Source organism: Malus sylvestris, chromosome 3 (genome assembly GCF_916048215.2).
Source record: "Malus sylvestris chromosome 3, drMalSylv7.2, whole genome shotgun sequence".
Lineage (NCBI taxonomy): Eukaryota > Viridiplantae > Streptophyta > Magnoliopsida > Rosales > Rosaceae > Malus > Malus sylvestris.
The window spans coordinates 25,898,286-25,970,374 of record NC_062262.1 but is presented as its reverse complement, the minus strand read 5'-3'; the positions used below and the strand labels follow the sequence as shown (position 1 = coordinate 25,970,374).

At 38.5% G+C, this 72,089-nt stretch overlaps 5 protein-coding genes and 1 pseudogene across 5 annotated transcripts; 5 read left to right on the top strand and 1 right to left on the bottom strand.

Moving 5' to 3' along the window:
- The first annotated feature begins 26,778 nt into the window (after nucleotides 1-26,778).
- LOC126616789 (stigma-specific STIG1-like protein 1) lies at nucleotides 26,779-27,703 on the top strand. Its single transcript, XM_050284907.1, has one exon. It carries the CDS (start codon nucleotides 26,854-26,856, stop codon nucleotides 27,346-27,348), a length of 495 nt encoding a protein of 164 aa, XP_050140864.1. The 5' UTR covers nucleotides 26,779-26,853; the 3' UTR covers nucleotides 27,349-27,703.
- Nucleotides 27,704-31,776: 4,073 nt separating this feature from the next.
- LOC126617101 (uncharacterized) lies at nucleotides 31,777-36,496 on the top strand (the record flags this gene model as incomplete). Its single annotated transcript, XM_050285160.1, has 2 exons — nucleotides 31,777-31,962; nucleotides 36,128-36,496. Coding segments are annotated over 2 exons (360 nt in total), but the record flags the coding sequence as incomplete, so codon positions are not given.
- Nucleotides 36,479-39,440, top strand: LOC126617100 (uncharacterized; annotated as a pseudogene).
- Nucleotides 39,441-43,060: 3,620 nt separating this feature from the next.
- On the top strand, nucleotides 43,061-45,541 carry LOC126617099 (cytochrome b561 and DOMON domain-containing protein At4g12980-like). Its single transcript, XM_050285159.1, has 3 exons — nucleotides 43,061-43,708; nucleotides 44,145-44,399; nucleotides 45,191-45,541. Exons 1-3 carry the CDS (start codon nucleotides 43,061-43,063, stop codon nucleotides 45,539-45,541), a joined length of 1,254 nt encoding a protein of 417 aa, XP_050141116.1.
- Nucleotides 45,542-61,054: 15,513 nt separating this feature from the next.
- On the top strand, nucleotides 61,055-64,274 carry LOC126616679 (uncharacterized). The gene is made up of 7 exons (XM_050284766.1): nucleotides 61,055-61,516; nucleotides 61,615-61,681; nucleotides 62,169-62,215; nucleotides 62,408-62,495; nucleotides 63,002-63,135; nucleotides 63,642-63,740; nucleotides 63,938-64,274. The coding sequence occupies exons 1-7, from the start codon at nucleotides 61,295-61,297 to the stop codon at nucleotides 64,016-64,018; spliced, it is 738 nt and encodes a 245-aa protein (XP_050140723.1). The 5' UTR covers nucleotides 61,055-61,294; the 3' UTR covers nucleotides 64,019-64,274.
- An 879-nt stretch (nucleotides 64,275-65,153) lies between these two features.
- LOC126617098 (exopolygalacturonase-like) lies at nucleotides 65,154-67,650 on the bottom strand. Its single transcript, XM_050285157.1, has 4 exons — nucleotides 67,513-67,650; nucleotides 66,955-67,266; nucleotides 65,961-66,473; nucleotides 65,154-65,507 (listed from the first exon to the last, which is right to left on the bottom strand). Exons 1-4 carry the CDS (start codon nucleotides 67,648-67,650, stop codon nucleotides 65,259-65,261), a joined length of 1,212 nt encoding a protein of 403 aa, XP_050141114.1. The 3' UTR covers nucleotides 65,154-65,258.
- Between the last annotated feature and the right edge of the window lie 4,439 nt (nucleotides 67,651-72,089).

Sequence of the window (72,089 nt, the reverse complement as noted above, 5' to 3'; positions counted from 1 at the left end):
TTGAACACTACCTCCTGCTGCGCGTCATACCGCCCTAGCCGACCCTTACTCCATTATTCAGCTCTAGAGTGGCCCAATACCGGCAGTTGAGCATCTCCTGCCACATGTAACATGGCCCTAGTTCCATGGCTCCCTACCGCGCCTTCACGCCTAGCCTTGACAACGTAACAGAGCGGCCCAATGACGCCCCGAAGGTAGCTGAGCACACTTCAGCCGCGCTTGCTCCACCCGATAGAGACTTCTGGCATTTGCATGTTAACAGTGCATCCAACTACAAAGGTTCAAAGCAGACGTGGTCCTTGTCACCCCAGGCGGTTCGATGCCCGAGCAGGCGATCATTCTAGGTTTCAAAGCATCTAATAACGAAGTAGAGTACGAAGCCCCACTAGCAGGCCTTCGAATGACAAAAGACTTGGCGGTGAAAAAGCTTTCAATTCATTCTGATTCCCAGCCAGACTACTAGGGGCAAAGGCATGATGATCGTGGCAACCGACTACTTCACCAAATAGGTAGAAGCAGAGCCCATGACGACCACGATTCATACGGACATAGAGCGCTTCATATGGAGGAACATCATTTACCGATTTGGCATCCCTTAATCCATCATCACCAACAACGGCCCGCAATTTGTGGGCAAAGATTTGGCAAAGTTTTTCCAAAAATATGGCATCAAGCAGCACATGTCCACGCCAAGATATTCTCAAGACAATAAGCAGGCCAAAGTATCCACTAAGATGATCTTCGACTGCCACAAGAAATCCCCCACCAGTAAGAAAAGAAAATGGCCAGACGAACTCCCTGGATGTCTATGGGCATATCGCACCACCAAAAGACGAGTAACCGAAAAGAGATGGCCACAAGCTTAAATCTGGCAGAGGAGAAGTACGAGCAGACTATCACCCGGATCACAGCTTACTAGCAGTAGTTCCTTTCCAGCTACAACAAAATGACCAAGATCCGGCAATTCCAGCCCAAAGATCTAGTCCTAAGAAAAGCCTTCATCATTGCCCACAAAGAAGGCTCCAAAAAGATGGATCTCATATGGGAAGGTCCATACAAGATCAGCAGAATAGGCGGCAAGAGTAATTACACCCTGGCCACCATGAAACGATAAAAAGATCGAAAAGTAATGGAGCGCCTACAATCTGAAGAAGTACCATGTGTGACTTCCTACTACATCAAAGCCCGAAGACTCAAGAAGCCCGACGGGTACCACCTCACAAGTCGAGGACTATCCAGTTGTTATACAGTTCCTACCTTATAGCTAAGTTCTCGTTCGTTTCACTCATTTTTCAATGAGGAATTCAGAATTAATCACAACTTGGCTTGGCTGCATGCTTATAACAACTAATCACTCCGGCACTTCAAAAGAAGATTGCGCCCTTCTTAAGGACCCATAGCAGGAATTGCACCCCCTGATGGACCAACCATGCTCTCTAGTGCGAGAGGGTAAACTAATTGCTCTCCAGTGCGAGAGGGTAAACCAATTCCCCGACACCTATATGGGTCAGCTCTTCAAGACGAGAGGATAAACTTTACACTCCGAATATCCAGACGTGGATGAGCCTGGCTGCCCTAGTATAACTAGATGCACGATGGCTTACGCCGGGATTCCTAGAATTAGCCACAATGGTCTTTTTCAAGGCTTAGCTAATTTTGGGTCTCTTGGCCTAATCCGTGGGGAACCGGGCCCTAGAGACTGATGGGGCACATTACGCAGGAATCCCTATAGACGACTGCCCTGGAACCCTAAAGCTGCTACCGAGTGCACTAAGGTAGCCTACGGATTTCGGAAGACTACCTACGGCTTGCCCTTCGAGCAGTAAAGCCGCGCTAGACTTATACAACCGCACATTCTTGTGAAAGGTTAAACAAGCTAGCGCGCATATACAAAGTTTTATCCACTGCCGACATGCTACGTAGTTGATAAGCTTCACCTCTGCCAAGCGCGGAACAACCTACACCAAGTCCTAAAGTGTTGTGATACTTGTTATGCAACCTACGGAATTGAAGAAAGTCAAGGTTAACAGCCTAGTGGTTACGCGGACTTGTCTGCTTCTGTAAGTAAGGCATCCGGCTGCCAACCCTATGGCTAATAACTTTGTAAAGTTCTACACCAACACCTACGGCTGCATAGGCTACGCGAGCTTGTCTGCTTATAAAAAAGTAGCATACCTGCCACTGGTTTATTAAGTCTAAAGGTTAGGGCATGAATAAAAGAAGCGAAGATGAAGAAAAGCGAAGGAAAACATGTTTATAAATAACTAGCAAAAGCCGAAGGAGTTCAAGCAAAACAAGAGCTACAAGGAAAAACATAGAAAATCCTAAAGGCTACCTAGAATACTACACTGCAGCAGCTTGGACATCCCACAACTACTCGATCGCCACACATTCAGCAACCGTAAGCAGCGGCATCATCCGGCACTTCACCCCCGGCTGCCCCAGCTTGGGCACTAACTTCTCCAACTACTTCATCAATGGAAGCCCTAAAAGTAAAAGCAAGCAAGTCTTCCGGAGAAATAGAGAAGGTCTTAAAACCTCAAACCCATCATTTTCACCATTTAGCTGCGCATTCTTCTCAAGCAGACTAACACAGACGCGCTGCAGCTCATCCACTTCCTTCTTCAAACTTTCGTTGATCTTCAGTACACCTTGAAGTTCCAACACTTGAGGTTCAAACCTATCAACGATTCTCTTGAAGTGGATCATTTTATTGTAAGCAGCAATCAACTCTTCATCCTTTGCATAAGCAGCGAAACGAAGCTCAGAAATTGCAAACTTAAGATCTTGAGTCTGAGGTATGTAACATCTAAATCTCCTTCTCTGCACTTTCATACTTAACTTGGATCGCTTCAAGCCTAGTCTTCAAGTCAACGATCTCGTGGTGAGCGGTCTCAAGCTGCAGAGAAGTGGGGGTAGAAATATTATACCTCTTCAAAGCAACAAGCTTAGAATCCAACCTCTTGATCTCCTCGACTGAGGAATAAGCTTCAGCTGCCATAGTCTTCACCACCTCCTTGGCAGCCTTGCTATATATACATCATAGCAAGCAGAGCAATCATTCTATATTGAGTCGTATGCTTCGCAAATGAACTTGGGCAAATAACATTTCTATCGCCATCAATAAACTTGGCACAAACGTTCATGTCTTCAAGCAGATCTAGTTTCAAAAGCACACAGATCTTAGTAGCCTCCTCAGAAGTAAGCTTAGTGGATTTCTCATAGCTGCCCACGCGAGCAGTCTCTTCCTTCCTAGCAGGCGAATCAATCTCAGCAACAGAGGGAGTGGGCCTTGGCGCCACTTTAGCAGCAGAGTCCACCTTATCGCTATTCATAGTAGCAAGCCTCTCCAAAGGTGAACCGGGTTTAGCTCCCAATAGACATCTTGGTACAGACTTCGGCACTGGGGGCATGACAGGACCTTTACTCTGAGCAATCATATTAACAATCGTACTAGCCATTCTCGACATGGCAGGCACCACAGACTCATATCTAGCAGCTTCATTTTTTCTTCCCATTAGAAGAAGTTATGTCAATCACAAGCATTTCGGCAGCAAACAAACCCTCATGAGCAGCGGAGGAAGTCTTCAAATTTTCTCGATCGGTATCTCTTGAGCAGGCGGGGAAGATCTATTATTTCCATCTTCATTCATAGAAGGCTCCACGACAGTGATTAGACGATCCAATGCATCCGCCTTAATCCTCTTTACCTCCTCTTTAGGAGCAACCCATTTTTCTCTCGGCAAAAAAGAATTAAGCAGCCAACGTCATTCACGGTACTCAGCAGAGGAGCTCAACGCAGCATTCTAATAGGCAGGAGGCCTGCATGCCTAGCATTCCAACAACCCATGAGCTCCTACGACCTCCTCATTTCTCTCAGTCGCTGGCCTGGCTCGAGTCAGGTCCAAGAGCCCAAAGGACATGAGCCATACGGCTCGCCTAAAACTGCACCCTTACGCCACTATCCGCAGCCCCAGCTGCACAAGCTGCCCTTGGCTCTAGCCAAACCGAGCTGCCCAAGAAGTGGTCCCTGCCATAACACCTTCTCGGCTCATGCCGAGCCGACTCCTGGCCCCTGCCAACTGACGTGCTGCACCACCCCGACGATTGCCCCGTTATAGCACTATCCAAGAAAAATAAATTTTTCTTACATTGGTGCGGCACGGAGAAGATGAAGAAATCAATGAAAGACGGTCATTTGCACGGGTAAGATGTAGAAGATTGCTAGAGGAGGGGGAACAAATATCCTATAAGCTCTCTCTCTCTCTCTCTTGTAGGGTAGAGTAAATCGCTCTCCAAAGTTGATTTAATAACCCACTTAAGGTGGACTTAAATAGACTTTGAGAGAAATTTATTTCCCTTTCCTAGAAGGACCTAATTTCCTATTAAAGAAATAATGTACATCAAAATAGGAAGCAGTCATACGTTTCCTAAAGCAAGATGATCTCTACACCTGCTGCCCTTTCTTACGAGCAGCCCAACAGGTGTGGGGGCATTTGTGGAGCCAAAAATATTCACTAGGCGACACGTGGACTTTTGGACAAAAGAGGACAAAAATACCCTTGAGGCATACCGAGGTTCTTACGCGCAAGTAGCAGGAAATTATCTTTCAACCAAGTCAGAAATACCCAAAATAGGTAACAATTCAAAACCTATTTCATTTCATATATTTTTTACCTCACTTTCCCTCTTTTAGCCAAACAATTAGCTAGTCATTCTATAACCTACCAAATCTTCCGCATAAATTAAGTTAATTGACAAATTAATGGGATTATTACCTAATAAACTCATTAATTTTCAATTAAATTATCATTTAAGCCTAAAAATCACCCTAAGGGCCGGTTATCCCTCTCCAAAATGGGGGCCAGCCATTTCCTTTGTTTTCCCACCATAATTTGCCCTTTTTGACATTGATTAGCTAATCTTGTCAACCAATATTTTATTGATTAGCTGATTATACCTGTGAACACGGAAAATTCCTGAAACGAAAGAGACAAGAACAACGTGCACAAACAAATATTTGTATTTGATGATTTTGGGTTACAATCTCTCTCTATTTTGATCCTCTGATTCGATCTCCGTAAGGTGTTGATTTGTGGATGTGTGATTGATCCAAAGGGCCGTTGGGCTTGATCTAAGGATGAACGTTCTTCAAGGGTCGTGGACTTGATCTTGAAGGTGGATTTGAGCGGATCTTCAAAGGGGCTTTTGGGCTTGATCTTTGAAAAACAGTGACGAACGGATCTCCAAGGGCTTTTGGGCTTGATCTTGAAGAACAGTGATGAACGGATCTTCAAGGGCTTTTGGGCTTAATCTTGAAGAACGGTTGGATGTGTGGATTTGTCGACGTTGTTGATCCAAAGGGCCGTTGGGGCTTGATCTTGGATGAACGGATGATGAACGATGGTGCTTTCTTCAAGGGCCGTCGTGGCTTGATCTTGAATTGGTGGATGGTTGATCCAAGGGCCGTCGGGACTTGATCTTGAATTGGTGGATGATTGTTGATCCAAAGGGCCGTTGGGGCTTGATCTTGGAAGAACAATGAACGAAGAACGAAGAACACTTTCTTCAAGAGCCGTCGGGGCTTGATCTTGAATTGGTGGATGATTGTTGATCCAAAGGGCCGTTGGGGCTTGATCTTGGAAGAACGATGAACGAAGAACGAAGAATGCTTTCTTGATTCTTCAGGAGCCTGTATGCTTGAGAGCTTCGGAGTTTTCAGAGCTTCAAGGTGTAATCCCCCCTCCAAATGAATGAAATGGGCTTGTATTTATAGAATTTTCCAAGGCCTAATTTTGAATATAATATCCCAGATGAAATAAGTCGTTTCTGCCAGGTGTTGACACGTGTCTTATTTGATGACTTTTCCAACTCATTTCAATTTTCGTTGAGTCACATGCTACGTGTAAAATTTATGCAATACATGAGCGTTGACACTTTGATTTATCGGTCAACATTTATTTACCGAAATTTCGATGTCTACAGATGCCCCCACTTCAAAGCATGTCGTATATATGTGCTTGTCACGTGTAGGAGATACGTTTTGAAGTCCCTTACTGTAGATGTCGATCCAAGGGCCGTCGAGGCTTGATCTTGAATTGGGCTGGAGATTTCTTCAAGGGTCGTTGAGGCTTGATCTTGAATTGGGCTTGAGATTTCTTCAAGGGCCGTTGAGGCTTGTTCTTGAACTTTTGTTTGAAATTTCTTCAAGGGCCGTCGAGGCTTGATCTTGAAGGTTGAAATTGGGCCACAAGGAGCTTCATGTGGTAGATGATCTTTGGCTTTGGTAATGGATGAATCGGCACGTATTTTGTTGCGCTTGTTGACTTTCCACAGCTTTGATCTTGAACTGGGTTGGAGGATTTTCTGGATTCCTCCAATTGTTGATTTTCCACAGCTTATTCTTGAACTAGGTTTTGATTCAAGGGTGGTAGACACTTAATCTTGAATCGGACTTGTGATTTCCTCAAGGGCCGTCGAGGCTTGATCTTGAATTTGGTTGGAAACTTCTTCAAGGGCCGTTAGGGCTTGATCCTTGAAGGTTAACTTGAACACATGACAAGCAGGCACGAGGTGAAGGTGACGACTTGTTGCTCTGTTCAATCTTTCTAATTCACACCTGAGCAGTTTGGTCAACGGTATGATCTTCAAGATTGATGGGCTTTTCTTCCAGTTGGTGACTTGATCTTTAAGGATTTGATTCAAGGGTGGTGAATCGGCATGTGCAGCTCACAACGCCTAGTAAGCCGACCCAAGAATTTGAGGGTCAAAACAAGTTCACCGTCCTCAGACAGATGCAGCATCTTCTCGAGTTCTTCATCTCAGACTCTTTCTGCTGAGTTGACTGTGCATGCTGCATTCTTCTCTGCTTGTTTCTTCAGGCAGATATGGCAGCTTCTTGAGTTCCTCAGTTCGGACTCCTTCTGCTGAGTTGACTATGCAGACCGCATTACTCTCTGCTTGTTCCTTTTGCACCTTGTCTCCACATGCTGCAAGGTATCATTTTCACTTGCCTTATCTGTTATCCAGGCAGATGTGGCAGCTTCTTTGAAAGTACAGCAGCAGTGGAAGACGAGTACTCGAGAGCAGTGCTAGGTAGGCAATCAGGGAAGGGTTCCAAGCAGTCGGTTCCTTACCCGAGTTTGAGTGGAGGTTCCGGCATATTGTTTTCTTTATCCTTGTCTTTGTAGATAAGAACAATGACAAAGGAAAAGACAGGGAGAACGCATGATATGAGATACTCTTACTTTCTACCCTGGTGATATGAGATACTTTTGCTTTAGGGTCATTGGCTTGCAGAGGTACCCCAAGGAATAAGGAACATTGAATGACTCGAGAGGCTTCGTTGGGAAAGCATTTTTGGAGATGAAGAAAGGCTCTGTATGTCTGCCTCGCTATGGAAGGTGAAGGTGGACAGTTATAGGAGGTCCCTTAATACCTGTAGAGGTACTATTCTTTCACTCGTGTCGGCAACTAACGCGTGATTGAACAGTAAGGCTTCACGTGCTTTCGTCTTTATCAGAAATCTTCGACAAATTGCCCGTGATTTGCGCAAAGTTGAATGTGCATATGACAGGTGATGACGCGGATGAAAAAGATTGGCGCCTCTTCGATATCTGGGATCGGCGCTTCGACAAATTACCCGTGATTTCCGTAAAGCTGAGTTTGTGTGTAACGGGTGCCGACGCGTCTGGAAAAGACTGGCGCCTCTTCGATATCTGGGATCGGCGCTTCGACAAATTGCCCGTGACTTTCGCAAAGCTGAGTTTGCGTGTGACGGAAGCCGACGCGTCTGGAAAAGCAAGATGCTTCTCCGATTTCTGAGCTTGCCTCTTCGATTTTTGAATGGCCTCTTCGAATTCTGAGCTCGCCTCTTCGATCTCTGAAATCCCGTCGAGTGCTGATTTTTTATAGAGGCACGCTGTTCGTCTCAAAGCACACTTGAATTTTACTTGTGAAAGCTCCCTTCTTGCACTTCTAAGATCTTGATTCGTCCGACCTCTTCTTTCTTCAACACTTTGAAAATGTCAGGACCCTCCGATCGTCGTTTTGACTTGAATCTTGGTGAAGAGGCAGTCCCGCCTTCTCCAGACAACATATGGCGCCCATCCTTCATATCCCCTACTGGTCCTCTTACCGTTGGGGATTCAGTGGTGAAGAATGATATGACCGCTGCGGTGGTGGCCCGAAACCTTGTCACTCCCAGAGATAACAGACTACTTTCCAAACGGTCTGATGAGTTGGCTGTTAAGGATTCTCTGGCTCTCAGTGTGCAGTGTGCAGGTTCTGTGTCTAATATGGCCCAACGCCTATTTGCTCGAACTCGTCAAGTTGAATCATTGGCGGCGGAAGTGATGAGTCTCAAACAGGAGATTAGAGGGCTCAAGCAGGAGAATAAACAGTTGCATAAGCTCGCACATAGCTATGCGACAAACATGAAGAGGAAGATTAACCAGATGCAAGAATCTGATGGTCAGATTTTACTTGATCATCAGAGGTTTGTGGGTTTGTTCCAGCAGCATTTGCCTTCGTCTTCTGGGGCTGTATCGCGTAATGAAGCTCCAAATGATCAACCTTTGGTGCCTCCTCTTCCTGGAGTTCCGCCGAGTGGTGTGGCTTCAAACAGTCAACCTCCGACGCCTCTCATTTCTGGAGCTCTGCCGAGTGGTGAGGCGGCACCTGATCGTCCTTGAAGATCCCCTCTTGTAAATTTGATTTGATTTGATTTTTTTTTTTAAGGTATGTATAATGCAAATTTATGTAAAATTTCCATAAAAATCAATAAAATAGACTTTTATTTCTCTTAATACATTTGTTTTTTTTTTTTTTTTTTTTTTTTGCACATGGTGCCAGATGCACCATAACTCTTTATATATATATATTTTTCTTTTCACGTGGTGTCACACACCCTCACTCTTTAAATATATTATTATTTTATTATATATATATATATATATATATTTTGCCTTTAATTATGGTGACAGCTGCACCCCTCCCCCCTTTTTTCATATGGTGCCAGACGCACCATGTTCCTTCATCATCTTTTTATTATTTTATTATATTTTATTTTTTTCTTTAATCATGGTGTTGTGTTCCACCAAAATTTTTTTTGCATAAATTTGGATGACGGGTTGAGGAATTTGCAGGGAAGGACGGAGCAGCGGAGTTGAAGCCCGAGGACGCAAGAGACGGAAGAGCTTGGAGCTGTTCGTTGGGGCAGAAGCCGAACTGCTGCTGCTGTCGTCCTTGTTGCTTGAAGACGGTGAGGACCTGGGAGAGCCGGAGTTAAGCTTGGAGGGAGGCGCAAAGCAGTGCAGGTGTTGTTGTCGTCGAGGTGGTAGACTTCCATGATGGCAGAGCTTTGTGGAAGTTTGTTCACTTGAGGTTTCGCTGGAATAATGTTTCAGGAGGTGGAACGGAGTGGAGGACTGCAAAAGCCTCTATTGAGGGCAAGGACAGCGATGAAGGTCCTGATGCTGGAAGAAGTTGCTGCTGTCGCTGTTTGTGAAGAGAGATATTGGAGAGGAAACGCACGTGACCAGGGAGGAAGATGACTTTCTTGCTGCCTGCAGCAGATCCCAGATGGACAGCGGCGACTGAGTGTTCGGGCTTCCGTGGCTCGAGCGGAGGATGCAGAGCTGGTGGCGACCGAGACCAATGACTCGTGATGCTGGCCCAGGAGCTCTTGGACGTCGGTTTCCCTATGTTGGAGAGGATGATCCAAGATGTTGCCGTGCCATGCAGAGGAAAATATGACGAGATGGTGCTGTGCCATGCAGGGAAGACGAAACAGCTGTAATCCCACAACTCCCTCGCTTTGTTCATACTTGCCGCCAGCTGGTTCACGCACTCCACACATGTGTTGCAGTTGCTGATGCATGGTTATCAAACTGAGACTTACCAGCAGAAGTGGATGGGCACGGCCGTGAAGTTTGGACCGAGAGCACGGAGGCCTTGGGTGAGCTGGAGCTGCTGTTTGGAGAGTGACGAAGCTGTAGGCGGCGGAGGAGGAGGACTGGATACGTAGCGACAGTGAAGGAGAGGCACCAGGACCGGTGGATTTGCGGGCTCTGCGCTGAGGCGATTAAGGACGAGAACTCGAGGTCATCGAGGAAGATGGACCAGACCTTCAACCGTGTCAAGCGTAACCTGCGAATGTTTCATCCACGAAAGTCGTTTTCAACCACCAGGTCTTCAAGCCTGCAGATGTTCGAGACGGGTTTCATTTTCAATGTACTCGTCGTCAAGCAGATGTACTCGTAGACCAGCATATGCTGCTCTAAGATGTTGACGAGTGTGGGCACTGTCACCGGTGATGTGTTCCCCAAATTAAAGATCCGGTACGGCGCCGCTCCCTGCTTCTTCCAGAACAACCTGAGTGCGTGTTTTCCTTGAGCCTTCATAGCATGCCCAGCAATCAAAGCATTCCAGGACACCTCATTCTTGGTGTCCAAGGCGTCAAAGACCAACTGGGATTCATCCATATGACCACACCTAGCATACATGTCCACAAGAGTAGTGCCCACATAGACATTGGAATCAATACCGTACTTAAAGCAATAAGTGTGAAGCTGCCTGCCATGGTTGTCATCAGAGACAGCGCCAGAAACTTTCAACAAGCTAGACAAGGTGAACTGGTTGGGTTCCAGCCCATGGCGGAGTCGGTAGATGGAGTGGGGACGAGTCGGCGAGTAGCGAGGCTAGTCAACTATCCAGGACGTTGAGTGAATGACTGCTGAGTTCTTGTTGAGCAGAGAGAGAAGGGACAATTTTGGATGCCAAAATTGGAGAGCTAATGTGTAATGTTTTAACTCTCACAACTGTAGAACAATCCATTCCCCAGTCTGAGTCATTGCTGTTTGCAGCTTCATCCCCTGAATGTGACTTCTTTAACCATTGCAACTGGTTCCTCATCTTGATTTTCACAGCCCTCGCAATCATCCATATCAGGCTGGTTGTCATTCAAGATTTACTCCTGATCCCACTCAGCAACCGCATCCGGACAGATCTCAGGCACCTCTAGAGGATTCGCCGGCATGGGGCCCAACCTAACTACTAGCGTGTCCCTCCAGCTGGCGGCTTTTGAGCTGTAGAGGTCGAAGTTGGAGGCATAATTTACGCCCGTCACCGTATCCCTACGGTAGACCCGTGTTTTGACCTCCGTCGGCCGCTCGTGAAAGGCCTTGATGGCTGAGATCGTACGGTCTAGAGCTACCAACGGGATTCCGTGATTTGTGACCTGGAAGAAACTGAACTTTCGACACGCCTGGTTGATTTGGTTAACGATGGATGAACGGTGATGGGTGTGCAGGCCGAACTGGCCCTGGCCAAGGACTCTCCCCAGAGAGTAGAGTTCGGTGAGGTTCTGGGTCTTATAGGGTAGGACCCAAGTCGTCGGCTTTAATGAGGATGCGGCGACGGAGCTTGATTTGCTGCTCATCGCAGTGAGATCTGAGAGCTCCACTGATTTGATGAAAATGGAAGACGATGACTGATGAACCAAGAATTCTGAAGGCCAAGAGTTCTCCTCTCTCTATCTGCTAAAATTGTCATACTTTTTCCATTTCTCTTCTTCTGAGAGGCCTGGGCTTTGACTTGCAGAGAGATTGGGCTTTGGGAGCCGCTTGTAGAATTTTGACTAAAGGGGTTGCTTCTTGTGGCCACTTATATATATATATATATATATATATATATGTAAATACATAAAACATATATCTCTTTTTCTCTTCTTTTTTTTTTTTTTTTTTTTTTTTGTACAAAGAAATTGTAATAGCATCAAACTTTTAATAAAAATCTTTATTCCTTATTTTGGTTTGACTGAACTCAAATTTTGAATATTCGAGCTGCCTACGTACCCCTCCAAAGAAGAGTTCAAGTCGTAACGTAGTTCAAATACATACATATATATATATATATATATTTTTGGTGCCGTTTGCAGTTTCAACTCGTGCAGACAAGGAGTGTTGGTGTCGTTTACAGTTTCAACTCGTGCAGACAAGGAGCATTTGGTGCCGTGTTGCAGTTTCAGCTCGTGCAGGCAATGAGCGTTGGTGTCGTTCGCAGTTTCTACTCGTGCAGACAAGGAGCATTTGTGCCATGCAGTTTAGGCTCATGCAGGCGAGGAGCTTTAGTTCGTGCAGTTTAGGCTCGTGCGAACAAGGAGCATTGGTGAATTTGTCAAGCAATTTTGGAGAGGCGTTCCTCACAATTTTCATAGCAAGGAGCTTTGACCGCGTGATTGAAAAAGTCTTCGGGCAAGAAGTCGCGCATCGTGATGGCAACAGACGATCTTTGTGTCGCAATTTCATCATCTTCAACACGTTCACGTTACTTTGAAGGTTGACAAGAGCTGCTTTGCCCCCTTTCCGATTGACGGATTTGTGGAGGAGGCGTATGCTTCTTGTGCAATTTCTTAGGAGTGACTTGAGTCCATCCTTCAACTTTGCTTGTCTTGGACGATGCCCCCAGCGGTTGAGGTGAAAACTTTGAGTCGGAAGAGCCAGAAGTGAAGGTGGTATAGTTTGACTTCGCCACTTCGTCAAGATCTAGCTCGATGATTCCTTTCTGAGCCAGCTTCATGATGAGATCTTTCAGCACGAAACATTTTTCTGTCGGATGACTGATGAAGCGGTGGAATTTACAGTACCTTGGACTGTCAGTGCGATTCATCTCTTCTGGCCGTTTGCACTCAGGCAAACTAATCACCTTCTTTTCCAGCAAGTCTTCTAACATGGCAACCACATCAGAGTCGGGAAATGGATAAGTTTTCTCCTCAAGCTCCTTCAAAGTGCGTCTACGCATCTCTTGATCACGAAAGCCTTCGGCTTGAATCGCCTTGCCTCGTGTAGGGATTTTGACGGGAGCTGTGTTGACTGTCATTGCTTCTTTGGTGGATTTCCACGCAGTCTTTTCCACCTTTGTCTCAAGAACTTTGTCGTTCTTGTAGTTGGCGATTGGTTCCTTCTTCCCATGATGGGCGATGCTCAACTCCATGTCATGGGCGCGGGTGGCCAATTCCTCGAAGGTCCGTGGTTTAATGCCTTGAAGGATGTATTGCAAACCCCATTGCATGCCTTGGATGCACATGTCGATTGAAGAAGTTTCCGAGAGCCTGTCTTTACAGTCGAGGCTTAGAGTGCGCCATCTGTTGATGTAGTCAATGACTGGCTCATCCTTCCACTGCTTTGTGCTCGTTAGCTCTAGCATGCTCACAGTGCGGCGGGTGCTGTAGAAGCGGTTGAGGAATTCCCTTTCCAACTGTTCCCAGCTGTTAATGGACTCGGGCTCTAGGTCCGTGTACCACTCAAAGGCGTTTCCTTTCAGCGAGCGCACAAACTGCTTGGCTAGGTAGTCTCCCTCCGTCCCCGCATTGTTGCAAGTTTCGACGAAATGTGCAACGTGCTGCTTTGGGTTTCCTTTTCCATCAAACTGCATGAACTTTGGTGGTTGATAACCCCTTGGCATCCTTAAGGCATCAATTTTCTTTGAATACGCCTTCGAGTACAACCCGGAGGTATTTGAGCTCCCTTCGTATTGTGCCTTGACGGTGCTGGCGATCATCTCCTGCAGTTGCTGGATAGAAAGAGATCCCATGAGTGCCGCTGCTTGGTCTGGCTCCGGCTTCCCATCGATTTTCTTCACCGGGGGTTCTTCGTCTCCGCCAGCTCCTCCCTTTAGTGGATCATCTTCTGGGTCGGGTTTATCGTCGTCCTGCGCCTCCAGTCGGTTGACTAGTGCTGCAATTTGCAAGTCTTTTTCTTCCACAGTTCAGGTTAGCCTTGAGATTGCTTCATTCATTTGAGCCAGCTGCTCATCGATTGAAGTTGCTCCAATGGTCATGACTTGCATGGCTGAACTGTCGCTTGAATCGGCATCGGAGAGCATGGATTTGGAGTATTTCCTTGGGCTTTCCCCTCTTGGTGCCCTTAGTGAGGCTAAGGTGATCAAAGGCTCGTGCCTTGGGTGCTTTTGTTCCCTTGGCAGAGTTGATGCAGAGGTGAAAGAGGCGGTAGAAGTAGCTCTTGCCATGCTTCGAGTCGTGATGCCCAAAGTGACACCAGTTACGACGAGGACGCTTTTGTTCTTTGCGCCGGTTGCGGGAACAGTTTGAGCCTTCCTTGATGCCATTAATTTTGGAAGTGCGCTTGAATTTCTTGAACGGAGAAAGAGATGAGAGGCAGAGATTATCCCACCGGGCGTGCCAATTTGTGAACACGGAAAATTCCTGAAACGAAAGAGACAAGAACAACGTGCACAAACAAATATTTGTATTTGATGATTTTGGGTTACAATCTCTCTCTATTTTGATCCTCTGATTCGATCTCCGTAAGGTGTTGATTTGTGGATGTGTGATTGATCCAAAGGGCCGTTGGGCTTGATCTAAGGATGAACGTTCTTCAAGGGTCGTGGACTTGATCTTGAAGGTGGATTTGAGCGGATCTTCAAAGGGGCTTTTGGGCTTGATCTTTGAAAAACAGTGACGAACGGATCTCCAAGGGCTTTTGGGCTTGATCTTGAAGAACAGTGATGAACGGATCTTCAAGGGCTTTTGGGCTTAATCTTGAAGAACGGTTGGATGTGTGGATTTGTCGACGTTGTTGATCCAAAGGGCCGTTGGGGCTTGATCTTGGATGAACGGATGATGAACGATGGTGCTTTCTTCAAGGGCCGTAGTGGCTTGATCTTGAATTGGTGGATGGTTGATCCAAGGGCCGTCAGGGCTTGATCTTGAATTGGTGGATGATTGTTGATCCAAAGGGCCGTTGGGGCTTGATCTTGGAAGAACAATGAACGAAGAACGAAGAACACTTTCTTCAAGAGCCGTCGGGGCTTGATCTTGAATTGGTGGATGATTGTTGATCCAAAGGGCCGTTGGGGCTTGATCTTGGAAGAACGATGAACGAAGAACGAAGAAGGCTTTCTTGATTCTTCGGGAGCCTGTATGCTTGAGAGCTTCGGAGTTTTCAGAGCTTCAGAGCTTCAAGGTGTAATCCCCCCTCCAAATGAATGAAATGGGCTTGTATTTATAGAATTTTCCAAGGCCTAATTTTGAATATAATATCCCAGATGAAATAAGTCGTTTCTGCCAGGTGTTGACACGTGTCTTATTTGATGACTTTTCCAACTCATTTCAATTTTCGTTGAGTCACATGCTACGTGTAAAATTTATGCAATACATGAGCGTTGACACTTTGATTTATCGGTCAACATTTATTTACCGAAATTTCGATGTCTACAATACCATTAAAAACATTCATTTTATGTTTAATTAGCCAAATAAATTGGCTAATTAAACCTAAATTAAACCTAAAAACTCTAGCTAGGCCGGCCACCTCCTATCCCTATATATAGGCTCCCATTTCCACCAAAAAGCAGGGTGAATACTCTTGCAAAAATCCCAAAATTCTCTAAACACTATTTCTCTCTAAATTCTAACTTTGGCATCGGAGGTTCTTCGGCCAACATTCTTCAAAATCACCAAAAAAGAAAGAAAAGATATTAGGCTTAATAACATTAGTAAATTTCTTTGATTAAACTTGACATGGATACATTCTCAAATCAAAGAAAAAAGAATGTGCCCATATAAGTTTTAAAATAGATTAGAAAAAAATTGAATAGATTTTATATAAAAAAAAATGGTACATTTTACATATAACAAATTGGTATATTTAAGAATAAGTACATTTTAAGATTAACATTTTGAAAAATTACATGAATGGGTACATATAACTAGCATGTGTACATTTAGCAAAATAAAAAATGAGTACAAATAAATAAATAAAATATAGGTACAAATACAAATAAAACTTTTTAAAATATGGGTACAAATTAAAATTGAAAAGAAAATTGGTATAAATTAAAAAAGGGTTGCAAATTAAAAATGGGTATAAACTAAAATTAAAAATATATTATAAAAATTTAGCCATAAATATAAATATACTAATTATAACATAACACTAAATGAATATATTTAGAAATAAAAAATATTTTATTATTAAAATAATTAATTATGTTATTAATATCCAAGGACCTTGATAAAAAATTGAAAAAGAATAAGGTTTTAATCAATGAAGTAGCAAAAAGAGGGATGTGAACCTAATTTCTCCTTTTTATAAATTAGTTGAAGTTTAGTGACAAATTTTTTTTTAAGTTAGTTGAAGTTTAGTCACACTAACAACTGTTTTTTAAGAAATGTTTCTGCACTTGTAAGTGAGATATTTTAGTTTTGAACTCACCAAATGCGAATTTAAACCATATTATTGTTGTTAGCTCATTGTGAGGTTAAGCTCACCCTCCTCCCTTAGTGTAGATAATATAATTAGACGATGCATTAGTTGGACTAGGCCCTTTAGTTATTCTTCAAACTAAAATTATAGTTAATAGAAAGATATTGTTGACCTTCTTCCTTATTATGACAAAAGAAAAATAATAAATACACATTATTTTTAACTTCTTACTCACCCCTAGTTACTTTTGGGGTAATTTTGTGAAAAAATCAATAAAAAGTTATAATATTAACAATAATTCAACAATATTCATGTTAATTATAAATATGTCAATCATGTATTGTGACACTTAAATGCATTTTTAAAATAAACAAAAATTACAAACTCTGCCACTACAGCTGGCACCCACTTCAACTAACACTTCATTTCTCATAGTTTTATATTTGGAATAAGTCAATATAGATTAGAACTGCAATGCTGTAACATACCACATTGCTCAAGGGAGTGGATCTTGTAAGCCTTATATGTATACTCTCATCTCTACCTAGTATGAGACATTTTGGGAGCTCACTAACTTTGGGTTCCGTTAGAACTCTGAAGTTAAGCGAGTTCGCGCGAGAGCAATCCCATGATGGGTGACCTATTGGGAAGTTCTCATGTGATTTCCTAGAAACAAAACTGTGAGGGCGTGGTCGGGGCCCAAAACGGACAATATAGTGCTACGGTGGAGTCGAGCCTGGGATGTGGTGGGGACCTGGGCCAGGATGTGACAATTTGGTATCAGAGCTAATCCCTGACCGGATGTGTGCAGATGAGGACGTCGGACCCCACCTAAAAGAGGTGGATTGTAACATCTCACATCGCTCAGGGGAGTGGATCATGTAAACCTTATATGTATATTCTCATCTCTACCTAGCACAATGCCTTTTGGAAGCTCACTGGCTTCGGGTTCCGTCGGAACTCCGAAGTTAAGCGAGTTCACGCGAGAGTAATCCCATAATGGGTGACCCACTGGGAAGTTCTCGTGTGAATTCCCAGAAAAAAAACCTTGAGAGCGTGGTCGGGGCCCAAAGCGGACAATATCGTACGGTGGAGTTGAGCCCAGGATGTGGTAGGGCCCAGGTCGGGATATGACAAATGCAATGTCTGTTTTCTGATTCTGTTTTTTACATTTGGATTCAGACATTGCGTTGCAGTGTCAATTTATTGGTTTTGTTTTTGTTTTTTTAATCACTCACGCGCCTCCTACATGTTTCTTTGTACATTTGGATTCAGACACTGCAATGAAATGTCCGTTTCCTAATTCTGTTTTCACTTTTGGATTCAAACGTTGCGTTGCAGTGTTCGTTTCTTGGTTTTATTTTTTCCATCACTCACACGTCTTATATACTTCACACCTCACACGACTCCTGATTTTTACATTTGGATTCAGACATTGTAATGCAGTGTATGTGTTCATAGTTCTATTTTTACGATTATATTCAGACACTGTAATGCAATGACCGTTTCTTGATTTTTTTTTTTTTTTGACATTTGGATTCGAACACTGCAATGTAGTGCTCGTCTCCTGGTTTTATTTTTTACATTTTGATTCAGACACTACAATGCAGTGTCCATTTTTTTGTTCCCTTTTTTTTAGTTGAGTAGACTCTTCCATATAAACAAAAGGTGAAAGATTGATAAGATATACATGTTCTAACTATTTATAGGATTTAAATAATCTCAAGATCAATTATATAGGAATCGAAATCTAACGGCCGAAGCCTCTTCATTCGCCTCTATTCCCCCTTAACTCATATTTCTCCTTCGCACCCCCACACCCCACCATTGTTAACAAACCCCAAATTCAATTACAGGTCATCTAAGCTCTAAGTTTGATTTATTTTTTCGCTATCCCTTACTGTTTTAGCTTTTTATTTGTCATCTTTTTCTTCTTCTTCATCTTTGAGATTTCTCTCTCTATAATCCATAGTTATGAAAAAAGATCTCTGCAACCAAAATACATTGGTTTGCATGACCCCTCTCTTTGTTGTTTCATTAACATCGGCTAAGATTTTAAGGTCAATGGACTTGCAATTGAGGATATGGTGGTGGTGGGGCTTATTTTAGAGAGGGTAAGGTGAGGGACCTGCAATTGGTGGTTGTGGGTTGTGGCGATGTTAGGGTTGATTTTAAGGTGAGGTTGAATTTAATTTGGAATTTGAAGGGTTAGTGGTTTGAGATTGAGAGCCTTGAAGTGGGGGAGAAAGAGAAGAGTTGAGTGGAAAAGATGAAGGATAAGAGATTTTGGCCGCTGGATTTGTATCAATGGATGAGATCCATCGGTCTGAAGGATCTCCACAAAATTGATCCGGATAAGATCTAAATCCGTATTTATAATAGCTTAAGCCTATGTGGCATTTATAGAGAGAGAAATAGAGAGAATGATAGAATAGTCAAATTCTAAGTATTTATAATGACTTAAAACCTATATGGTATTCATCATTGACCAATGCCTAATTAATAAAAATATGTCATTGATATATGAATTAATTGTAAAGTTTTTATTGATTTTTGGCTAAATTACCTTTAATCTTGTCATTATTTGTCATTTGATTTATTTGATCCAATGACTAAAAATAAAAAGGATTGTGTGAGAAACTAAAAATGATGTGTAAAAACCACTTCCCTTGCAAAAAGGTAAATACGATTAGACTAGTATATTGTGTAAAATGTTGTAGGCCTATTTGATTGAACGATCTAGGGTTTAGAGAGAGAGAGAGAGGGGGGTTCGGCAAAATTGAGAAAGAAGAGAGATTGATTTAATTGTGAGGTGTGTTTGATTCACCCCATTGTGCCTTTATTTATAGTAGTAGGAAGGGTAAAACCTTTCCCTTTAGGATTATAATATTTAATAGATAATCTTATCCCAATAGGAATATAAGATACTTTCCCAGATTCCCTAGGATTTACACAATCACATTCCTATTCTAAATATGATTGCAACACTCCCCCCTGAGTGTGTAAATACTCAACAAAAAATCGCATCAGATCTTCAGCAGATAAGGTAGAATAGTTGATAGGAAGGGTAAAACCTTTCCCTTTAGGATTACAATATTTAATAGGTAATCTTATCCTAATAGGAATATAAGATACTTTACCAAATTCCCTAGGATTTGCACAATCACATTCCTATTCTAAATATGATTGCAACACCCCCCCTGAGTGTGTAAATACTCAACAAAAAATTGCATCAGATCTTCATCATATAAGGTAGAATAGTTGATGAAGTCATCGGCACAACAGGTGATCGCGAGTCTCAAATTTAAGTGAAGTATGCATTTGTTGTAAAACTCACAAAACCTCGCTATGGTAAAACCTAAGGCATAGGGAAAACTCATAAACTAAGGAGAAAAGTGAGAAGTATACATAATGTCTAAAACGAACGTCAAATTGGACGAAGGTAGTAAACTCAACGGAGTACGATCATCCCAGGATAGGTGCCTCATTAAAACATCATTAGGTAGCAAAAACCTAGTGGGAAAAAATGCTACTAATCGTAGGAAAAAGAGTATATTAAGATCATGTAAGTATGCTTCTAGATACTCCCCCTGAGTTAGACATAACTTCTAAATAAGATAACTACAAGCGATTCAACTCAGATAACTTACGCATACTGATTCCTTGGACGAGCTTCTGAAATGTAGACTTAGGCAATGACTTGGTAAAGGGATCGGCCAGGTTGTCCTAAGAACTGATATGCTTGACTTCAATGTTCTGATGCTGCTGCTGCTGGTGTAAGTGAAAAAACTTTGGCGCTATGTGCTTGGTGTTGTCTCCCTTGATGTATCTCTTCTTCAGCTGCTTGATACATGCTATATTGTCTTCAAAGATCTTCGTAGGAAGGTCAACGACTGATGTAAGACCACTAGTGCTTCGAATATGTTCCATAACTTATCTTAACCAAAAGCACTCACGCAATGCTTCATGTAGGGCGAGAATCTCAGCATGGTTAGACGAAGTCGCAATTAGAGTTTGCTTGGTAGACCTCCAAGATATAGCGGTGTCTCCAACAGTAAAGACATATCCCGTTTGAGAACGTGCTCGATGTGGATCAGACAGATATCCAGCATTTGCGTAACCAACAAGGCGAGAATTAATCCAAGGACCATAGGCGGCGGCAACACTTAGAGATTCGCGGGTATAGAACAAACCCAAATCCGTAGTACCTTTGAGGTAGCAGAAAATATTTTTAACACCATTCCAATGCCTGCGTGTGGGCGCATTGTTGTATCTAGCCAATAGATTCACAGTGAATGAGATGTCGTGTCTAGTGCACTGAGCCAAGTACAATAAAGCCCCAATTGCACTTAGGTAAGGAACTTCGGGTTCCAAAATCTCTTCCTCATTCACCTTTGGATGGAAGGGATCTCGTTTAACATCTAGAGTTTGAACGACCATGGGTGTACTCGAAGGCTTCGCTTTATTCTCATTAAAACGTCGCAACACCTTTTGGGTGTAGTTTGATTGATGTACTAGGATTCCATCCGAACAATGCTTGATCTCCAAGCCGAGACAGTATCGAGTTTTCCCAAGATCTTTCACCTTAAAATTCCGATTTCAAGTGTGTAGCAATTTCCTCAAGCTTTGTGGGAGTCCCAATGAGGTTCGTGTCATCAACATAAACTGCAACGATTGCAAATCTGGAATGTGACTTCTTTATGAACATGCATGGGCATAGTTCGTTGTTCACATAACCCTGACTTGTCAAATATTCACTCAAATGGTTATACCATATCCGCCTAGATTGTTTTAATCCGTAGAGTGACCTCCTTAACCTAATTGAAAGAGTGTTCCGTGATTTAGAACTATTTGAACCAGTCAATGGAAGTCCTTCTGGAAATTTCATATAAATTTCCGTATTTAGATCCCCATAGAGATACGCGGTTACCACGTCCATAAGCTGCATATTTAGTTTTTCGGAAATTACCAAACTGATTAGGTAGCGGTGGGTGTGCCGCACCATGCCCAATTTCCCCGTTTTTTTTTTTTTTTTCAAATCCCTTTGGGTTTAGGAAACCCATATTTGCTTCTTATTTAATTTTGTACGTTGACTCACAAATTCTACATAACAATTTAATTGTGCGATGCATGAAACAAATATATATATTGACAAATATACGAACATATACAATACATATATATCGAAAGGAAAATATAAACATATTCATGCATCATGGGGAATGTTTTCATGCTTCGTGGACGTTTCAAATATCTTCTTTTATTTTAAGCGTACCTGATTAACAGAAAACGAATAAGCCTTTGAATTTGGTGGATGATAGCCTCCTCCAACGATACTTCAATTCCTCAGCTTCTGGTAAGAGCGTGCTGATAACGTGTTGTAGTTCAAATGATCTAGGGTTTAGAGAGAGAGGTTCGTCAATATTGAGAGAGAAGAGAGATTGATTTAATTGTGAGGTGTGTTTGACTCATCTCATTGTGCCTTTATTTATAATAGTAGGAAGGGTAAAACATTTCCCTTTAGGATTACATATTTAATACGTAATCTAATCCTAATAGGAATATAAGATACTTTCCCATATTCCCTAGGATTTACACAATCACATTCCTATTCTAAATATGACTGCAACATAAAAATCGTTTTATATATTTGTTGATATCATATTTAGGAAAAGGTATATAATACTGTAACCTGTTTTCTTGATCTTTTTTAATGTGATGCATCATCACATAGGTACATAGAATTCGAAAGTGTAATTCATGTTGAATAATGTAATACATATGTGTGTGCGTGATTCGTATGGTTTTGGATTTTGCTTCCACAACAGTTTAATTAATTTGTTGAAATTCAAGAAAGACGTTTTTCCTAAAGCAGATTCATAAACTGATTGACTAACCAACAATGTAGCACAAATATATGAGATTTGTTCCTCTCACGGTCACAGATGATGATAAATATACATATATTTATGAGTTATGAGGCGATTAATCAAGATTTTAAGTGTAGAAAGAGATGTATCTTGACCTTCAAATCGTTGGAATTAAATTAATATGAAAAAGTGGTGCAATGTGCAAAACGAATTGACTATGAATATTCCTCTTCTATAGAACTGAACCACACACATATATAGAAAATTATTTTATGCTATATATATGTTGCTTTACAATACAAGTAATCATGTTGATCGAAAAATACAATGCAAGTAACCATGACCATTAGATGGTTCAACCGAAATTTGTGTGTGAGATGTCACGATTTTAGATACAACACATTACTACAATTTTTGAAATATTATATTATTGATATTAATAGAAAAGTCGAACATGACCCAATTTCCGCCCTAAGTTAATACATAACCACATATATGTATACATGTTATATAAATATATATTCAGATCATCTGCAACATTTATGAAGTCTTTTTATTTTTGTTTATGTTTTTGCCTGCAAGCAGCTGGGGTTAGAGGGTGAAAAAGATAGGGTTGGGTGGTGTAAGGGAAGGGAGCGAGAAATATAAAGAGATGAGAGTAAAATTCAGAAAATAAAAAGAAAAGTGCGAAGTTCAAATTTCTCCTTAATTTGGTCAGAAAAAAATAAATCGAGGAAGTATGACAATATGCAATGCTCACGTCACTTGGTTAATCAAAGAAAGCTTTTTAATTGTTAATACTGAAAATTTGACATTACCCCTAGAAACTATATTTTTCTTAACTAAAACTCATCTCATTTTGTTTTCTTGACTAAAGCCCATTGATTATGCTCAAACTAAGCAAATTTCTTAATTAAGTTTGACTTTTCAAATTGTGTACTTTCTAGATGCCTAAACTACCCCTAATAAAACTTAGATGGGGTTTTGGATCTGTCACTTGTTATATCCATGTAATTAATTATTTATTTTACAAAATATTTCATTCAATTCATTGTATTCAATGTCTTAACTTTCAAATTGTTGTAGGGTGCCGATTGAAAAATGTGCATTAAATAAAAAACAAGTTAATTTACCCACCAGCAATAAACCTAAAACAGCTTCAGCTATTGCATACACACACACACACACCAATCCTAATGCACAAAACAAAGCTAACTATATGTTATGCGCAATTTTTACCTACAAAAAAGTCTAATTTACATATTTCATCAAACCGAAATTTAAAGGGTCTAATTTACCTACAAAGTGATCTAATTTACCTACATGATTTATGTGCATTATATTACAAGTTTATTTAATTACCTACAAGCACAAACCCACAACATTCAATAATTATTTAATATCACTATTTTTTAATAGTTAAATTAATATAAACGTAGGTAAATTAGTATTTATTTTATATCAGTAGGTAAATTAATTTATATGTATGTATTTACATAATTCAAAAAATATTTTTTTGATTAAAAAAAATAATTGATTGCATAAAGGAATTTGTTTTTCATACGAAATATGCCTATTATTTTTTTTGGATATGGGTAAATTAATTTATATATGTGACTAATATTTTATGATACACAAAAGGTAAAAGTTTCATTTGGGTTTTAATTAGGGTGAGTAATAACATTTACTGACATACTTAGAATGTCACATCCCGGCCCAAGACCCCACCACATCCCGGGCTCAACTCCGCCTAGCACAATATTGTCCGCTTTGGGCCCTGACCACACCCTCACGGTTTTATTTTTGGGAACTCAGACGAGAACTTTCCAGTGGATCACCCATCATGGGATTGCTCTCGCGCGAACTCGCTTAACTTCGGAGTTCCTATGGAATCCAAACCCAGTGAGTTCCCAAAAGGCCTCGTGTTAGGAAAGATGAGAATATACATATAAGGCTTACATGATCCACTTCCCCCTGGGCGATGTGGGACGTTACATAGGATTCCTTCCTTCAGATAGTTACCGTTTTGCACTAGCTGAGACAGCATATATAGATCCAGATAAGGCAAAGAACACATTCCTACTGCTATAACTAAGACTAGTAATTACCTCAAAGATTTTGTGGCTAAGTTGTAAATATGTTATAATAGTTGGTTATATATTTGTCTACATGGCAGTCTATTTGAAATTTGAGTTTTATTTGAATGTTTAATATTAGGTGGGTTTTTGTTTAGATAATATAAATTTCAAGGGCATTTTTCTAAAGAAACCTTAATATTATGATCTAGTGATATACTTCTTTATATGTAAATGAAAGGTTTTAAATTCAAATTTCATAGATCGCAAGTTTGATACCAACTGTTTCTCACACCCTTAATGTAAATATATCAATGTATATAAAAGGAAAGCTCTTTTAATTTTGTTATTTGGACTACACTTCTTATTTAAAAGTAACAATTTAAAAACATAAATAATGTCAATATTGAGCGTAATGCTAGGAACTTTCTTATTTGAATCTTTTCGTTCCACCTCTTCGGCTCTACTTCTTATACTGTATACAATGATCCAAACTATCTATTTTCTTAAACCACCGTTTGGATAGTTAATTTTCTATGAATATATGTAACTGCTCAAGGCTTGACATATTTATTTATTATTTTTTTTTTTGTGGCAAGACAAAAACATATTTTGAGACTTGAGATATCAAAGAATTCGATTGTACAAATCAAGTAGCTCCCTAGGTTAATTTTGAAGTGTTAGAAAATGGTATTAATTGGAACTTGTCTATTCCCCGAAGACTTATATGCATGCAACGAATTTACTGTTACTGTGACATCTTAGTTCAATAACGGAATATTATATGTAAGTCTCTATCACTTAACATTACATTATTAAATCATGATGTTACATGATGGTGAACCTATGCTTACTCACCTCTTTCTCAGCCGATCACTTTGCCAGCAAGCTATCAAGCTATACTAGCTAGGAATATTCCACAATTCTTCCTTGTAAACCAGAATAGATTCATGAATAACTCAAATAACCACGATGAACTCGTTGACAACAATTAAAACACACGATTTTAAAACAGGCAAACAACAAAATATATGAAAAAAAAATGATGTCAAACCATAAGACGTATGTTGTGGTCATTGATTTGGTACGCCTTTGCAGTATAATGACGTATTACACAATAAACGCGGGATGAAATATTAAGCCTTGAGAGCTAATTAACTTGTATGATTGCATTTGCATTAAGTCATTAACACAAGTTTAATTTTTTGATTAATAATAATAATAAGCTGTCCATGTACGCAGACGTTCTTAGAGCTAAAGTTATAGTTCGAAAGGACACGTCGCAACATAACGTTTAGACGACCTCTATTGCTTCGTTGTGTTATAACATTTCATTAATGGCCTATTTCCTTTGCTTCCCCTCACAGCATGCCTAAATTTCTTCATGTCGGCTCACTTGTGGTCGCACATTGGATTCGCACCACCGGGGCACCGTTAAGGTCAAAGGGGATGAAGGGTAATGAATTGTCATTGCTGCCCTTTGACTTTTATGGGTGTGTGGCATTCACAATGTGATCACAACCAGAGATGTACGTGAAAAAGAAATGCTAGAGCATAGATTGATCATATCACAACTGTGGGAGCAAGTTGAATTGACGAAATTTACACACAATGAAAAGCAGCAAACTGAGTAAGACTAACACCGGTGTTATTTTAGTCAAAGAGTTTCTGATGGCTAACTCAAAAAGAGTGTAAGAAGTAATTATAAGAGGGTTGTGCGAATTCTTGATTACTAGAATAAAATGATTGACCTTGGCTATTTATAGAGGACTAAGGAGTTAACTCTAGCGTCTAGTTTTGTTGAACCTGTTACAGAGTGTTACATAGTCTGCATATCGATGAATGAATATTCTTATGAGATTCCTAGAATATGCTCGAAGAATCTTGCGATGTTAAGAGATTGACAGGCAAGCCCATTATGTATCAGGGTAAGAACAGGTCGCATGACGATCGACTTACACCGTTTGCAATGAATTGGGCTCAGGACCAACCCGTCAGGGGTTGATTAACTGTCTAGATATGTCGTCAAGGGCTGAGTAGTCATATATGATAAGTTGTACGTACGTGCGGCATGTTTCCATTATCAAAATATTGTACAGTTCCATAATAACCTTGAACCGCACTAACTTGAACGAAAAACTTTTGTTTGTGACCGTAACACAACTGCATATAAGCAACAAGACTTTAGGGTATAGTTATGCGGCATATATATATAGATTCACTGGTTACAGTTCAATTCTGAATAACACACCGATCATCTGTCACATTAATATTAAGTACGATCAAATACAAAAATACGTAAGTACATTGCCTAATGCATGCATTTAATTTTGCATGCAACGTGTTCCTTCAAAATGAAGAGTGCGCTTGGAATGTGGATGGTTTGAGTGCCCAAATCATTGAAGTTTTTAAGAAGTAATACTAATATACTATGCCCTAGAGCCTAGAATTCGACCACACTCTTTGGATCACATAACCACAAGCTTTTTCCACCTTTCCCGCGTCAACCCCTCCCTGGCTAGCTACTATAAACCCTAAGTCTTCCAACCCACCATCAAATCAAACAAAACTCAGAAACTACAATTCCCCCCCCCCCCCCCCCAACCCCAAATCTCTCTCTCACCCACACAACCACAAACACACAAACCAAAAACACACAAACACAAAGAAAGAGACAAAGCCATGGGGGTCATCAAGATAATATTGGTCATAGCAACAACCATGGCTTTGTCTATCACTCTCATGACCGTGAAAAGGGTCGGTTATGGAGAAGCAGAACAAGAAGGAAAGACCCCTTTCACCGACTCGTGGAAAGAGCAACCGGAGGTCGATGAAAACACCTTGCTACTACCTTCCAAGAGGGTGAGTCGTTTCCTAGCTGAAAATGATCTGGTTGACAGAAACCCTAGAGCAGCTGACCATTGCCACAAAGACAATGAGGTATGTGCCTACACGCCGCCAGGATATAAGAACTCGACGTGTTGCAACAACAAGTGCCTGGACTTGTCCGAGGACAAGAACAACTGTGGTGCATGCAGGAAGAAGTGCAAGTACACTGAATCGTGCTGTAGAGGAGAGTGTGTGAACACGAATTATGACAAGAGGCATTGTGGCCAGTGCAACAGTCCCTGCAAGTTTGGGCAGTACTGTGTATATGGTCTTTGCAATTATGCGTGATTAAGGTGATCCATTAGTACTCCTGAGGTTCGTAATTTGATTTGATTATGCAATAAAAATCACAATAAAAAAAAAAGAATTGGTGGTTCTCAATTAATTATATACATTTATATATACATAGTTTTTTTTTTTTTTTTCAATTATACCGTCCTCGAATACTTTCTCTGAATGTAATGATCGATGTCATAACTTTATCTAAGAACTTATTTTACGAGCTCAGACTTTAAATCAATAGTTTTTATATTATATAGTTACACATTTTTTGTTTTTAGAGATGTATTGCTAATTACAGTCAACATATGGAGACAACTGTAAAGTTTGCTTCTTGAATATAATATGGATTGTTATAATATGGAATCCCTTTGGTGTCCATGCATATGGTTTTGTTATTTCCTTTCTATACAACATATTTTCAGCTAATAGGTGATTTAATTTTAGTGTTTACGTATATAATTTCGAAAGTAATTTACCCCGCCCACATCCCTAACCAATGTCTTAAAACTGAGGCACCTTTCAATTTTTTTTTTTTTTAACAAACGATAGTATGAACACTAAGGGGTTGGGACAGTTGGTTAAGCTTTACAATGAGCCTGGTTCAACTTCGTCTTCAGCAAGAATCGAACCAAAAATCTATCACTTACAAATACTAAGTGGCGAGGCACCTTTTATTTAAATCTCTATAGTTTTCTATTAGTTTTTGAGGTTCTATGCTCCTTTCTTATTGTCTTAACCTAGCTTATATTTAAAAAAAAAAATTCAACTAATAAGAGGGATCCAAGTAGGGAGAAAATCTTTTCAATCCCAAATTTTTTGTTTTTATCAAAATTGCATCCAATTTTCATAACTGCCAACTTACTTAACCAATCTTTGGAGTAGCAAAGACTCTATTATCTTTGAAATAATAAATTTTTTTATAGATATTTATGTAAAAACATCCGCATAAGCAGCATATACTATGATGCATTAATTCAGATCAGAAGCAATAAAAAGTGGCGCCCAGTCAAAAGTCTCCCTCTATTCATGCGCTAATCTTTATCAGGCCATTTGTTTGTTGAGAGATTATATTCACACACCTCAAAATACTTCTTCCACATCTTTTTAATTTTTTAATATTTTCTACACATCACTAACACTTGATAAAAAAATATTATAAAATTAAAAAAGTGTGAGAGAAGTAATTTAAGATGTGTGAATATAATCCCCCTTGTTTGTTAAGTGATAACTTGATAAGCAAACAAAACAAGCAAGATACAGCTTTAATATCACTTGGTATTCACATAAAGTACGTATGTACCCTCATTGAAGCAAACGACCATAACATTTTCCCAGAAAGGTCGCTTATAAGGCACGTGGTTTCCGATCTCTTCCTCCCAAAATGGTGCTTCAATTGGGTTGTTAATGGGTAATTTGATTTCACTTCACATCATCATCATCACTATCAATCTTACCTTTATAATATGATCATATCAAATTAAAATAGTCTTAACAGGTGCCTATGAACAACCCAATAAGTTGATTTGTCACTTTTGCTAAATTTCTAAGATTTGAAATTCTGAAATACTGAAAGAGATATACGTGGGAATTCTGAAATTTAGGACTGAAATTCATTTTTGAATTTCAAACTTTAGAGAAATTTATCTGATAAAACTTCAAAATCACGAGCAATGTAGTATAATTATATCTTTTTCTCCTACAAGAAAAATTGTTATATTTTTTGTACTACACCGGGATATACATCCAGCCAATTGAGGGTTGTTTAATATCCTAGCATTATGTTGAAAACTAATTGGGCAAAAGACACACACAATAACTGAATAACATGACAATCTTTGGAGGATTCTAGTGTTAGGCCCTTGCTTTTGCCGTTAAGAACATGTATACAACACAACTAAAATTTCCAATAAAAAAAGTAATTCAAAATTAATCTCCTGTGCTTTGCGCTTGGAATTGCATACAATTTTATGAATTTGAATTAAACATACAAGAAAAAAAGGAAATCAAATATAATAAATATTGACTATGCGCCAAACGCACAAAACACTAGTACAAAAACACATTTGCGCGATGAACTTGCTCGACGGAGCAAATTACGTTCCGGAAGGGCAACATTGACAATTAAGCGTCACATAAGGACATTTTGCGCAATGACGCAGTCCGTTGTGCAAAACCGTTTTGCTCCATGAGACTTTGAGTGACGAAGCATTCCATCGCACAAAACGGTTTAGTGCAACAAAGTTGTACCTTCGTCACACAATGTTGGGAAAAAAGCAGTAAAACCCTTGGTTTGGCGCCAAAAAATTGCGTGACAGACCAACCGTGTCGTGCAAATGGCCTTGGCGCGACGTTTTCGTTCACCGTTGTGCTAATACTGTTTGTGCGACACAAATGGTTCGTCGTGCAATTTTCTAGCGCCAAACCAAGGGTTTTACCACTTTTTTCCCTACATTGCGCAACGAAGGTGCACCTTCATTGCGCTAAACAGTTTTGCGTGATACAATAGAGTCAACTTCAATTGACCTTGGTGATATGCTGCAATACAATGCATCGGAAGAGACAAACGAAGATAAGGAAGAATGGGAATCCGAAAATGATAGTAGTGAGGATAGCAATCATGATTATTGTAGTTTGGATTAGGATTAATATAAACTTGTAAAATTGAATGGTATACATACTTATTAAGTAACTTTTAATTTATTTATTTTGTACGTATAACACTTAAGAAATTGAATGGTACATATATTTATTAAGTAGCTTGAAATTTATTATTGTAGTTCGGATCGGGTTCTTGTTAGAAAAATATATTATTGTGCCAGAAAATTGCAGTAAAATCTTAGTTTGGCACTAGAAAATTGTGCGACGGAGTAACTGCATTGTGCAAAGGGTTTTTGCGCAAAGGACAAGTGTCTCGCGCAAACACCCTTTGCGCGACGTTATAAATCTCTGTTGCGCAAAGAGCCTTTGTGCGACGTGGTTGTTCCGTCGCGCAATTTTTTGGAAAAAAACGCAGTAATGTTTCGTGCCAAAAAATATATGCAACACTGTCTAAACAATAGATTTAACAAACACTTGGAGTTTATTTATACTTTCATTAAGTATAACATAAGATTTATCCACTAGTGTAAATATTTTAAATTGAAGATTGAGTTTATTCATTGTATTCATATAGGGTCAAGGAGTGTAGTTGTAAAAAATCATCAAAATTGGAGTTAAAATAACTGTTAAATCGTGATTTTTCGTTATAGCCGTCGAAACATTTTGTCCCATTACTTGATCTCTAAATGTTTGTTTTTTGCGATTTTTGGCATATTTGATCTCAAAGTATATACAAACAAGTTTGATAGTTGGATCGTTGAAACTAAATTTGTAAAATGCGTATCACATCCAAACAATAGATTCAACAAACACTTAAACTTTCATTAAGTATAACATAAGATTTTGTGGTATCCACTAGTGTAAATATTTTAAATTGAAGATCAAGTTTATTCATTGTATTCATATAAGGTCAAGGAGTGTAATTGTAAAAAATCATCAAAATTGGAGTTAAAATAACCGTTAAATCGTGATTTTTTGTTTGTAACCGTTAAAAAGTTTTGTCCCGTTACTTAATCTTTGAATGTTTTTTTTGTTTTGCGATTTTTGGTGTATGAGATCTTGAAGTATATACAAACGAATTTGATGGTTAGATCGTTGAAACTAGTTTCGTAGAATGCGTATCCTATCAAAACAATAGATTTAACAAACACTTAGGAGTTTATTTATACTTTCATTAAGTATAATATAAGATTTGTGGTATCCACTGGTGTAAATATTTTAAGTTGAAGATCGGGTCTATTCATTGTATTCATATAGGATCAAGGAGTGTAGCTGTAAAAAATCATCAAAATTGGAGTTAAAATAACCGTTAAATCGTAATTTTTCGTTTATAACCGTTGACATTTTTTGTCCCATTACTTGATCTCTGAATGTTTTTTTTTTTACGATTTTTTTGCATATGCGATCTTGAAGTATATAGAAACAAGTTTGATGGTTGGATCGTTGAAACTAGTTTCGTAGAATGCGTATCCTATCAAGTTGAATGATATATATATATATATATATATATATATATATATATATATATATATATATATTAAATAGCTTTAAATTTATCATTGTAGTTCGGATCGGGTTTTGTTAGAAAAATATATTATTGTGAGTTTATGTAAAAAAAACAAAAAAATATTGAAGGGAGTACAAATTTTCAATAAATTTTATAATAATATTTTTTTTCAAATTTAACTTGTGCAATGCCACAATGGAATCCTTGCGCAAAAACCAATAACGCGAAGTCATAATGTATACATGCGTCGCGCAATTGTTAAAATCTTTACGGTGCAATTGAAAAAAATAGGCCATTTTTTTTTAATTTTCCCAAATTACTCTTTTTAATTGGACGAAATATGGGTGCGATTGGAAAAGAGTCCAGATCCTGCCCACCTATCTGCCACTCCGTCCCTCTCTTCCCTCTCGCTCATCTCGCTCTTCTCTCCCACTCCGTTAGACGAAGACAAAGACGAAGGAAGACAGCAGCCACTACCCACCCATCAGCTCCTCGCCGTTTCCTTAATTCCGAAGGTCCCTTCACATCTCTCTCTCTCTCTCTCTCTCAATGTTTTGCTTTTTGCTTTAATCGTTCAACATATGATAATTAGGGTTTTATTTGGTGAGTGTTGCAGGAATTTTTGTTAATTTAAGTGTAATTTAAGTTTATGTGCAAATATTAGATCTAAATATAATCAGTAAGCTAAAATCATTCGATTCTTTGTACTTGTATGCTGTCGAACATTGCAGCTTAGCGGGCAATCATGCCTTGGGTTGATATTTTTCAAATTCTGATGTACCTTGTGTAATTAGATTTCAATTAGAAAAACACTTGGGGTGGTTTTGGTAATTTGAGTGAGTTGGGATTTGGTAAAGTTGGCTGGGATTTGGTAATTTGAGTGAGTTGGGGTGGTTTTGGAGGGCTTCTGGGATGGTCCAGACTTCAATTTTAGTTTGTGTAATTAGATTTCAATTAGAAAAACACTTGGTACGTCAAAATCGGAATTCAGATTTCAATTGTATTGCTCAGTTTGCGATTTGTTTCCCAAAAGCGAAAATGGACATGGTCATGGAGTTAAACCCCAATTCTTTTGAATGAGTTATATGAGCACTCAAAACCTAAGTTTCTAACTAGGTTTCACAGCTTTAGTTAATGCTCCCAATAAACCAAACTATTCAGCAGATGTGTTGTTAGGTGATTGCTCCCATAGTTATGCTCCATGAATAGTTGTATAAAATCACTTGATTAGGCATTTGATAAGACGAATAGACACATAGTTGTATACAAACGATAACACAAAATGTCGTATGTTTTACTAGTTATGGTTAAGCCCTGATTAAAGACTAAATATAGTAAAGCATGGAGCCCCAGCATGGACACTAGTTATCTCATGTTTTGGACCCTTGTTGCACATGTAGTCAAGCTTCAAATTAATGATTTTGTTGCTACTAAAATTTAGGGTTCTTGTTCTGCACCTGAAATGTCATGGTGATGTTATCTTCTCTGCAGATATTATGAATTTAGGGTTCAAATCATGTTTGGACCCTTGTTGATTTTATGAATTTCTGGAAATAGGTTGCTGTAAAATTCACGGGGCTGCTAATTGATTAGTTTCAAATGCAAGAAAGGATATGATATTACTTTGGCTGCTAATTGATTAGTTTCAACTGCAAGAAAGGATTAGCTTTGAAACTGAGCTATGCATGCACCTGGTGAACTAGCTTTCATTTTCAGTTTCACCCTCTGTGATTTGAGCACACAGAAGATGAAATATGGTCCTCCTCTTTTGGTCTAGTAAACAATATGGTTGTAGCTAAAACTAGTAATTTAATTGGTCATTTCCTTCTGAACGGTGGAAAGTGATTTCAGCATACTTCTTACTTTCTATTAGGATTGTTAATGGGTACTCATTTAGTTAAATAGAGGACCATTTAAGTATAGATATGTGTTATCTGTGGTGACGTTTGTGCTTGTGACGATGATGATAGATTATGGAGTATCCATGGGCACCCATTGACCATCCCTACTTTCTATATATGTACTTTGTTTATTTGTCCATCTTTTGATAATTAAAAGAGAATCAGAAAACAAAAAATAACACATATGTGCAAAAAAAATGTGTGCAAAAAGCATTTCTTTACATGATCTCTCATGATCTCTGATGAATAATGTTTTTGGTAATTTTTTATGTTGCAGAACTTACAAAAAGAAAGAGTAAAGTTTAACTAGGCAATTGAATTAACTTCAAACATGATATGAGCTCTTTGGATGAAAAGGTGCTCAGCACCCTTATAGATTGTGGGAGGAAACATGTTTGTAGTCTTACTGACTGTACTGAAGATACACCCTTAATTGATGAGCATTACTTTGTTTTTTTTTTTTTTTGAACATAGGATTACATATTTAGTTTACTTAATTTCTACATGTATGGTGGCATTTTCTATTTACTTAGCTTGCAAATACTCATTAATGTTATAAAAATAAAAATTGTTATGCACATGTTAAATTGTGTGTAGAAACTACTCCTTTTACCGCTGAATCAGGAAGGAAGAAGTGGTTGTAGCTTTGAAAAAGATGAAGCATAGAAAAGCAGTGGGCCCAGATGATATACCGATCGAAGTGTGGAAGGTTTTGAGAGAGACGGGTATAGCATAACTCACTGACATTTTCAATAGGATTTTGAAAACGAAGAAGATGCCAAATGAATGGCGAAAGAGCACTTTGGTGCCTATCTACAAGAATAAGGGCGACGTACAAAATTGCATAAACTATAGGGGTATTAAGCTAATGAGTCATACAATGAAGCTTTGGGATAGAGTCATTGAGCATAGATTAAGGCAAGAGACACGAGTTTCGGACAACCAATTCGGGTTCATGCCAGGGCGCTCAACCATGGAGGCAATCTATCTCTTACGAATATTGATGGAAAGATATAGAGATAGGAAAAATGATTTACACATGGTCTTTATATATTTGGAAAAAGTGTATGATAGGGTCCTAAGAGACATTCTTTGGAGGATTTTAGAGAAGAAAGGAGTACGAATAACATATATCCAAGCTATAAAGGATATGTATGATGGAGCAAAGACTAACGTAAGAACTCATGAAGGACAAACCGAAAACTTCCCCATAACTGTAGGGTTACATCAAGGCTCATCCGTAAGTTCTTACCTTTTTGCATTGGTAATGGATGAGTTAACAGGACATATTTAAGATGATATTCCTTGGTGTATGCTTTTCGTAGACGATTTAGTGTTGATAGATGAAACTCAGGAAGGGGTAAATGCGAAGCTTAACCTTTGGAGAGAAGTGTTGGAATCTAAAGGTCTTCGCCTAAGCCGATCAAAGACAGAATATATGGAGTGCAAGTTCAGTGCAAATGGAGGCCAAAATGAGTTAGGAGTGAGGATCGGAGATCAGGAAATACCAAAGAGCGACCGCTTTTGCTACCTAGGATCTATCTTGCAAAAGAACGGAGAATTAGATGGAGACTTCAACCATAGAATACAAGCTGGATGGATGTGGTGGAAAAGTGCATCCGGTGTATTTTGTGACAGCTGTATGCCACTGAAGTTCAAGGGAAAATTTTATAGGATGGCAATAAGGTCGGCGATGCTGTATGACACATAATGTTGGGCGGTGAAGCATCAACACGTACATAAAATGGGTGTAACAGAGATGAGGATGCTTCGTTGGATGTGTGGGCACACGAGAAAGGATAAGATTAGGAATGAGGATATCCAATGTAAAGTAGGAGTAGCTGAAATTGAAGGAAAGATGAGAGAAAACCGGTTACGGTGGTTTGGACATGTGCAAAGAAGGCCTACTGACGCTTCGGTTTGAATATGTGACTACGGGACAGAGGTTCAGGGCTGAGGGGGTAGAGGAAGACCTAGGAAAACTTTGGAAGAGACCCTAAGAAAAGACTTAGAGTACTTGAATCTAACGGAGGACATGACACATAATCGAGCGCAATGGCGTTCTAGAATTCATATAGCCGACCCCACTTGGTGGGAAAAGGTTTTGTTTTTGTTGTTGTTGTTGTTGTTGTTGTTGCATGTTAAATTGTAATTTATCTACAAAATAAATGACTCATGATTAGCGCTAAGAACATTTCTTTGATTTTTTATTTGATATGCATTTGCCCAAATTGCTCTTAATTTTTCGTTTATTTTGTTTTGTGCTAGCGTTTAATTGTTTAAGCCTCGGGGAGACTTTTGTAGTTGCTTTGGGATTAGATTACATTCGGTTGAGTCACAGATTCACTTCATAATTCTAATATTGGTAATTCTACAGACACCCAAAAGTTCTCTCCAAACACCAACTATTGACTAGAAGTTGATAGCTTTGTTGATGTGTATGAGCAAGGCACTTAATTAATTGGCTCGATTATTGGTCCTTGCTCATTATTGAAACACATGAATGCTACTGCATATGTGCTTTGAGCCATCTGCTCCGTATATTTTGAACAATGAGTACATCACATATATAAATCAAATCCGGATCCTCTTTATGAGCCATTTGCTCCAAAACTACTTTTGAATTAGTATTGTTTCTACCTTTGCAATACTGCTTTATATATATGTGAACAAATGCAAGAAAGGATATGATATTACTTCGGCTACTAATTGATTAGTTTCAAATGCAAGAAATGATTAGTTTCTAATGTTATATTTTTATGGTTCAAAAATTGTATAGATGTCACAGTTGATCACTTGTCGTCGGGGTGTTACCAATGCGCCTCCCGCATTTTCAGCACCTACTGCTTCAGCCATGAGTGCTCGATTGATTGGGGAGCCTACACCTCTTACTGAGGCTACTCCTAAGGTGTCCCAAGTGCCCGCATCATCGGCATCATCAGTGTTGGTTTAGCAGCTTAGTGCACGGCGGCCTCACCGGCGCCGTCGCCATCCGAAGCCTTCTGATCACACTTCTTGGGCATCCACAGTCGAGGGTAGAGGCTCCCAGCCAAGTACCTCACCACGTTGTATTTTTTTTCATTTTAAAACTATTATTTTTATGATTGTGAAAATTTGATGCATTGTGAAAATGTGTTGTGGGTGTGAATTACAGTTATTTGACTGTTTATAGGTTTTGCGAAATGATATACTATTAGGGGAGGTTTTGTCGAATTTTTTGTAGAAATTTAAGATTAGGGTTTTCACCATTTAAGTTATTTTGGGTAGCTAAAAAAAACACCAAGGGGCCTAATTGAATGCTGAAGCCGACACACAATGTATGTCTATCTAACGAATTGATCAAGATTGCGTATGACTCACGACATCGTAGAGCGCCTACCTCACAGGAGCATATAGCAGCATTGTTACCAGCTATGGTTTTGTTATTCAGTGGCATTGTCCTATGCAGTGGGAGTCTTGGGCAGAAATTCCGGAGAGGACGAAGAAACCGGTGCGGGATGCGTTGTCGGTTAGTATATTAATTTTTAGCCTTTATAATTTTTTTTTAATTTTGTTTACAAATATTATAAAACAAAGTATATTATCTTAATATTATTAAATTTCTTAATTTTATTTTACTATTTTCATATTTGTAGGTCATTTATAATCTTGAGAACATATCCCCCGAGGTTGCATCCTACTTAGAGAACTTAGCAACTTGGTACAAACATTGGAAGTGTGACTCCACGCGCATTTTAAGAAATGGGATGATCCGGAGATTGCTCGCCTAGAGGGTTGCCCAATTGAGTTGTTGGAGCGGCTTAAGGATTGGGAGTGGCTCTGCAAACATTTAAAAGACACAAAATTTGTGGTATGTACATAATATTTTAATAATAATTTATTACTGTTTTAGATAATTTTTTAAGCTTTTTTTAATAATTTCTTTCAAATAGTCGCACTAACATGTATATTGTGTGTTTAGCAAAATAAATTTGTTGCTGCCAAGAAAGCTCGAGAGTCAGACACTTCTCCACCATTTTGGTTTGATGCCCTTCTCGTATAGGGTTGAGGCGCGACGTCAGGTAAAAGTATATTAATTTTTAAATTTTATATTATTTAAATTGTGTTATTGATTTATAAAATTTTCTTAATGTTTTTTTTCTTCAGGAGGGTTCTAAGTTCCCAAAGCTCGACATGTTCAAGGACGTTTATGTTCGACCCGACGATGAGACCACTGAGCAGCTCCATGTAAGTATATGTAATCGTTATTATTCTTATATTTATGAATCGTTCAAATATTAATTACATTTTTTTATTAAATATTAAATGTTTTTTCTTTATTATTACAGGCTGCTATGGTGGAGAAGGTCATTGTTGTTCTCCAAGAAGCAGCATCGCAGCATCCCTTGGAGACCCTGATCGAGAACGTCACTGTACCCGAGGATGCAGGTTTTCAGATCCTCACTGAGATCCTGGATCAGAAGGTCGGTCATCGTCATGGTAAGGTTGTTTAGGGCATGGGGAAGGCGCAGGTTCGTGAGACGGGTGCCTCATTTTCTAGACCAATCACATGATAGGTCATCGTCCTAACGGAGGATGTGGAAACCTTAAAAGGTAAGATTGCGGTCCAGAAAGCAGCTTGGGATGCTCGGGAAGCCCAGATTAGAGCCCAGTTTTCGGCCCAAGACGAGAAAATGAGCATGATCTTACGCGTCTTACAGATGTCCAGCCTCTAAATCGCGATGCCAGCACCTGTTCTTGCTCCACCTTTGAAGTGGCTGGGAGGTCGAAGGTGGAGCAAGATCAGGTGCTGGCATCGAGATTTGGAGGCCGGACATCTGTAAGGCTTGTAAGATCATGCTCATCTTCTCGTCCTGGGCTGAAAACTGGGCTTCCCGAGCATCTCGAGCTACTTCCTGGGCCGCAATCTTACATTTTAGGGTTTCCACTTCCTTTGTTAGGGCAATGACCTGTCATGTGGTCAGTCTAGAAGAGGACGCACCTGTGTCACGAACTCGCTCCTTCCCCATACCCCGAATAACCTTGCCATGACGACAACCGAGCTTCTGATGGTACAATGCAAGTATTGTCATCGTGCAAACCCTGCCCTCACGACCTTTGCACACGACAAAGTTTTTGTTGGGTTAATTTTCAGGTGATGTTTTTTGACTTTGTGCGACGAACTATGCTTCGTCGTGCAAATTGTTATTTGTACTAGTGAAACCCTCCATCTTTGCACCTATTGTTGCAGCCACCACAATGCCTTCTATGGAAAGATGGGTTCACACATTTTCCTTTGCAGCATATCTCATTAATTGTACTTGCACTTCTTCCTACAGTTATCTCGGTCAGTGAACACAATAACACACATCTTGCAACAATGAGTCCATTGGCTTCCCTTAGCACGACATATCTTGGGGAACTTGTTGCAAGTCAATCTCACCTTGCGTTTTTGCAAGATAAAGCGGTCGCTTCCATGTAACATATTTGAAGGTTGTGATTCAGTGAACACAATAACACACTTCTTGCAGCAATGAGTCCCTGGGCTTCCCCTAACATGACATATCCTGGGGAACTTGTTACAAGTCAATCTCACCTGGCGTTTTTGCAAGAGAAAGTGGTCACTTCCACGTAACATACTTGAAGGTTGTGATTCAGTGAACACAATAACACACTTATTGCAACAATGAGTCCCTGGGCTTCCCTTAGCATGACATATCCTTTGGAACTTGTTACAAGTCAATCTCACCCGGCGTTTTTGCAAGAGAAAGCGGTCGCTTCCACGTAACATATTTGAAGGTTGTGATTCAATTTCGTTTAACTGAGAATTCGAAAACTCATCAATGGTTGCATCTTCGTAGTATTGTTGGGATTGTACTTCATTGGATTCAATGCTTAGAATAGGAGACAAGAGGAGGATAGATATGAAGAAACAATGTATAATCAACTTCATGGTGAAAGAAATAATGTGAAGAGCTAGGCTTGCTAGAGAGAGGTTTAATGTTGGAAACTAGAGACCGAATAGAGGCTTAGATGGGAGGAATGTTTGATTAAGGATGACAATGGAGGTGGGTTTATATAGTAAAGCTTACATGCAGATATTTTCCTCTCGAGTATCTTGATCTTAATGGAGTGGTCTACACAGCAATAAATAACTAAATTTGGAGCTAAAGTTAGGTCGTTATTCATCCGACTGTTAAACAATTGGAAGGAAAAACGCGGCTCGAATCTCACATCTCTCACTAATTCTTTGTGTCAAAAAATTTATAGGAGCTCAAACATTACCCCTTTATTTGTTAGAAATAAAGCGAATTCAAACATAATATCTTACTTGTATACATATGAATAAATGAAACATTATCACATTTAGATTCAAAATATGCACTAAAAATTTTCTTTTAGTATTGGGATTCATATGACCTGTGAAACTCCTTATTAAGTTGAGATAAGACTTTTTCGTACAAACGAATTCTGGTCATAATTCTGAAAATATATAATAGCCACTACATGCTCTACTTCTACAATTGTAGACAATGTGCATTTTCCGTGCTCACACTTTGCATTTCTTTTCTGTATGTTCATGAAGATTTGTTTTATATTTGAGTAGCCGAACCGGAACCCCTTATGCCTAATACCCACCAACCCATCCAATGTAGGCCACTCTTAGGTTATGAAAAGTTGATTTAGTTTCATGGGAATAATGCCACATACTACATCCTTAACACAAGCATACAATGAGTAAAGACCCGTAAATTTGCACAAGCTAACTGATGCATCGAATTCTCTCAAATTACAATATATATTTGCTTATTAAATCTTGAGTTTACGATCTAGAATTTAGTACTTTTGGTACACTAATGATAATACACGTGCTATGAGTTGCGAAGAAACTACTATATCAATATGCAATGCGATATATGTCTCAAATAAACACAATAGTTGTCAAAGAGGGTTGATAGAGTTGGTAAGATCGTTTTATTTGCTAGACCAAGGACTTAGGTTCGAGTTGCACAGCGCCTAGTGGAAGATCTATAAAAACAAAAAAAAAATGCTAAGACTCCCTTTGTACGTACTAAAAATGACTTGTAGTATACTCTGTCCCTAGCCTCCTCTCCCCCTAAACTTTTTTCAACAAAAAAAAAAAAAAAAAAAAAAACACAATAGTTATATATATGATACAACATAAAACACTTAATTAAAAAGACAAATTATTATAAACTTAATCAAAGAACAAAAGATGTCAACAAAAATATTTTAAAAATTCTGGGAAGAAAAGCTTTAGCTGCTTAGGGGAATCTTTGAGTGTTGTTGTAAAGCTAGGGCGGCGGAGATAATTTCTTTTCGTCCGTTTGGGTTAAAGAGCTCTTTTATTTGTATTTTGTTATGCATATGCATAACATTAACAACATACATGTTTGCATGGCAAAAGTGCGGACAGCGCCTTAGGCCATTTCCAACCGAGACCGAAAGGGCTAATTATAGCACTGTCCAGAATTATAGTCATGCAAAAAATTATTTTAAATAAACAGTTTCATATCATACTCATATATCATATTCAACCGAAATGGTTAAATATAACCTCCTCACTTAGGTTTTAGTTTATACCTTAAATTATTGGCTAATTCAATTAGTTACTATTGAACTTTTTCAAATCTAGCCGTTAAATTTGAATAAATTATTGCAATTGAGGAGCTAGCCCAAAAAATGAGTTAAGAAGGGGGGCTACGTTTGGCTAGCCTGATGCCCTTTTGACCAAATAAGGGTCTGATAAGCTCCATAGAATTATAGCATAATCATCGGTTGAAGATGATTTTTTAGATAAATCAAATCATTTTTTAGCGCTTGGACTTTCAGTCCTCTCCATTAGAGATGACCTTACATCTTGTGGTTCATACGGTACACCTGACGCTCCTTCTTGTAGTGGTTGGCCACTAGGGGATCACTTGTACTTTGCACAACATCTTCATTAACTTCTCCTTTTTTGGATCTTTAATTTGCCTTCATCTAATGGGCAGCTAGAAAGTACGACGGCACATGGTTTCTAGCTTTAATTTCGGGATTTTCCACAGTACCCTAGCTCATAAATTCAAAACTTTTTTACGTCCATTGTGAACTTAATTTTGGAGTATGATTATCTTCTTCCTATTTACATCTCATTCCCTCCCTTTCTTTCACACTTTGCTTTTTATTTTATTGTCTTTATAAAAATATCAATATAACGTGATTTAACCGTAACTATTTAAGTAGGAAAAAAAGAAAGAGGCGACAGATTAAGAGGGAGAGAATCCTGCTCCTATATTTTACCCGTTGGATGGCACACTATCTTGAGTCTTGACCGGTCTTTCTTTTAAGATGACAAGTCATGAGTCATCTTCAACAATTAGCAACACTTTTCTTTTTGGTAAATTTATGTTGTTTATCATCGTGAATTTGACTGAAAGTGATGAAGAAGCTAATAATTTGGTGTTATTTTATTTTAGGGTTTTTTTTTATGTGTTAGAATTTGTTAGTAGCATAAGAATTATGATTACTTGCTTTTTATGTTTTTGGGTTATTGTTTTCTTGTTCGTTTAGAAGTAGGTGTTTATAAATACACCTTGTAACTAATAACCAAATATAACTAAGTCACGGTGCCATTTGTATATTGGTTATCCATGTTGTAATAACTTGGTAGGAATGAGCTTTGTTAGATATGTAGTTCTTTCTGTTCATAGAATAATAACAATCAATATATATTTTTTAAATTTATTTATGACCCAACGGGACGAGAAAGAATTCTACTAAATTAGATAAAAGAAGTTAATTACACTAGTCAATAAATTTTTTGATTTATTTGTGGTCAGGGAGAGGCTGAAATGCCTATGTGAGTCTTCCCGGCCCTCGGAAATGGTGGATAACCGTGACTTGTCACCAGTTGTCTCATTTTTTGTAAAAAAAGAAGAAGTTATAGATATGTATATATAGTATCTCCAAGACCATATGTAATAGACAAACCCTTTTTATCCAAAGGGAATTCTAGTTTTTGGAAAAAATAGGGACTAGTTGTGGCCCTATGGGGCTCCCTCTACACCGAACCTCAATCATTCAAACCGTCTATTTTTCAAGTTACACTTTATAGATCATCTTTGCAAAATGTTAGTCAAATTGGAAATGCTTTAGACATCTAACTGAGTTCAATGATCTATGAATAAAGACTTAAAAATAGACAATTCGGATCGTTGAAGTTCGATGTATAACGGGCCCCACAACTAGTCCCCATTTTCCCCGTAAGCACGACTATACTTAGACTTATCATGGCCTTTATACGTACCCAGCTAGCTGGTTGAACAAGAACAAGATCAACAAACAAATTTAAATTGTTAAGTTTAAAATGAACAAAATTAACTTCACCCTCAAGAACTCGACCGTAGATGAGAACATTTGTTGAAGCATTAGACAAGCAACAAATTACATATTTTTGTTTTTTTGTTGATGAAAACATATATGACACAACTTTCTGACAGCTAAAATAGAAAAATGGCTGGGTTGCTCATGAAGAAAGCAATTTCTTACATCGAAAGCACCTGGGATATGACCCTAACAAGCAGTAAAAAGAGAATAAAATTAAAAACTATTCTTGACTTTAATCTTACCCAAATTTTACAAATGAATTAAAAAAGAAGAGTGAAAAGCTTTCTCCTCATAAGTACACATCATATATCCTGAAATGTTAAATTTAGGAAACTAGTCAAACATGTTGGGCACTACCAACTCTGTAGTTCTGATCATATTAACGGTTTCCTCCTCACTTCTTTTCCCAATTTCTGAGCAATATTCCAATTGTAGCCCCATCAATCCCATGAACATTACAAACTGCAAGAAACTAGTCACTCTAGGAGCAGAATTCGGGTGGAACATTCACAGCAACACCGAAATTGACATCTTGTTCACCATTAGACCGCCTGCAAAATGGATAGCATGGGGTGTGAACCCAGGTCCCCAAAGGGCAGAGATGGTCGGGACCAGGGCTCTTATAGGCATTTCACAGCCTAATGGAACGTTGGCAGTCAGAAAATACAACATCACCAGTGACACCAAGCTAGGTTGTAGGCTTAAGCCTTCACAAGATTTTGATGATGTTATTGTCAAGAACATGAAAGGTGAAGTGAAGCCTAGGAGGTACATGTCGATATTCGCAATGCTAATTTTGCCACCGGATCAAGCTGCGTACAATATTTTGAAGTTGAACCATGTATGGCAAGTAGGGTTTGAGGCTGATGATGCTCTTATGGAGCCTAAGATGCATTCCACTTCTCTCCAGAATGTGGATAGCACGGAGACTATAAACATGACCACAGGACGCGGTCTTAGCATTGGACATCGCCAGCATCACCTCAGAACTGTACGTAATTAAGATGCCAAACCGTAACATGAAATTCACCTAAGATGAAATTCACATATGGAAGTGATTCTCACCTCTGCGAGAAATTATACTAAATGTGCTATATATTTGTAGCCGAGTTACAATCTATTGGTTATGATTGAGCATGGAATATATGATTATCAACTATTGAAACAAATTATTTAACGGTTGGTGTTATAGCTTAGGGCTTGTCTACTAACATTTTTTTTTTGTACTAAAGATAAAGATAAGATTTATGACATAAATAAGGAACGGAGAGTAATGAAGGGAGGAGTAACCGAAGGATGTTATATGAAAACAAAAATTTGAAAGTGAAAATAATTTTTAGTTTATATTGTGTATCATTTCATACACATTCCTTTCATATTTTTTGTGTGTAAATAATTAATATTCCTTTTTCTCCTTTTACTAATAGGTACATGGGATTCTTAATATTGTGGGGTGGGGAACAATGTTGCCATTGGGAGTGATCATAGCAAGGTACTACAGAAGATACCCTTTTCAATGTCCAAGGTGGTATGTAGTTCATGTCTCCTGCCAGATTGTTGGTTACACTCTTGGCACGGCTGGTTGGACGATTGGACTCTGGCTCGGCCATGCTTCCAGACACTACGGCTTCTCCACTCATCGAATTCTCCCCATTTGCATATTTGCCTTCACTACATTACAAGTATATAACATTCATCTCTCTCCCTCTCTTCCATTATGCCACGAGTCTCACGAAATTGTTATTCGAGTCTTGACATATCACATCTGACGTATCAAGGAAAAACATGCATAAAAATGTTCAGATAATATGATAGTGCGCGCTAAGTAACATAACAATTACAATATGACATGTGTTCAAGGTTAGCAATGAAATTTCTTAGTTTCTTGACATATGTCATCTTTTGACTTTGTTCCACCATTAATCAACATTGTATAACACGACAAGAACATCTCTTTTACAAATATTTTTTTTATAGTAGTCCGACATATTATGTTGGAAGTGTCAACGCAAATAGTGTTTAAGACTGTTCGGATCGTGGAACAATGTTGAGTGACATAACAGTTCACTTACAATATGACATGTCTTACTTAGCGATGAAATTTTTTAATTTCTCGACACATGTCATCTTTTGACCTCGTTCCACCACTAATGAACATTGTAACACGACAAGAACATTTCCCTTGCAAATATTTTGCTATTAGTCTGACATTAAGTTGCAAGTATCAAAGCAAATAATGTGTAAGATTGATCAGATCACATGACAGTACTGAGTGATAGAACAATTCAGTTAAGAGATGACAGTGTTAAAATTAAGTGATATAATTTCTTAACGCTCAATACATATTCCCTATTGATGTTTTTCCGTCACTCATTAACTTTGACAAGAACATTTCTGTTACTAATATTTTCAACATACCCTAGAATTTAGTGTTTCTTTTATAGATGAGTGACATTGTTTCTGTGCATTGCAGATGCTTGCCCTGCGTTTAACGCCAACAAAAACTGATGATGTGATCTCAGTGAACATATTCCAAGGCATTGCGATTTTGAAGCCGAATAAAACCTGGTTGTGGGTTTACGTCGGAGTACTTGGAATGCTTGGTTTGGTTGCAATTGGTTTGGAGATTTTCACTTGGACTAAGTTCATATATAACTTATATCGTCGGAGTACTCAACCTCAAGCATCGTCGGGCGCGGGACAACGCCCAGACACATTACCGGAAGCTGAAGATATTGATAAAATTTACAATTATAACAACTCAAAGCCTAGTATATCCAGCCAAGTCCAGAAACTCATGAATCTCACATGCCTTGTTAGCTAGTTATGTTTTTCCTCTTAATTCCATTTTCCACTTTAGGTTTGCTCTTTTCGGAATTTACAGATAAGGTGGCTTATTAATACATAATATACTTGATTGTTGAGCAAATATCTTATTTTATTTTAGGTTTTTTAGCATTTGACTTGATATGTTATAAGAAATTTCTATGTTAAGTCCATTTGTAATGGTTTTGTTGTTTTTGGATCTAAGTAATTCGTTTTAGGCTTTTAAGGCTATATCCTGTTAAGCATTATGCAGAAAAGAGAACAGAGAGATTGTAGAGGAAGAAGGAAATAGAGAAAACTTAGAGAGAGAAAGAGAATGATTTTTCACTTGTATTTTCTTTAGGGTAAATCGCTAAAATGGTCATTGAGATTCCAAATCGATAAAAGTGGTCCCTGAGATTGTCTATCATCCATCATTTTAGTCCTTCCATTAAAAACTCCGTTAAGTGTCCCAGAGCTCTTGGCCGGAAGTTTGGGCAATTTTCAAAGCTTCGTAACTCAATCGTTTCTTAACCAAATTCGACCCATAATATATCAAAATGAAGATAGGAAAGTGTAGAATAAGATTATACCTATTTTGAAGCCCAATGGTGGCTGGAGATTTCCAGAAATAGCCTCAAAGTTGACTGGTCCGAGTGAAAATTTGAAAACTCGCCGAAAACTGGGTAAACTTTAAACGTTCATAACTTCTTCAATACTCAACAAAATCAAGTGATTCAAAAATGAAAATCATACTTCTCGATGAGAAAAAGAGAATGATACCTTTTTTGATGACTAACTCGCTGTGGTTTCATCGGCAAACGGCTCGAAAGTGGCTGTGTTGGTTTCGAGTTAGCCACTTTCGAGCCATTTTTCGGCCAAAACACGGCGCGTTAGCCATCAAAAAAGGTACCATTATCTTTTTCTCATTGAGAAGTATGATTTTCATATTTGAATCACTTGATTTCGTTGAGTATTTAAGAAGTTATGAATGTTTAAAGTTTACCTAGTTTCCAGCGAGTTTTCAAGTTTTCACTCGGACTAGTCAACTTTGAGGCTATTTTCTGGCAATCTCTGGCAATCATTGGGCTTCGAAATAGGTATAATCTTATTCTACACTTACCTATCTTCAGTTATTATGGGTTGAATTTGGTTAAGAAACGATTAAGTTACGAAGCTTTGAAAATTGCCCAAACTTCTGGTTAAAAGCTCCGGGACACTTAACGGAGTTTTTAACGGAATGACCAAAATGATGGATGGTGGACAATCTCAGGGACCACTTTTATCGATTTGGAATCTCAGGGACCAAAGTGATAAGTTATGCAAATCTCAGGGACCATTTTGGCGATTTACCCTTTTCTTTATTAACTTTCTGGTTACAAAGATACAATTGCTACATAGGTGGATATTCACCTAACTGCCTTATCCGTATCTTACACTAGCAACATTCTAACTGAATTTTACAACAGCAACAATCCTAACTGCCTTATCTATTTGGCTAATGACATGTGTCATGATCCACACCTTCCATATCCTATATACTCTAACATCCCCCCGCAAACTCATGGTGGTCTAAGCATGAGATTGTTGTAGTGAGTAATAATGGTGAACTCAGGCTTTTGGTAAGAATGTCTGCAAATTGCTCAGATGAAGATACAAACTAAACCAATAGATTCTTGTTTGCAACTCGTTCTCTCACAAAGTGAACATCTACTTCAATATGTTTTGTGCGCTGATGTTGAACTGATTTAAGGGACAATGCAATTGTAGATAGATTGTCACAAAAAAAGACTAGTGGGTGAGAAATTTGAACTTGTAGAACCTGAAACAGTTATTGCAACCAATACAATTCAACAACAGTGGATGACAAAGCTCAATATTCAGCTTTAGTTGATGATCTCGAGACTGTTTGTTGTTTCTTTGAAGCCCAAGCCATAGGATTGTTACAGAGAAACACAACCAAACTTGTTGTAGATTGCTTATCATTAGGATCTCTAGCCTAATCAGCATCACTAAAAGACCGGAGTGATAAATTGCCTCTTGTATATTGAATTCCATGTGTCGTATCACAACCAAAAAATGAGAAGCCATTGGAGACTGCATAAATTGACAGACTTGGTAAACTGAAAAGGCTATGTTAGGCATTGTGAATACCAAGTATTGTAAAGCTCCAACAATGCTCATCTAAAGACTAGGATTATTAAAGGGTTCCTCATCATCCTTCAATAACCTATTATAAGGTAAGCAAGGAGTTGCACATAGTTTAGAATCAGACATTTCAGTTTTTTGCAATAAATCTTTCACATACTTCTCTTGAGATAGAAACAACCCTTCGCCTGTTCTTGTAATTTGTATCCTAAGAAAGTAATGGAGAAACCCTAGATCTTTGAGATCAAATTCTTTTGTTAAGTCTGTAATAACATGTGCAATCATCTCAGTAACATTCCTAGTTATTATGATGTCGTCTACGTAGAGCAACAAAATCACAAGTGAATAACCAGAAATCTTGACAATGAGTGATGAATCAGCATATGTATTGTGAAACCCCAATTTAGGTAGAAAACTTGTGAACCTATCATTCCAAGCCCTTGGGGCTTGCTTGAGTCTATAGAGGGACTTATGTAATTTACGGACTTTAAGAGGGTGGTTATGATCTTCAAATTTATGAGGTTGGGACATATAGACTTCTTCTTGAAGAATGCCATAAAGAAAGATATTTTTCACATCTAATTGATGTAGAGGCCAATCATGATGAGCTGCCAAAGCTAATACTAACCTGACAGTTGTTGGTTTAACAACGGGGCTGAAATTTTCCCCATAATCGAGGCCATGCTCCTGATTAAATCCTTTTGTAACAAGTCTCACTTTGTACCTCGCAACTGTATCATCAGAATTCCTCTTGATTTTATACACCCATTTGTGGCCTACAAGATTCTTATTGTGAGGAAGATCCACTAGACTCCAGGTTCCTTGAGAATGTAAGGCTGCAATCTCTTCATTCATAGCATCATGCCACATTGGTGCTTTCAAGGCTGATTTATAGGTTGCAGGCTCTGTGATAGTAAGATCCATACCTCCAGAATCACAAACTGATGCATATAAAACTTTATGTTTCACAATACCACTTTTAGATTGAGTCTGCATTAGGTGGAATCTTAAGAACAAGTTAGAGAGTCTCATGATAGAATTCAAGTGCCACAAGAGTTGATGAATATGGAGACAAAACAACATTAATGGATTATGGTGTGGTTGGGGTATCAATATCATAGGAGCTAGAAGGCTGTAATAAATCTGTGGACTCAATGGATCTTTAAATTGACTCTGTATGAATGTGAGGGGATTAACTATGTGGTGGAGGTGTCTGTGAATGCATTTAAAGTGTTTAGGATCTAGTAGATGGAGTATCTCTAGATGTAGATGAAGTTTGCACTCTAAAATTTGAAACTGGTGAAACAAGAACATTTAGAAGGTTTGAGGTTAGTAGTGGTGCAATGTCAAGTGATGAAGTGGGAGTAATAATATGAGCTTTAGGATAAACTGATAGTAATGGAAATGGAAACTCGAGTTCATTGAATATTACATGTCTAGAAATGTAGATCGTTTTGGTTTCTAAATGATAACAAATGTATCCTTTATAGTGAAGAGCATATCCAAAAAATAAGCATCGAGAGATTTTAAGTTGTAATTTGGAGGTATTATATGGTTTAAGGAGAGTGTTGATGCACAAAACCGGAGGTCCTGGAACAACGTAAATCTGACCGTGAATCTGCATGAAATGTAAATAACACAAGATGTATCATGGTTGGTTTAGGCTACGTCCATACTGAATATGTATTTATCTGAGAGGTGAGGGAGAGAATCTCTGAATATAAGAGGGGATGTGAGAGGGATGAGAAGGCTTCAGAAATGGCCTCCCCTCATTGTGAGGGTGAGGGGTCCTTTTATAGAATAAGGACTCCTCACTTATTACATATTTGCCCTTTCCTTTATCACATAATTACATTTAAGCCCCCCGAGTATTTGTACGAGATCTAAATACGAGGCCCTAAATATGGTATAAACAGTAGTCTCCCAAGTCTTCAATCAAGAGAGTCTTTTAGCTGGAGACTTGAAATTCGGTCCATGTGTGGGCCGACGTAACTAGATGTTGTCTTGAACTTGATGTTCGATATGAGACGGTGCTCAATCTGAAATGATGCTCAACTAGAAGTTGCACATGTTGCGAGGCTGCTCGGCTCGTGGCTTATGTTGCCTTGGTTGGCTCGGCTTGTGGCGTTTGAAGGTGAGGGAGTCCCTTTTATAGAATAAGGGCTCGTTCCTCAATACATAAGTGGTGGGCTAGGAGTGATGCTGGCGGCGAGGTGGTTGCTTAGCTGGCGGTGTTGCTCTCTAATGAAGGTGAGGAAGCCCCTTTTATAAAATAAGGGCTCGCTCCTCAGTACATGAATAATGAGCTAGAGTTGATGTTGCTCTAATGATGGTGAGGGAGTCACTTTTATAAAATAAGGGCTCGCTCCTCAATACATAAATAATGAGCTAGAGTCCCCCAAGTATTTTTCATGAGGCCCAGTTGAGGCCCAATATATGGTGTATAGTGTAGTCCCCCAAGTCTTCGGTCAATAGAGTCTGTTGGCTGGAGACTTCAAATTGAATCCATGTATGGGCCGAAGCGGCAGTTGTTCGGAAGCGGTATTTGTATATCTTGCACTAAAGCTTTGTAGGTGAAGCTTTGCAAGTGAAGTTTTAAAGCTAGAGCTCTGTAAATGAAGCTTTCGAAGCTGGAACTTTTGTAAATGAAGCTTTTGAAGTTGATTGACATGAATGATGCTCATGAATGTTTATGTTGATTGACATGAGTGATGCTCATGGATGTTGTCATGAGTGATGCTCATGAATGTTAACATGAGTGATGCTTATAAATGTTGACATGAATGATGGTCATGAATGTTTATGTATGATTGTCATGAGTAATGCTCATGTACAATTTGGAGTACTAGGCGTACTTTTGATCACCTAGTTGGTGGCATGAATGGCTAGTTGCCAAATTAGAGTACGGGTTGTACATCTCATCACCTGGTTGGTGGCATGAATGGCTAGTTGCCAAATGATATTAGAGTACGGGTTGTACATTTCATCACCTGGTTGGTGGTAATAGTGGTGGGTTGCCGAATAATTTTGGAGTCTTGGGCGTACTTTTGGTCACCTGGTTGGTGGTAATAACAGCGGGTTGCTGAATAATTGTGGAGTATTGGGCGTACTTTTGATCACCTGGTTGGTGGTAATAGCGGTAGGCTGCCGAATAATTTTGGAGCATTGGGCGTACTTTTGATCACCTGGTTGGTGGTAATAGAGGGCCTGCCTCTTTTAGGCATATGGGTCTTCGCCCTCCACACGACATTGCAGCCTATTATTTTGGGCTTGCAGTTTTTTTTTTACCCTCTGATGGGATTTATACAAATGTCTTCGAAAGGTATGAAAAATAATTTACATCATTCAAAAATAAAGGTTTCGACACAAAAGCTTTGACCGTTGCAGATCGTTGGTGCGTACTGGGTTGTTGCAGATCTTTTTCCATGTGCGTATTGCCCCTACTGAACGTTTTACCTTTTCCTTTCTCTTTATTTTTCTTTATTTTGGCAGATGACAGACAAGGGAATAATGATATTTCCTTTTTTTATGCTTTTGCTTTCGCTCATCTCTCTGTCTTTGTCTCTGCGCTGCTGTCATGCATGTGCTACTCATCATCGAAAACATGCTTTACGTCTTGAGGCTTCCCTTTATTCCTTGCTTTTGCAGAGGCAGATCAGGAAAGATGAGGATGAGATATGCTTTCTGCTTTTGCTTTGCAGGTTTACAACATGGGTGAGCAGTGCCAGAGGGTAAGTTTTGTCCAAAACCTTCATCCACTGTCCATCCCGTCTTATCTTGGGATCACATCGACTACGGTGACTCTGTAGAGAGCTAATCGTTCCGAAAGAAACGCTCATGGACAAGAAATGCAACTTTTGTCCATCTCGGATATGATCTTTTTCCCCCTCAATTTCTTCAAGAAATATAACCACCTACAAACTGGAATTTTGCAGATGAAGTTTTGCTTTTTCTGGGAAATCTTGTTCTGCTCGGCATCTGACCGCCTTCAAATCCGGGGCGGAAGCCGGGTCCGGACCGAGACTTCTGTCCCTGCATACTAAAAGGGTCTGTCACTCTTGGTAGATGGCTCTGATATCGGCCTTGCTCCGAGAGCCGACAATCGGGGAGGCCTTGGAAATGGGCTATTTTTAACAGCCTTCTGACCACATTTCCGCCAACGGTAGCCATCCTCAAGATGATGACAAATTTGCAATGGGTTCTTGCAAACGTTGACTCAACCATCTCCGCAAGTTTTTCACATGATCCAACACAGTAGAACTCTTGGGATTTGACGAAGCGCCATCTGGAATCCAGACCACGCGAAACTGAGCAGTTCCGGCGTCCTGGGTCAACCCTCGACAAGCTCTGACAAGTACAGGGAGACGATTGATTTTCCAACTTAGACGATGGTAATAGGGAGCCGAGAAGCGCACTACTGTGTTTGCTACTACTACTGCTGCGAGATCTTTGCTGCTGTATTTTGTCTGGGAATTAAACGGGAAAGAAATGAACTGTCTTTACCCATTGCTGGTTTGCGAGTGAGAATTCAAGTATGTTTGCCAATTGCCATGCCAAGACATTAACATCGGGAGATATATTATAGGGCGGTGATAGCGCATTCTTCCTTGTGGTCACCGAAGATGCGTTTCCTGAAGTCAGAGTCCATGAGAGGGAAACCCTTTTGAAGGGACACCTTTGGTTGCTAGCCGAGTAAGTCTTTGGCCTTTGTGATATCAGGTTTCCTCTTATGGGGGTCATCCTCTGTGTTCAGCCTATACTCGATCTTTGCTACTGGGTCGATTGTTTCTTGCACCACCTTTGCAAGTTCGAGCATGGTGAATTCACCCGGGTTTCCGAGATTAAAAGGTCCCACATGTTCACCTTTCATCAGACGCATCAGACCTTCCACCAGATCAGAAACATATTGGAAGCTCCTTGTTTGCTTCCCGTCACCATAAACCGTCATCGGTTATTTCCTCAACGCCTGAGCAACAAAGTTACTCAACTCCATATTGCATACCCCTATATAGGTAAGACTAGGAGAGTCGGGTTTTTTGGGGGTCTGTGTGGGTAAGACCAAGAGAGAAAACGACCCGAAGGCAGCGCTCAGATTAAGGAATATAGGGAAGTGGGAAAGTGGAAAGTTTTGAACTTTCTGTGAATCAATCAATTGGGTTTGTTGGTGGATTGGGAAATTTGGAGAATTTATGGTTTTGGGGGATTTGGGATTGAGAAATTTGGATATGTGGCTTTTAGGTGAGCAGATTTACGGTAGTTATTGTGTGAGGTTTCATGGTGGTGAAATGAAAAATTGAGAGAGAACTGACATAGCTTTTCGTGTTGATTCCCACAGACGGCGCCAAATGTTGATGCACAAAACCGGAGGTCTTAGAACAACGTAAATCCGACCGTGAATCTGCATGAAATGTAAATAACACAAGATGTATCGTGGTTCACCCCAAGGTTTGGGCTACGCCCACACTGAATATGTATTTATCTGAGAGGTGAGGGAGAGAACCTCTGAATATGAGAGGGGATGTGAGAGGGGTGAGAATGCTTCAAAAATAGCTTCCCCTCATTGTGAGGGTGATGGGTCCTTTTATAGAATAAGGACTCCTCACTTATTACATATTTGCCCCTTCCTTTATCACATATTTACATTTAAGTCCCCCGAGTATTTGTACGAGATCTAAATATGAGGTCCTAAATATGGTATAAACAGAGAGGATAGTAAGAACACCTGAATACCCTTGAATGAGAAAGTTCAGGGACAACATCATATAGTAATTCAAAGGGTGATTTGTTATGAATGAGTTGGCATTCTATTGATTAAGTGGGTTGTTGTATGACAAGCATAAGTCCAAAATAATGGGGGTAAATGAGCAGTCTGCAACAATGTAAGGGCAGTTTCTACAATATGCCTATGTTTACACTCAGCCAACCCATGTTGTTCAGGGGTATATGGATATGAAATCTGACGGAAAACACCATGTTCAATGAGAAATGTTTGGAACTTTTTGCCTATAAACTCTCATCCTCCATCACTTTGCAGAATTTTGATTTTGATTGTAAACTGAGTGCAAACATAATGATAGAAATAGACAAATGTAAGGAAAATGTCTGATTTATTGATTAAGGAAAAGATCCAACTGAATCTAGTACATTCATCTATGAACAGAACATAGTATTTATATCCATCCAAAGATTGACAAGGTGCTGGACCCCTCAAAAGGAACCACAAACCTAGTTTGAACAAACTGAAAGGGTAGCTTACTAAATTTTCCTTCTAAACAACTTTGACACATCGTAGAAGATGTATCATGTACAGTGACCATGTTAGACTTCTTAAGCATTGTAGAAGAAACCGAGTTGGAAGGATGACCTAGTCGGTTGTGCCAAAGAGTTGAATTGACTAGTTTTCCCAAGCAAACCATGATTTTTGAAGTTGATGCAAACTGCTGTGGTATAAGGGATGATATATGATAGAGTCCATTATTGCATACTCCCTGGAATAGAATTCTCCCTGTGGCCTTGTCCTAGATCCAAAAAGAGAAAGCATCGAATATTAACCAACAATTGTTGTCTAAACATAATCTATGCATAGATAAAAGATTATGAGATAATCTAGGCACATAAAAAACTGAGTTCAGTTTCAAAGAATGATGTGAGGTCCTCAATGAAAAGGTGCCTATGTGAGACACTTGTAAACCTTCCCCATTTGTAGTCTGGACAGTTTCAGTAACTAGATATGGTGATGTCAAGCTCAAATTCCTCATATCAGTAGTCATATGGTTTGTGGCCCTAGAATCCATGAGCCAAACTTCAGGTGAATATTGTGTCGTGGTGGAAAAAGGTAGAGAATTGGATGGCACTAAGCGTGAGTATATGGTATACATGGCTGCCATGTGTGGAACTTGGTTGGGAGGCTTATTCCTGAATAAACAAGTTCTGGCAGTATGGTTTTTCCTGTCACAGATTTGACAAGGCTCAACAAGTTCAACATCTCTACAGTTACAAGTTGTAGCAGAATGTCCTTGTTTAGAGCAAATTTGACTGATAATATTTGAAGAAGATGCACCACTATGGAATGAAGATGGAGTCCTAAGGATACTAGGAGAAAAATCATGTACCACAGGCCTGGAATTATAATACCTTTGTCTTTGATTGTTGGTGAATTTCCCTTTACCTTTATACTTTGATCGACTACCACCATTGAAGAAATTAGATTGACCAGAATGGCCATGAAATCCAGAATTGCCACCATTGGTGAATGCTTGAGTATTATTCTGAAAACCATTTGTAGAAGAGTTCCTAGCAAAGTAACTTTGTGATCATTGACCATTGTTCTTAGCCACTATAGCATACATAAAGGGCATAGGGGAATTGCTCTCAATAATGGCTACCTCTGCAAGCAACTAAGAACGAAACTCTTTGATAGATATAACACTCTCTCTTCTACGAATAACACATCTGAAGGTGTTATATTCTGCTGGAAGACCATTGAGAGCCAATATCACAATATCTTCATCGGCAAAGACAACACACGCAATTTCAAGAAAATCTCATGTTGCTTTGATGCGTTAAAGATACATAGATACAGAATCAGACCCCTTTTTTGTTGTTCTGAAGATCAACTTTCATCTGGAAAATACATGTACGACTAATAGTACAAAATTGTTCTTGAAGGCGAATCCAAAGATCTCATGAGCTGGTACTACCTATGGCACAAGAAATGGCAGATGAGGACAAAGTTGCAGTAAGAAGTTGCATAAGAGCCCTATCATGCATCTTCCAAATATTGTACTCATCAGTTTTAATCATCAGTTTTAGTTTGTGGGGTTGAAGACGCATAGGTTAGTGCTGAATCAGAAGACCCAGATGAAGAAAGTTGAGGTGGACAGACATTGATGCCATCTACAAACCCCATGATTCCATAGCCTTTGAGCATCAATTGCAACTGAAACTGCCATTGAAGGTAGTTGGAATTGTCCAGCTTCAAAGTAACTGAATTAGAGACTGATGAAATCAAGTTGGTAATTGGTGATTGCAAGATTTGCAATTGATTCGCGGTAATCATCTTGAGAGAATCTGAGTGAGCCAAAAAATCAAACACCTAGTGTGCAAGAATTCACCAAGAACAAATCAGAGAATTGGGGCAAGGAAGAAGCCCGAAAGTCCTAGAGAAAAGGGAAATCAGTATGTAGAGATTGTAGCGGAAGTAAACCAAGGATCGAGAAAGCACGAATGGCTTTCAAGACGATGATACCATGTTAAGCATTATGCAGAAAAGAGAACAGAGATTGTGGAGGAAGAAGAAGGAAACAAAGAAAACTTAGAGAGAAAAAGAATGATTTTTCACTTGTATTTTCTTTATTAGTTTTCTGGTTACAAAGATACAATTGCTATATAGGTGGATATTCACCTAACTACCTTATCCGCATCTTACACTAGCAACAATTCTAACTGAATTTTACAACAACAATCTTAACTACCTTATCTCTTTGGTTAATGACATGTGTCATGATCCACATGTAAGGTGGACTAATACAACATGGTTCTAGGATCACAATTTAACATGCATCATGATAATTACAAGAAGAAGATGGATGATACTAACCTGCACCGATTGGAGACATGGTGGCTTGAGTTCACAGGTTGTCTTCTACTTCCAGTACTTCAACATGTCTCTCTACCATGAATAGGGTTTGGCGTGATTGAGAGTACAAGCGTATGGAAGCAGGGACTTAATCGTGGTATTTATATCGTTAGGGTTTTTAACACACCTGACCTATCATTGGCTGTGAAGATTGACCCTATCTCTCTAGTGTTTAAGTCCCACCATGATTCACATCTTCGTAATAAAATCTATCAGATTTCCTCTAGGTTAATTGCAAGGGATAAGACTCCATAATCCTTATTATGTTAGGACTATCGGATCACTTTGGTTGCTAACAACTTGATAGACAAGTGGCTTACAACAAAATGATCCAATACAACATTCATTGTCATTCACAATCTTACACCACACCCTCCATATCCTATATACTCTAACATATCCAATGCTCGAAAATCCTAAAATTTAGCTTCGTATTTTCAGTTATCCAAGGGCAAGGAAAATATTCTCTTGATCTCCAAGCTTTCTCATAGCTCATATTAACCCTAAACATTGCTCGCATATCCTTAATGATATATTTGGGTCTATACAGGTGACCAACCCTCTCTTATTTTGACTTTATACATTGCCATGAAGGAACTACTTGCTTGACAATGATCACGATTGATTACATTACAAGAACAAATGAACATCAGAATATTTCCTGACTTAAAGAAACTCTGATTTCGAATGCTTGATGGTGCGTAGTGGCCATCCGTAATTTTCATCAGTTCATCTACCACAAAAAGCTCCTTTTCATATTTTTGACTTTAAACTCAAAGTTCTAAAGCATTGCGAACATACTTAACTGCATTGCAAATCCTCATTCGAATACAATTGGCCAACCATACTGTTTTCATTTATATTCGCTGTATTGTATGTTCTTACCCTTTTTATGGCGAGAAGACAAAATATCAATATCAGTATCATCTGGTATAACATCAATAGGATCTTCATGCTAATTGGAAGCCTCACTGAATAGGAGAGGGCATCCATTGAGGACTCGAGTTGCATGTTGTCCCCAAATACTTTAGCTTAGGGTGTATTTTCAAATCCTAGATCCGAAGCATCAAATTTTGTGCCACCGTGACCGCCCGGCGCCAGAGACATCATCGTTGAACACATCAAATTTGCCATCACATTCGTCAAACTGAGATAGTTCTAGAGGTCTAATTGTTGTGGCATGGTTTTCACTTTCACTTCTATATTAATGTATTGTGGAATCTTGTGGATTGCGGAATCTTGTGGATTGCACTGATAGACTTTCACAAACCCAAGTAGCCACATCATCGTTATCACATACCTCCATCATATTGGAAGTCTTTACGTTTGCCTTGTATTGATAAAATATTTTGATCTCAAAAGTTTCTTCAATCAACCAAGCAGTTGGAGTATTGCGTGCACGAACTCTTCATAAGTAGTATTCTATGGCACTATCATTGATTTCATTTGACCACCAATGAATTTGGTATGAATCCATCTCCCATTGTAGTTCACCATGGCTCCAAACGTAGACATTTTCTAACATAAAACATTCAAAGTGATCAGGTATACATATATATCACGTGAAAGTAAAATAGTGTTGTAGTATGTAAGAAACTTTTTTCATACTCGAGAGACACTAGAGGTGACCTTGACTACAGCTCAATACAGGTCTCGAGTTCCACTCGACAAACCTTCTAGTTAACAACAACCAGTCGTGCCATTGGAATTAGACCCGGCAATTTTTTACACGATACATTAACACGACACGATAACTAATCGAGTCGTCATTGGGTTACACGATAAGAACCCGTTAATAAGGGGTCCTTAGCAGGTTTACACCAGAGTGACACGCAGCTAACCTCGTTTCGACACTTTAAGAAAAAAAATTCTTTTGATGATTTTAATTTTTTAAACTACTAAAAAAACTTACTATAAAATACAATCGCCATAGTGTATATTAAAATATGTATTATTGTATTATTATTCTATATAAACTTAAAATTTTTACGATCTATTTATTTTTATAGTATACTGTAAGCAAAGAGTGAGATTAAAAAATTATAAAACACATGAAAAATAAAAATATCAATTAATTTAAAAATACTAAACACATTAAAAAATATAATAATTAACTTACACGTGCGAAAAATGTGAAAAAATATGCAAACGCTCGTGACCACATCTTCTATGCTTTGAGGGTGGATACATCGTCGTTTGAATTTTTAAAAACATACAAACCCTCATGAATAGTATTTTTAAGGGAGTTCAAGATAAACCAATATCATTTCCCTTGGTGATTGATAAAAATTGAAGGGTTCTATTGTGTAAAACATGCAAGGTTTCCTCAACATTGAAACGCAACTCCTTTCATTTTGCATATCCTTCAACATTTGGTATTTTGTAATAATGTACTAATATTTTTTTCATTAGACTCTTATTTTGGGGGATGTAGTACTTACAAATGTTATTTTTATGTTTTGAAGTAATATTTATGCGACAATGTGATACATATATACAAATTTAGTATTATGTCTTCAATTTTTTGGATCGAATTATGTTTTTCATTTTTATTATTTATTGATTTAAAATATAATTTTCTTAATAAGTAACGGGTTGGGTCGTATTACCTGATAATATTAACGGGTCGATTTCAGATCGGGTCATATTACTTCTTTACTTTAATGGGTGTTAAACAACACAACCCGTTAAGATATGAGGTATGTCACAAAAACGACACGATTGCCAGGTCTAACTGGAATAAAAGTCTGAGAATTTTACGAGTTTTTCAAATCAAACTACATTTTGTTTTACATCTTTATGCTAAACAATGCAAACAACAAATTATAAGGTTGATCTTGAAAGGAAAAAAGAAGATAGAAAAAGTTAAGTATACACAACAACATAAAAGTTAGGGGAGAAGGAAGAGCGCAATGGATGCTTGTCGTGATGGTGGAGGGAGAAGGAGGAGGTTTGGGTGGTCGTCGTGGTGGGTGGAAGGAGTGCGTTCTCTTTCTTCACTTTGGTGTAAACGTGGGTGGAAGAAGAAGAATGCAAAACGAAGAACGACGGTTTGTTTGATACGTTCATACTTACGAGGGAAATAGGTCTGAAACAACCTACAAGGACACTTGCGTCTTTTTACACCTAAATTTCATGAATGAATGAAACAATTTAATTCTTAGGGTCATTAAGTCACTTTCAGGCCGGGCCTTGAAAATTTGCGAGCCTTTGAAGTGAGGTAAGGTTCAAATATTTTCGACCTTCCGATCCTTTACAAATTGATATATATATATATATATATATATATATATATATATAAGAATTCATCAAATACATGAAGAAAAAAAAATCTATTTTTACATTAAATATCATAAAAATTTAACATCAAAAAAAGAAATATATACAAATATTATTTAAATATTACACGTCTCACGTTTTTTGGCGTAAATGTAATAATTAAGTTTACATAATCTAATTTTTCAACTAATTCTTTTTCAATTGATAAAATAGTTTATCCTTCATAAAAAAATAAAAAAAGATAAAATTGTTAATCCATTCAATCTTTCTTGAAAAACTTCTTTCTACAAAAGCAACTGTAACTGGTATGGTTAACAAAATTCTATAAGCAACGTATGCATTCGAAAAACAGCCATCCATTTGTCTCAAATATTTCAACACTTCTACAGCCCGATTTATTTCCTTCGGTAAAGCTTCTTTCAAGATTCTTAGATCTAGAAATAAGTCTTTCCCAATCAATATCAGAATGCTCACCATATGAAGACCGAGAGAGAAGAGCGATAGTTTTTATGAAAATAAAGAGAGAAAGCGATTGGGGTTCTGTCGAGAAAAAGACTGACATTTTGATTTTTAAATTTTAATTATATTTGGAAGAGTAAAACCATAGTTACATGTGGGTGAGGAAAAAGAAGAAAATAGTAAAATTCTTTTGTAAAAAATTATATCTCTAAGATTTGAAATCAATAAAAATAGGAGCCTATTTGGAGTAAAGCTGCTCCCACTTCTATTGATATTTTTATTCAATTCAAATTGTAAAAAAAATGGGAGCCCCTTCGGAGTGAAGGTGCGAGTGCCTACTTCGGCTATCCTTAGGGCTGTCCTTGGTCATTTTATACTAAAAAAGAGTGAAGTTCTATAAATTTTAAAAACAAGATCAAATGTCTTTTTGGTTAATAGGGAATAGGCATTTAACAATTTTTGGTTGGCTAAAAATTTCTCCAATGTAAATATGTAAAATTTACATTTTCACCAGAAAATGTAAATAAAAATACATATTCGTATTTGGGAAATTAAATTTGGACCATGAGTAGAATTTTAGTCAATTATTTTTCTTGTGATAACTCTAACCAAATTTTGACATAAAAGTACTTAAGCACCACCTTGTTGACTGAAACTTTCACAACTATTGTTCTTTAGTCCTAATCGTCTTTCCCCGGTGAGATCCACTCCCACTTTGTCTTCACAAGTTCTTGATCAATCAAAGTAGAACAAATAAATTACCCCAAAAGCATGAAATTTCTGTAAAAATCTCACTCAAGAAACCTAGCTTTCCATCAAATCGCATTACGCAAGGTATTCGCTGACAATCCAATACCCCTCACCACCAACCATATGTTCATTTACCAAATTATATGATTGCAAGTTTAATAACTTAGCTACTTTATGCCTTGTTTATATGCAAAACAAAAGACTGCGTGGGTGGATTATAGGTCCATCGTTGTGGAGTTTGTGGTAGCTGGGTGGGCGTTGTACTTGGAGAAAAAAATTGAAGGTGAATCCCATAAAATGTAGAGAGTGGAACATGTCTACCAAAAGGGTATTTTTGTCAAATTGCTCGGTGCAATAGAGACCACAATTGAGGTGCAGCAAGAACAAAACCCAAATGTTCTGGCATTTATCATTTCCATATTTCACCAACACCACCGCACATCTTGACAACTTCTTCTGTTCACAGCATAACGGTCCAGATTCCGAAGCACCCTCGGCATGGCTGCTTCCGCTGTCGAAAACGCTGGCGTCTCGGCGCTCCGGTCAGTCATGCTTCGGGTCCGGCAGGCTGCGGAGCGGTCGGGTCGGGATCCGGCTCTGGTGAGGGTGGTAGCGGTGTCGAAGACCAAGCCCGTTTCTCTCATCCGCCAAGTGTACAACTTCGGCCACCGCTGTTTTGGCGAGAATTACGTCCAGGAAATCCTCGAAAAAGCTCCTCAGGTGAGTTTTTCTCTCTCTGTAGCTCTGACTCACTCTCTGCAACTATCCGAAGTTCAAACGGCGGCGTTTAACTGTTATGAACGTGTGTGTGTCTGCAGCTTCCTGATGACATAGAGTGGCGTTTCGTTGGGCATTTGCAGACCAACAAGGCGAAGTTGCTTCTGGGTATGATTTTGTTTTTGCTTTCGATTTTTTGGTAATTTGCAAAGAACCCAACTTTTGATAATTCGAAAAAAACTATGATGTTCTGCTTTTCTTAAAGCATTTTCTTGCAATGTTTTTCAAAATCTTTAGCTGTTACGAATGAACCGTAATTCCTTTGTTTACCTTTGCTGGTATTTCGAATTTCGTATATCTTCAAACTTTGAGAGTTGGCTGTCTGACTTAATTTGAATATTGTGATTGAATTTTTTGGTTCTTTTTGGATACAGAGATTTTAAGTTAATATTATAAAGCTTAAACTTTCAAATGACTCGTTGAGTTATATCAGCGAAAATAAGAAATGCATGGTTTTGGTCACTCATTGGATCATGTCATTACAAATTCAGACATCGCATTATAATTTCAAATCCGTTGTGTATTGTTTTGAGGAATGTTTGTGACTAATCTATCTGTTTGAGAATGTGATTGTATTTACATTAACTGCATGCAGCTGGAGTCCCGAATTTGGCCTTGGTTGAAGGTGTAGACAATGAGAAGGTAAAGACAAGTCCAGTGTATGTTTTATTTTCTGAAGGTAATTGATGCGAGCTGCAGTTTTTTTTTTAAGGAAATTCATATACTTGTGTTAACTAATAACCAAATTACTAAAAATGTCACAAAACCTTACTATCTTTCAATGCTATGCTTGTGTTACAACTCAAAATGATAATGTGTCTTTATAATCCGCAGATTGCAAATCATCTTGATCGAGCGGTGTCAAACCTTGGAAGAAATCCTTTAAAGGTTTTGGTCCAAGTAAATACCAGTGGAGAAGAATGTGAGTGATTCAAAATCATTGTTCATTCCTGCACTAATCTGTCATGTTGTTTAGTTGAGCATTAATATAAATCAGTGGCATCGAAAGTTGCTTGAATCTTAGCCCCTGCTCCCCCTTTTAGCTGCATAAAAGCCTACAACTCTCTTTTATTTTTTGGTTCCTAGTCTAAGATAAATGCAACACATGATATTTCATTGCAAGAGCACAACTACATAAGTTTAGCAATTATATCATCTCATGTCTCGATTTCTTAACATGTCCTATACCAATCGGAACTTGGAAGACACTTTGCGTGGTCTTCAATAATTTAATTTTTACGCAGCTGCTTGTAAGGCAGCCACCAAAACCATCTGCAGTCATGATATTTCTATAGTTGGTCACTTGCACAAAGAAAGATCATGCTCTCTCTAGCTACTGAATTGAATTTCTATTGCCAGTAATGCTGGGTTAAATTCAAATTTTCCCCACCTCACCTACCTCGTGTTTTTTTCCAATATTTTTTGCAGCGAAATCTGGAATTCATCCTTCTGGTTGTGTTGAACTTGCGAAACACGTCAAGTTTCAGTGCCCAAATCTACAGTTTTCTGGCTTAATGACCATAGGGATGCCGGACTATACATCCACTCCAGAAAACTTCAGGGTAATCTTTGTACTTGCATAGTGGGGTGCATGAAAACTGCTTACAAAGGCATTCTTTAGCTCTTTTTTCTCAGAGCATTCAAATTAGGTTCTGTATCACAAACAAAAGTTCACGTGCTTTAAATTCGTTCTTTCCTTATATTTTTAATTCCATTGGTATATACTTAAAAGCTAAAACAGAATTAAATCATTTCATACCCGTATAAGGTTGCTTTCTCTTGGTAGAAATGGTAATGTGTAGACTAAGCAATTTAGAGGACACCTTTTCCTTCTCATATCCAAGTCCTCATTTTCGTTGGACTTGAGACCTTTGCTTGTTAAAGGAGAGAGGTACTGGTTTCACATGGTCAGTGGTATCACCTTGGCTACAAGGACCAATAAAATATCCATTTAATGTTAGAAAGTTCCATTACCGATTAGTTTGATTTATCTACTTTTTATTTGTGATATTTCTTGCGTTCTCGTGTTTTTTATTGTTGATTAATTTGTTATCTTGTAATTCTGTAGATGCTATCAAAGTGTAGAACGGAGGTCTGCAAGGCACTTGCTATGGCAGAGGAGCATTGTGAGCTGTCAATGGGCATGTCTGGTGACTTTGAGCAAGCGGTATGAAATGCCCTGTACTGTTAAACTTCAAAGAAACAGCAACTCATATTTTCCAAACGGATGTCCAAAACATCTAAGACATGCATTTTCCCTTTCTCATATGTTCATTAAAGGCTCTGCTGCAATTCTTAAACCTTAAATGAGCTTGACATTATACGGAGTTTGCTCATAACCGTTGGCATTCTCAATCCTTGCAGATTGAAATGGGCAGCACCAATGTCAGAATCGGATCCACCATATTTGGCCCTAGGGAGTACCCAAAGAAGCAAACAGATTAGTATCTTCCAACCCCTGCCTTGATGCGTTCATGTTTTTCTACATGTTTATGGATCCTGGCAAACACTCATTAATTGTCACTCTGCTTGTCATTTCATATGCAGCTTGTGACCGTTATTACTTTCTATACCGGTAAGAATGTAATCAAATTATGTACCACAAAGCCTAATTAAGAGTTTAAGAAAACCACAAACGGTCCACGTGGTTTCCTAGTTATGTAAATAAAAACGTTCATGTGCTATTAATTTTGTCCAGAAAGCCTTTTGGTTTACATTAGTCATTAGTTTTAGTAGAAGGGAAATGATTTCCCGCACACCCATTTTCTTTGTTTGCACACCATGTTTGTATTAATTTTGTTACAGAAGCCCAAAGTCTCCTTTGATTCATCGAGTTCAAAGACTAGAAATGAAAATGGGTGTGCATGAAGAGAAAAAAGGAGTGTGCGGAAATCATTTTCTTTAATAGTTAAACTTGAAACATCCACGTCGGGGTTATACAAATGGTTATTATGTGGTTTTAATTTATATGTTCCGTCAGTTTTGTGCAATTTCGACCATGTTACTCTGGGTTTATCACGAGTAGCTGGGTATGTTAAGAACTAAGGCCTCGTTTGGTGTATAGAATTACCTTGGATTGATAACTTGCTAATTTAATGGATCTTGAAAAAAATATTTTGTTCACAAGGTGGATTCCGTTTATTTTCGGGAGAAGCCTAGAAGGTGGATAATCAGGCAGGAAATTTCTATCGTTTAATTTCCACAAAAATGGTACCAGAGGGATAAGTTTTCTGTACGACAAAGTCCATCTTTTACTTTTAACTTGGACAAGATATACAAGTTGACAATCCTTTTTTTCTCATTTAACATTCATCAAATCTATAGTTTAGTATCCGATCCAAATCTATTCTCGACACCAAACGAGGCCTAGGGTTTATGGTATTTTTATTTTATTTTTTGGGTCAAAAGATATATTTTGTTAGATTAGATGTTAGATTAGCCACCGACGGGATTCAAATCCACGCCGTCATGTAATAACTCAACACCTTTCCACCATTGTAGCAAATGGCCACTTGCGGTTTACAGTATTGAATCGTAATCAGAATGTGAAAGTTACCATATTGGTGCAATTTCACTGGCTCACATTTGATATGCTGTGTTACAAATGATGATATGAAATTAATTGTTTTGAAGCCTTATTTGAACAAAGAAGTACATAGACTTGCATACAGAAAAACTGCATTGTTCATCCTAAAGCTTTATCTTTGCCTGTGCAAGCGGGGGGATTTTGCCGGCCAGAAATTCTGACATCTGCGTTTGAACATGTTGATTGAGCCGGTCCCTCACGACCGCTGTAAGTTAGGTTGATGTCATCCAACCCAATCTTCTGACAGGGTGTAGTTTTGCTACATTTAAGATTAACTACATTTTGTGTGATTGAAGTCCCCCAAATGTTACTGAACTGAACTTCTTCGATTTGAACTCGGGAGTAGACCTGCACACATCGAAAGCGATACGTATAGTCATGGTTTAGGGCTACATTTATACACGAATCACATTGTATAGTAGCGCTAAAGCAGTAACAAATCGGTAAGTTAATACAGCGGCAAATTACTCATCTGTGCCCACATTACAATCTATCCATGATCCGAATTGTTACCAACAAATAAGCATATACAGTGTTTTCAATAGATAATGAAATGTTGATTCTGACCCTTAATTCTCCTTCAATTTTTTTTGGACAAATTCCTTTGATTTGTTCAATCTGATGATTAGAGAAATGAGGTGTGTGGGAGCTAAAAAATAGTGTGCATACATCATTTCCATATCCAGGCTTGGTTAATATTCGGATCGTGAGATTATATTGAAAAGAGAGCCCAAGTGAGTAGCTAACGTCGTATTAACTATTTATTCAGTGGTACATAAGTACTTATTAGTGATTACGTACCTCTGGATCGCAAATACGAGAAGGGCAATATTGTTGATCAATGATAACGGGGTTTTCGACCTGATCGACTTGAATTTGCTCGAATGTAATATGTGACACAATGCCTGGTTCAGAGGGAGCCCATGTTTTGATCCTCACTCCATTTTGAGTACCCAAGAAGGTGCAGTTTCTTATGTCCACAAAAGAAACATTGTCACCAACTATCTTGCCAAGGCTTCCGATGCTTATTCCGTGGCCCGGACCACATTGAACGCCGCTGATGTTGACGTTGTTTGTTCCAGTGCTGAAGCTTATACAGTCATCGCCGGTGGCGATCGCTGCGTCCAAGATTTGGATGTTTTGTGACAAACCGAGGTGGATTCCGTCGGTGTTGGGGCTGTTAGCGGGGGCTGATATGTTGATGCTGCTAATTGTTATGTCGTGGCTTGCGAAAAGGCCGATGTGGAAGTTCTTGCTGTTGATCGATGTTATGTGATTTATCCTTGCATTTGTGACGTAATCCAATCTCAAACTCTTGAAAAAAAGGGGAACCACAAGCATTAACAATCAGCATTAGGAGTAATGGTAAGAAGCTCAAATTTTCTAACAACGTTTATGAACCCTTAATGATGAGGAATGTGGGTCATTAGAGTTTGTTACGTAAGTATAATATATCCATATGTTATGACGTAAATGAATATTTATTCATAATCTGATACTATATCCTAGAAAACGAAAATATCAACTCTCTCATTTATGTTCTTATTACGCATGAACTAATTAATGATTATGAGATGTTATGGCATCTTAGTACCGCATAATAATTTTCACATAATATTTGGTGAACTGATTAATGATCACACGACGTTATCGTATTTTAGTATACTAATACATACTTCCATCAATCTTGTATTAGAAAACTATAAAATGATCGACTAAGTCTGCATGGGACATTGCCCATGCAAGCCCATAATATATAAGGAAAACTAAGCAAGTAATTGATGCAAGAACTTACACCAGGAAGTCGTTTGCAATGTGGATTTTTCTTGCAGTCGTTATAGGGCCAAGCAGAAGGTCCTTGCCCATTCAACGAACCACCACCGTTGATTACGAAGTTGTCAACATATTTGAAGGTGATCCAATGGTCAATATCAACCGAATATTCCTTCTCCACCCGCGCCAGTAGAGTCCCCTCTATCTGAACTCCGATTGGTCCTTTGCATTTACCGTTCAAAACCAACGGGCTCAGCAAGTATACTCCGGGTGGGAATAAGACCACACCACCCCCATTATTTTGGCAAGCTACAGTCCATGCATCGGTGAAAGCCTATAAACAAAAAAGGGTAAGAATGTAGCTAATTATATAGAATCTAAGCGGCAGACATCTTACTAACAAATAAAGAAGAATATTATTAGATTGTAGTGTTTAGTAAACATAATAATAATCTAGCTAATTATATAGAATTTTACAGGAGTCGAATCTTAGACATCTTTCTTACCAATGAAAACAAATACTATTAAATCGAAGTGTTTAATGAAAACTTATAATTATCTTAAATTATGATAAAATTACCTTGACATTATCAGTTATTCCATCACCAACGCCACCGTATTTAGTCACATCGAAAAATGTTTGCTGAGCTAGAACTCTGGGAAGTGACACTAGCAAAAACACTAAGCAAACAAATAGAACAACCAAGCTGGAGCCCATTTTTATCGTTCTTCAATCATATGTCTGCCTTATTGCAGTTGTTTTTATAGCTGTTTTGGTAGAAGAAATTGAATCTAGCACCCTAAAACTTAGTTTTTTATTTTGATGGAAAAAAATCTAGTCTTCTATCTTGTTTTAATTATATTTCTTTTAAGGGGAATGTGAGAATTTTCTTACCCTAATTGGTTTTGCTTTAGGAAGACTTTGAATGCCGTTCCTATCCACTAATATCATTGTCTGGAACTACAATATTATTAGTATTAATAGATTTCTATGTCACCTTCTTTGTTTCGAAATTAAAAAATGTATTCTTATCAAAGTAATAATTAATTTCTTCTTCAGTTTGGCATAATTAATTGCCAGAATTCAATGTAATCATAGAAATACAAAATTCTTATCTTCACCTAAATTTATGATAATTCTATTATTGCTTTTTTATTAGAAAGTACCCAATCTTTTATATGTACCCATATAAATAAGAGTAGTTAAGGAAATCGACGCATAAGGAAAACAATATTGTACCCATTACCTACAAAATCTGCACATTGGAATACTCATCAATCATGATTAAATGTACCCACTGGTTTCATGTGACAACTTGTCCCTAATTTTACGATTTTATTAATTTTAAAAGAGTGAATTGACGAAAATGCCCTTAGAGGAGAGATTGTTGACTTTTGTTGACCGTCCTTTTGTGACGTGTATGAGCTACTATTTTACTGTATTCTCGAAGTACTTGATGGTACGAACACATAGGCGCAAGCGGACCTGAATTTGGAGTTACGATGAAGATTTTACAAACTATGGAGCGTGATGGGAGTTTTAGTAATTTCACGTTTTCGAGAGATAATTTGATTTTGTCTTTTTGGCCTTGGGCTGTGTACCACGTGGGGCCCACGCCCAATTCCTCCACCTCTCTCCAATGTCCCCTATCTCTCGAGACTATCTCATTTTTTTTTCAAATCTCCCTCACCTCACTTCCTCTACTCTCTAGCTACCAACTTACCTCTTTCTCTCTAACCTTCTCAGCTCTCTCTCTTCTCCCAACTCCTTTTTCTCCCCTAGCTCTCTCCTCTACTTGCAACATTGACTGGCCGTGAGGCGAGCCACCATTCACTATGACGGCAAGCCAGCACCTTCACCATGTTTTCCTTCTCTGCCATTGCTTCACTCTTCCCCATCTCAAACTTTCTCGCCTTCTGTGAAAACCAGTGTAGCTGTGCACTGCACCACCATCACTCGTTGGCTCCAGCGAGCCAAACCATCAAACCCTCACCACACCTTGTTATTCCCCATCTTTGTTAAGCTCATACTGTGAACATCAAACCCAGACATAAAGCTTGCATTGCAAAGTGGCCATTGCCACTGTTCATCATCTTCTCCGATGAGTTCTCGTCGATTCCAACCAAGGTAGGCCTCAGGAACACTTTCTTTCCATTCCTTTTTAATGTTTGTGGAAGATCTTAGGGTTTTGCATTGTTTTGCTAGGGTTTGGAGATTGTATGGATGAATTGGAGGCTTTCCCCAATTTTGTGGAAAAGCAAAACCATGGCCATCCGACCACTTTTTGACCAAATTCTCGGCCAACACTGACCACGATTAGTCTCCCAATAGGTATAAACTGATTCCTCACATTAGCTTTACTCTGGTTTTTAAATCACTGAAAATGACTGAGATTTGAGCTCGTTTGGAGCTCAGGATGTCGGACCAAAAACCTGCAAAACGCAGGCCTTCGCGAGGAAGGTAACTATTGTTGTACTTGTAGGCGTATGGGCGCACGTGAGGGAGCCATTGCTAGTGGCGCATGGAGGAACCCGAGGTCCCTCCTTAGGTTTCTCAATGTGCCGAATCTGAATCAGCCATCGGTCTTCCCTAATTTGACCATTTAAAAATGGTTCTTTTATTAGTCCTACTTCGTAAAAAAATACGTAATTACGTTAGTACGTCATATTTGCATAAATGGTTTCGTTTCTAGGTGAAACTCATTGCAATGATCTTCAATGCTTGCGAGGCGGGTTCGCCCCGACAACATGATCTATGAGTGAGTCTTTTCTTTTATATATATATATATATATATATATATATATATATATATATATATATATATATATATATATTTGTTAGTTTCCATTAATATACTTGAAAAAGAATTTTCTACGTTACACCTAGATTAGGGTAACGTGTATAAAATTACCGTATTGATGAAATTCATGCAATTATACTACGTCATATGGGATGCACATGTATACGTATTAGAAGGGATGCTTTAATAGTATTTACGATTATGAATAGTATTTCATTGACTAGGGTTTTTGAATTATCGAATTATTGATTTACCATTGCATGATCATACTTGCATTATCTGCTCATCGTGTGCTGCAATGGTGTTAGTACTCGCCAGGGCCAGGGTCAGTCTTTCACGTGTATGTTCACATCGCACCGTATGCTTACTTTGGATCCATTGTAGGTGCCAGTTCTGTCCTCGGTTGCTATAGAAAATTAGGACTCGTATGTTATGCACATAGCACCAATCTTCACGTGATTGTAGTATTACAACATAAATCATTATTACATCCAGTCTTGTTCATGTCAGAATACCTCTGCATGAACTCGTGTGTCAGCATATATCGATAAGCACTCGATGTGACATTTTTATTTCTGTGAGATATTGTGAGTACTGAAGTTATATGCCTATTTACAAATTTTGTGACGCATTAAATTCTTGAGATATTGCAAGCTACGGTAAGTATTTTTATACTATCTGTAGTATGTATATTTTGGAAACTATACTTGTTTTACAGCGATGGGTTATAATGTTTTCGAAAAGGTTTTTAGAAAACTTTATTTTTAAGCCCACTTACCCTTATTTTTCGCCCCTCCAAGTATTAGTGGCAGAGCTTTCGTGTCGACGATGATTTCTAGCAAAATGTTGTTGTGTGAAAACTATTGATGGCATAATTCTCATCCTACTTTACTGTACTTTACTTATGCTCTGACATCACATGTGAATTGGATTCATTCCCACTCACAAACGCACTCTTACATTTAAGCACTTTTTGGTTGAAATTTACCCACATATCCACATCATTATACTGTATAGTTTCGTCACACTTCTGGTGTCAGCTAGCACAGCTTGATTCGGAGCCTAGGTGGACATTCCGGGTCAAGGTGTGTCATTGCAGCCTTTTCTCATATTTTATTTTTTTAATTGTGAGCATGATTTGTACTAATTTACCAAATAATCTTTTCTCTTGCCATTGTTTTGTTAGAAAATCAACCATTGATCAATTCTAACATACAAATGAACCCATGTGACCAAAAAATACATTCAACTCATATAATAGTATATAAACATGACATAAAAATTAATAGACAGATTTTGCAATAGAAATTTACCCATGTGACCGAAAAATACATTCTACTCATGTAAACACACATAAACAAGACAAAAAAATGAATAGACAAAAAAAATCCTTGCTAGACAAAATAATTCTGTCGAGTCAAATATTGTTTCGCTTTCTGGCGGCCATTTCGTTGCACAAAACTGCATTTCCTAACCATGCTCGATGAACTACTCATGCCTGATAAAAGTTTTTTCACAGAGCCAAATTTCCATTTACGAAAAAAATGATAAAATATACTAGCCCGACCAAGATTTTATCGAGTAAGCGTTAAATAAAAAAAAGGAAAATGTAAAATTCTTACCCGATGACTTACTTTTTTCAGGCAAACGTTCTTTAATCCAGCTTATTTGTTATTAATTCTATTTAATGCAATACAACAAAATTAAGATATAAGAAATCATTAAAAGCTGAGTTGAAGTTGTCTACTCACCCATCCATTCTTCTAGTCTCCGATGCCCTAGTTTGTATAAATCTACATCCCATTGCTTGTCTCTTGCCAGCCACGTTCGAAGTAGCCTCTGAGCCAAGGTGGGTTCACAAAAACCACTACATGTCCAAAACAACCCTAAAATGGTAAACTTTCCTAAAGCAAAAATCAGATCTTGCATTTCACCGCCGACCTAGACCTCAAAATTGAAATCTCAAATCGGATCCAATAATGAAAAATCTAATGTTTGATTAAGAGAAAGGGAGGGTTGTGGGGAAGAAAATGGGAGAAAATGAAGTAGATGCAAAAAGTGGATGGAAATATGGAAAGGATGGGATTGAAAGAACGGAGCTTGAAAGTTGAGATTGCGGTTTGAAAAGAAAATAAAAAAACTAAAGAAAATAAGAAAACATAATAGAAAAGATAGGGATGGAAGCCTGATGTGGAAGCTTGATGCCCAGGCCACCGACTCTCAAAACGATAAACAGAATGAAAACAAGCTGGATCTGAAAAGAAGGAAAATGAAATAGCTCTCACAAAGGGAGAGAAAAACTCTCACCAACTCTTAAGTAATCCAAAATAAAATAGAGGGGAGACCAAGAATTTGA

What these genes read in the sequence shown, in the direction of transcription:
- LOC126616789 (XM_050284907.1), top strand. Translation starts at nt 26,854, where the DNA reads ATGGGGGTCATCAAGATAATATTGGTCATAGCAACAACCATGGCTTTG.
- LOC126617099 (XM_050285159.1), top strand. Translation starts at nt 43,061, where the DNA reads ATGTTGGGCACTACCAACTCTGTAGTTCTGATCATATTAACGGTTTCC. An exon ending in GCCAGCATCACCTCAGAACT is followed by an intron (nt 43,709 to 44,144) that starts GTACGTAATTAA and finishes TTTTACTAATAG; the next exon opens with GTACATGGGATTCTTAATAT. An exon ending in TTGCCTTCACTACATTACAA is followed by an intron (nt 44,400 to 45,190) that starts GTATATAACATT and finishes TGTGCATTGCAG; the next exon opens with ATGCTTGCCCTGCGTTTAAC.
- LOC126616679 (XM_050284766.1), top strand. Translation starts at nt 61,295, where the DNA reads ATGGCTGCTTCCGCTGTCGAAAACGCTGGCGTCTCGGCGCTCCGGTCA. An exon ending in TCCTCGAAAAAGCTCCTCAG is followed by an intron (nt 61,517 to 61,614) that starts GTGAGTTTTTCT and finishes GTGTGTCTGCAG; the next exon opens with CTTCCTGATGACATAGAGTG. An exon ending in CCACTCCAGAAAACTTCAGG is followed by an intron (nt 63,136 to 63,641) that starts GTAATCTTTGTA and finishes GTAATTCTGTAG; the next exon opens with ATGCTATCAAAGTGTAGAAC.
- LOC126617098 (XM_050285157.1), bottom strand. Translation starts at nt 67,650, where the DNA reads ATGGGCTCCAGCTTGGTTGTTCTATTTGTTTGCTTAGTGTTTTTGCTA. An exon ending in GAATAACTGATAATGTCAAG is followed by an intron (nt 67,267 to 67,512) that starts GTAATTTTATCA and finishes TTTTGTTTATAG; the next exon opens with GCTTTCACCGATGCATGGAC. An exon ending in ATTGCAAACGACTTCCTGGT is followed by an intron (nt 66,474 to 66,954) that starts GTAAGTTCTTGC and finishes CTTTTTTTCAAG; the next exon opens with AGTTTGAGATTGGATTACGT.